At 38.7% G+C, this 70,419-nt stretch overlaps 7 protein-coding genes across 13 annotated transcripts in view; 4 read left to right on the top strand and 3 right to left on the bottom strand.

Moving 5' to 3' along the window:
- The window catches only part of nepro (nucleolus and neural progenitor protein), a 6,264-nt gene extending 2,578 nt beyond the window's left edge, over positions 1-3,686 (top strand). The window contains exons 5-9 of one of the 2 annotated variants that reach the window (XM_053626665.1): positions 236-313; positions 458-819; positions 917-969; positions 1,463-1,713; positions 1,798-3,686. In XM_053626665.1, the coding sequence (XP_053482640.1) occupies positions 236-313; positions 458-819; positions 917-969; positions 1,463-1,713; positions 1,798-2,194 (1,141 nt within the window). In that variant the 3' untranslated portion in view covers positions 2,195-3,686. Of the gene's footprint in view, positions 1-235; positions 314-457; positions 820-916; positions 970-1,462 lie in introns of both variants that reach the window. The other variant, XM_053626664.1, reaches the window with a different exon arrangement.
- Positions 3,687-6,495: 2,809 nt separating this feature from the next.
- Positions 6,496-12,282, bottom strand: slc10a2 (solute carrier family 10 member 2). Its single transcript, XM_053626666.1, has 6 exons — positions 11,903-12,282; positions 10,638-10,756; positions 10,036-10,124; positions 9,741-9,916; positions 9,363-9,520; positions 6,496-7,951 (listed from the first exon to the last, which is right to left on the bottom strand). The coding sequence occupies exons 1-6, from the start codon at positions 12,280-12,282 to the stop codon at positions 7,770-7,772; spliced, it is 1,104 nt and encodes a 367-aa protein (XP_053482641.1). The 3' UTR covers positions 6,496-7,769.
- Positions 12,283-16,286: 4,004 nt separating this feature from the next.
- Positions 16,287-21,236, top strand: LOC128608710 (zinc-binding protein A33-like). Its single transcript, XM_053626662.1, has 6 exons — positions 16,287-17,287; positions 19,100-19,195; positions 19,288-19,518; positions 19,653-19,675; positions 19,762-19,880; positions 20,004-21,236. Exons 1-6 carry the CDS (start codon positions 17,135-17,137, stop codon positions 20,537-20,539), a joined length of 1,158 nt encoding a protein of 385 aa, XP_053482637.1. The 5' UTR covers positions 16,287-17,134; the 3' UTR covers positions 20,540-21,236.
- Positions 21,237-24,274: 3,038 nt separating this feature from the next.
- Positions 24,275-30,240, top strand: LOC128608706 (E3 ubiquitin-protein ligase TRIM35-like). Its single transcript, XM_053626652.1, has 6 exons — positions 24,275-24,839; positions 26,289-26,384; positions 26,477-26,707; positions 26,837-26,859; positions 26,946-27,064; positions 29,421-30,240. The coding sequence occupies exons 1-6, from the start codon at positions 24,441-24,443 to the stop codon at positions 29,969-29,971; spliced, it is 1,419 nt and encodes a 472-aa protein (XP_053482627.1). The 5' UTR covers positions 24,275-24,440; the 3' UTR covers positions 29,972-30,240.
- gtpbp8 (GTP binding protein 8 (putative)) lies at positions 30,185-40,860 on the bottom strand. 3 transcript variants are annotated; one of them, XM_053626658.1, is made up of 8 exons: positions 40,456-40,860; positions 40,017-40,366; positions 37,949-38,047; positions 37,698-37,828; positions 37,507-37,606; positions 32,392-32,510; positions 32,185-32,302; positions 30,186-30,798 (listed from the first exon to the last, which is right to left on the bottom strand). In XM_053626658.1, the coding sequence occupies exons 2-8, from the start codon at positions 40,329-40,331 to the stop codon at positions 30,700-30,702; spliced, it is 981 nt and encodes a 326-aa protein (XP_053482633.1). In that variant the 5' UTR covers positions 40,332-40,366; positions 40,456-40,860; the 3' UTR covers positions 30,186-30,699. The 3 variants fall into 3 exon arrangements, with proteins under 3 accessions (XP_053482634.1, XP_053482633.1, XP_053482635.1); XM_053626659.1 differs by having other exon boundaries at positions 30,185-30,798; positions 32,177-32,302; positions 40,017-40,860; XM_053626660.1 differs by lacking the exon at positions 32,185-32,302 and having other exon boundaries at positions 30,199-30,798; positions 40,017-40,857.
- A 3,027-nt stretch (positions 40,861-43,887) lies between these two features.
- Positions 43,888-50,049, bottom strand: spryd7b (SPRY domain containing 7b). Its single transcript, XM_053626661.1, has 5 exons — positions 49,842-50,049; positions 49,295-49,411; positions 45,746-45,912; positions 44,749-44,851; positions 43,888-44,309 (listed from the first exon to the last, which is right to left on the bottom strand). The coding sequence occupies exons 1-5, from the start codon at positions 49,948-49,950 to the stop codon at positions 44,212-44,214; spliced, it is 594 nt and encodes a 197-aa protein (XP_053482636.1). The 5' UTR covers positions 49,951-50,049; the 3' UTR covers positions 43,888-44,211.
- Positions 50,050-50,381: 332 nt separating this feature from the next.
- On the top strand, positions 50,382-53,587 carry trim13 (tripartite motif containing 13). Of its 4 annotated transcripts, none has more exons than XM_053626657.1 (2): positions 50,382-50,518; positions 51,537-53,587. In XM_053626657.1, the coding sequence occupies exon 2, from the start codon at positions 51,543-51,545 to the stop codon at positions 52,755-52,757; it is 1,215 nt and encodes a 404-aa protein (XP_053482632.1). In that variant the 5' UTR covers positions 50,382-50,518; positions 51,537-51,542; the 3' UTR covers positions 52,758-53,587. The 4 variants fall into 4 exon arrangements, with proteins under 4 accessions (XP_053482632.1, XP_053482631.1, XP_053482630.1 ...); XM_053626656.1 differs by lacking the exon at positions 50,382-50,518 and adding an exon at positions 51,080-51,269; XM_053626655.1 differs by lacking the exon at positions 50,382-50,518 and adding an exon at positions 51,080-51,414.
- The last annotated feature ends 16,832 nt before the right edge of the window (positions 53,588-70,419 follow it).

Here is a 70,419-nt window from a genome sequence, read left to right as displayed (position 1 = left end):
TGGGTGTGATGGTCAGGTGTCCACAAACTTTTGTCCACATAGTGTATGTGAAACGTCCACTATACAAGTCCATGTAAATGAGCTGTTGCAATAAAAATTATAATATATTAGAACATTAATAAATTTGCAGCCAGCACTACTTAAAGCCATCCTGCTAAGGAAAAAGAATCAACACCTGGCCAATCAGAATCGAGACAGCTCTTGGTATAAAAACTCTTAACTCTTCCCCTGAAAGATTGACAAGGCAACATCTTCGTTTGTCTGAGTTCATCGTGCTGAACTTGGTGCTGACATGCATGCTCAGTCGACTCTGGTGAGTTCAGAGGAGTGATCGTGTCAGTTTGTCAAGATGTTGACAAGAAGTTGTTAATGTACTGTAAAAAATGTAAAATGTTTGGCTCATAACAAAGCAGCCTGCAATTCAACTCTTTTTGCTCTTTACATTCATTGTGTGCAGGGTGTTTTTCAGAGGCATCCTGAGAACTCTGGTGCCTGTGTATGAAGGCATCATGGCTCTGCTGCACGAGGTAGTGCATTGTCAACCCATGACCTTCCTCCCTGACTTCACCTTGCCCGGAGACCTGGCAGCGTTTCTGGGCCCCACTTATTCTGACCTGCTTGAGGAGAGGAGTACACCAGAGCCTTTTGGGATGAAAAACCTCTCTGTTCTCGATAGTCTGTTTGAGGAGGGAAGTGAGGAACAGGTGGAAAAGAGGGAAGAAGAAGAGACGAAAATAATGCAGATGCTAGCCCGTGAGGAAATGACATCTAGCATGGATCTGGGGAGGACCATTTTGCGTCGAGGTCCACCATGCTCTCGTAAGTCTGATTTCTTTATGAACTGTCTGAATAGTTCTGGGGGGATTTTGTTAATGTTGTTTATTGTTTTTTTTGTTTGTTTTTCACACATCTGTAGGATCTTCTGCAGATTTGGACATAAAGTCGATGCTGCAGCAAACTTCCAAACAGGTTATTAGACTTATTTTAATTTTTGAGACCTTAAATATATAGATCATAGATGGATTAGGATAGATTGCGGTTACTACAGCGCTGCCCTGCTCTGGGCCACGTGCTTCATATATAGACTACTGAGTAAGCTGCATTGGATTGTTGACCATTTCAAATGATCCAAGACTCTTATTTTCTTCAAAGCTGTTGGGCTTGCCAAGACAACAAGTCCTTAAACTCAGACACACTCAGGAGTAGGCTTATTCAATGTAAAACAAGATTAGGCTTAATATAACATGCTGTCACATTGTGCTGTCAATTTAAAGGTGCTGCAGTCATTTTTGAAAATGTTCTTACTTGTACAAATAACCTAAAAGATAAATAAAACATGATTGAATATGAAGTTTTAAGCCATGGCCAAAGCATTTGTGTATTAAGTGGTTGAGAAACCCCATTTGGAGAACTGATTTCTGCTTTGGAATCCTTGTTTGTGTTTGGATGTGCCTCCTGTCAGTGTGCAGTTGAAGTGTTCAGTAAGACAGCATCTCCTGGGCAACCGAGTACTTCCAGCCTGCCTGTGCTGGAGCAGAAGAAGATGTTCTTGAAAAGACTAAGTACAGCATCCTGCATTAAGGACATGGCTGCACATTTTGAACAGATGATGGGCTGGTGTAAGAGGAGTAAGCTGTATCGGGAACGCCGCTATCTTGCCTTCATGCTCCTCAGGTGCCAGAGGATGAAGGCTTTGGAGTGTGAGGGAATCAGGTACAGTGCAGGACAATTTTTTTTTTACATGTACGTTTATTGCATTTACGATCTTAATTATTTTTGTTTTGTTTTCATATCCAGTGTGCAGAAGAAACTGAGGAGGCTTAGGCTTAGGGTTCACAATGTGATGCTTAAAGGAACTGACTTGGTGAGACCTTCCCTTTTTCTTCAGCGAAGGACAAATTGCTACTTCAGAACACGTTTTACTACACTTTTGAGATGTTATGGAAGCATCAGGAGCCGAGTTGGAAAAGTCAGAATGCGCTCTCGGATAGCCAGAGACCTTTTTAATGTAACTGCAAAATCATCACACAAATGCAGAAAGTACTCAAAAGTTTCACCTATACATAAAGATGTGATGTCAGGAAGCGAAGGCGTATTTAGTCAAAAAAAAGGCAAAATGGAGACCAGTTCACTGAAATCTAGCAGTGTGCACAATGATGAGATTGATAATATTTTTGCATCCTTTGGCTTTTAGTGTTATTGTATATGGAGAATTTGGAGAAGTATGATTAAAGCAACACTACTAGAAGATTTTGGACTGTATTTGTGTTTGACAGACCTGCATGTGTTAACAATTCAGGTTTGTGAAACATAAAGGCTACATTTGGTTGTTTTGACAGGTCTATGTTTTCAAGACTTAGATGAACAAACTGATTGATTGCTGAAATATCCCAAATGGTGTCTGAGGTAAATTCCAGCTTTTCCAATTATAATACTGTAAGTAGTAATAATTTCCTAAAAATTCAGAACCACACATGGCACTGGCTCAATTTATTCTTAGTAACTACAGATTTCAGGAGTGATTTTTTTTTTTCAGTCATTTGCTGTCATGGCCTGCCCTTTAATGGTGGCTGAATGCCCTTTCACACTGAGTGCGATGCGATAAAGCGAAGTGAATCGCAGATGAACAGTGCTTTGACACCAAACGCAAAATGATTGATCGCCTTCAGCTAATTCACGCCTGCACGATAGGTGGCGCTGACTGAGAATGCATTTTAATCCTGCACACTAGGTGGCGCAACACACTATTCAGCTGATCGACCTAACGTATTTGACCACTGAGAAGAAGAATCACTTACCTGTTGTTGCATAGCACCACAACGCAAACTGTTAAGAAGCATAGAAGCTAACTTTTCTTATTTTACGTGTATTCTACCCTGAAAGGGAGGCAGAAATTTTTTTGAACAGCACCATCAATCTGTTTTAGTATGAATGAAATAATGTGAAATATAATGCAATAACACAGTATTGGGACAAAATCTGTTTATTTGTGCAAGATCAATTTTTAAAAAATATTATATATAACTATAAAAGATAAGATGCATGTGTGTATATATAGATATAAGAATAAAGGGGATTACAATTATACACTATATCTAAAAAATAATGTTTTTGTAGTCGCTAATTCAACTTTTTATCAAAAAGTTCTCTGTTCTCGGACACCAACGCTGATAAGAACTCAACAGCCATTCTCTGTTCTCTTCCGGAATACTTTTCTTCGGTGTTTACACTGGTTTTCCAAACAGCTTTCTGTGCTATAGCGTCACCTATCTCGCCTTTTTGTGCAATAGCAGTGGCTCCAGGCACATGATTTAAAGCACAAATCTAATTGGTCGTGCAGCGACTGATCGTGTCCGGTGTGACTAGATGCATATGTATCTCTTGTTTCAAATCAAGAGCGTCATTGCGTCATACATGGCTCATTCCATGGATAGTTTAGGTCACCCAGGAGAAGCTACGTATTCAAATGACTTTGTTTTGATTAGTGATATGATCTGTGTTGACCTTCAGGAAAATCCTATATTATATAGAGCAATGGTTTTCAAAGTGGGGGCCGGGGCCGCCCGGGGGGCTTCAACAATTTGCTATGAAAAATAAATTCTCACTCTCAGACAACCACACACACACAATCAATTCCTAATGTAATGTAAGATGTAATTATTAATAAAAAAGGAATATTTATTCAGGAGTTTGTATTTTTAATGTGTTTTAAAGACATCTTGCAAAAGGGGGGCCTCGATCAAATGTTAATGCCATTTGGGGTGCCTTGCCCTGGAAAAGTTTGGGAACCACTGATATAGAGCACTGAATGAGCACTTTCAAATGTGCCAGAGTTTGTTCTGTCCGAGGCTCAAGACCTTCCATTTATTCATTCACTTAAAAGTAAAAGCTTCAAACTTAAAAATGTTGTTAATGATATATTTTCTGTTTCATACTTACAACGCACATGAATTGGCTGCTAATTCCATTAAATAGTTGGGTTTTTTTTTTTTAAAGAGTCAACAAAAACAAATATTTAAATAACTGACAAACATTATGGTTAGAAATCATGTGAGTCGAGTTCATGTGATATTAGCCTCTGTGCTAAAAAGATTTTGCAAAATTCCAAAAAAAAATTTCCAAAGTCTCTTGCACTATGACAAACAAATCGAGATCTTTTATGATGGACCATTTAAAGCCTACGCGGTCTAAAAATAGGATGTTTAAGTTGTGAAAATACTTTGTGAAAAAGTTAATTTTTCAATATGATCTAGTTCTAAAGATACATTATTAAAATTGTGCAGATATGCATGTAGTTCTTCAGTAGAGATATTCCAAATGGAACAGTTCGGATGTTTCGGTATTCCTAAATGACTAACTTGCAAAAGCAGCTTTTTAACTGGTTTTAAATTTGTCAGATGGCAAACTATTTCTGACCACTCTTCCGTGAATGCCACAAAAATAAGACTCTCAAGCTGAGTTACTCCTTCAAAAATGTTGAAAGCTATAGTTGAACTATCGTATATCCTATACTATTATTGTCCTTTTATTATGTTCATCAAATGTGCCTTCATGTGTTCAAGTGTTATCTTGGTATCCAGATAAAAGGTGCTGAAAAGCCTGTCATACTGTACACACTGTTCTTTTTGTTCCTGATCAGTTTTTTTTTTAAGGTTTACTATTACAAGAAAGCATTCCACTACAGGAAATATTTTACTTCGTTTCTATAAAATTGTATTTTGAAGGGACACTGTAATTTGAAAATTAATTTCTTGTGTTTCCTTTCAAACTTCATGCACAGATCTGTATTATATGTTAGTCAATAATATAATGCCATGACTTACACTGCCCTCCACTAATATTGGCACCCTTGGTAAATATGAGCAAAGAGGGCTGTGAAAAATTGTCTTTATTGTTTAATCTTTTGTTAAGAAAACAAAACCCAGTTGCAACCAAAACCCAGGTTTATTTAAAAAATCTTTCTTAAATATAGGTGTGCAACAATTATTGGTACCCCTGTGAATTCATATGAGAAAAATATATTTGAAGTATATTCCTTTTGTCATTTTACTTTTTTGTTAGTACACCTGGGTGTCTAGGAACAGGAAATTGTTCAACCATGACTTCCTGTTTCACAGGGGTGAAATAGTTCATTCCCTTAGTCATTCATAACAAGGGGTAAGACCAAGGAATATAGCTAAAGGTTGTTGAGCTTCACAAAATGGGAAGTGGCTATAAGAAAGTAGCACGTGTTGAAAATGCTCGTTTCCACCATCAGGGCAATAATTAAGAAGTTCCAGTCAACTGGAAATGTTATGACTCAACCTGGAATTGGATGTGTGTCTATATTGTCTCAACGCACTGTGAAGAGGATGGTTCGAGTGGCCCAAAAATCTCCAAGGATCACAGCTGGAGAATTGCAGAAGTTAGTTGTGCCTTGGGGTCAGAAAGTCTCCAGAACTACAAGCCACAAGTTGTTTGGAAGGGTTTCTAGAAAAAAGCCTCTACTCTCATCCAAAAACAAACTCAAGCATCTTCAGTTTGTCAGACACTACTGGAACTTCACATGGGATCGGGTTCTATGGTCAGATGAAACCAAAATAGAGCTTTTTGGCAATAAACACCAGAGGTGGTTTTGGCACACACAGAGAGGTAGCCATATGGAAAAGTACCTCATGCCCACGGTTAAATATGGTGGTGGCTCTTTAATGTTTTGGAGCTGTTTTTCTGCTAGAGGATCTGGACATTTTTGTTAGGATACATGGCATCATGAACTCTATCAAATATTAACAGATCATATGAAAACCTGACTGCTTCTGCCAGAAAGACTAAAATGTGCTGTGGTTGGATCTTCCAGCAGGACAATGATCCAAAACATACACAAAAATAAATCACCACATAAATGGTTTACTGACCACAAAATCAAGGTCCTGCCATGGACATACCAGTCCCCTGACTTGAAACCCATAGAAAGCCTGTGGGGTGAATTGAAGAGGAGAGTCCACCAGCGTGGACCTTGAAATTTGAAGGACCTGGAGAGATTCTGTATGGAGGAATGATCTCAGATCCCTTGCAATGTATTCTCCAACCTCATCAGGCATTATAGGAGAAGACTCATAGCTGTTATCTTGGCAAAGCACAAAGTATTATTGACTAAAAGGGTGCCAATAATCGTCGCACACATTTATTTAGCAAAGATATATTTTTTGGATAAACCTGTGTTGTTTGCAATCGTTTGATAATGATGAGAGCATTTTTGTGAATTATTTGATCAAAATGTTAAACAATAAAGAGAATTTTTCACAGCCTTCTTTGCTCATATTTACCAGGGGTGCCAATGTTAGTGGAGGGCACTGTATTTTCCCCATGTATACAGTATACATCCTATGATACACATCATGTTTCTTTTAATCCCCAACAAACTGAAGTGATATATAATCATGTAGATCCAATATCATATTATAATGTCCATGTAATGTGATTCTGATCTAAAATAAAAGTGAACATGCAGATAGCAAGGATGAAAGAACACAAATTTATTTGCACATGCTATAATTTATCCTCACAAAAACCAAGATTATTTATAAGAATCTACTCAGTTCTGTGCTCAAACGGCTATTATTTGCTCACTGTTTAATATATTCACAATGCTACAACTGAGATCGTATTTACAATACATTCACAGTAATATTTTATTAAGCATTTGTTTTCTTTTGTCAAGTAATGACATCTCAGTGTTTACCAAATTTATAATATATATATAAAAAAAATGAAAAATACTTGTGATTAAATTAATTCCTAAAATGAAATTAAAAGTTAAGTGACTCTTTAATCACTAATTGTTAATGTACATAAAAGTTTCATTTAAATACAAATTATAATGGTAAATTAAAACACTGTTTATTGTTTTAAGTCCAGTTCATATGGCAACCCTTGTCTACTAAAAGTTTCAAAAGGTGCAATCTTTCAACAAAAGTCATTTTACTTAATTTTACTTCCTCTCATGCACAATTACAAAAAAAGGCTGAAAACACTGAACACTGGTATCAAACATCACAAATAGAAACAGAATATCTAAAACACTGCTGCACAGTCATGTGAGCTCACCATTGTGAAAATTCAGAAACTTTTGCTTCTAATCTTGAGCTACAAGAGGTTAAGACATTCTCAAAATGAACAAACTTTGTCATCCATTCCCACCGAATGATTAAACGGAGGCCATGTATTAAGTATAAACGCCCCACAACATATTAAGTCACAGGATCAAGTTACACAATTCCACAAGATTTAGTTTGTGGCTACAATATATTAATTTGTGCCCATTCCTTATATAATAATAATAATAATAATAATAATAACCAGCAAGTCACCTCAGAGTGTCTGTATAAATTAGTATATGATCATATATATCATGTGATCATTTAAATGTTTTGTTTTTGTTTTAAGTGGTTTATGAAATAGTCTATGCTGAGCAGTAAGGCTGTTAAGAAGATGTGTGATTCACTTATAATGATGTGCAATTTCAGTACATTCCGGCCTAACGCTGTTGTTTTTAAATGCACATTAATCATAAAGCAAATGCTGTAGGAGGACTATTTTTACTGATGCACTAATACACTCAGTTTTCCCTGCCACCAAACTACTTTGTCCAGAGACTTGGGAACACTGTAGAATAATGTGTCTGTAATGGCAGCTCATTGTAGGGACAGCCAGGGGCAAAACGGTGCTGGCAGGAAATGCACTTCTGCCAGCAGAAGTCAGTTCATATGGAGATGGATCCTGATGCCAGCTCACAGATGAGTGACTGTTCCCTTGCCTTCAGTGTTCCCATTCTCATCACTCTGAAATCCTCCATTGTCCAAAGCATACTCTGTCTTGTCTTTACAAGAGGCAGTGTCAACAGCTCCTTCAGCCCTCTCGCTATCCTCCTCAGACAATTTTCTCCTACAGTGCCTCTTATACAGCTGGTAACCTGAAACAGGAGACTTGTGTCACAGAGTTGTCAACTTGAACAAGGCATGTACACATTTGTACTTCTAAATGAGAATAGAGAACAAGGTAGTGGTGAATATGAACATTTTTATTCAGCCTCCTACTCCTTTCGGGATAAGCCCGGAGAGATTTAGTCAGGAAAAGTTCGCACTAAAGAGCCTTAATTTCAAATATAGTTGGTCAGTTATTATAGTGAATTGAATACATGGCAGACGTGCTCGTAAGAATTACTTCGTGTTTCTCATTAATGTCTAACACAGAGTACTGTTGGTTTTTAGGTAAAGAAAAAAAATCTGAAATACCTTCCTTGTTTAAGTCTAATTAACTCGGGGGTAGTTTAGGCCTGTTTACACTAGTTCGTTTTAATACGGCATTTTAAAATGAAAACGATCCTCGTCCACACTGGCGTTTCCGCTGTGTTTCAGAAACGACCTCCGTCCACACTACACGACCGAATACGGATGTCACATGACCATTCATGCACACTGGGCATGCGCATACAAGTGTAAACAGGAAGTTGGTTGCTAGTTCAAGCCGGCGTTCCATGTAGGGCTTACGGCGCTCGAAATGAGAGTTGTTGCCGATTTGCTCTAATCACAGTTCGCCGCTTGCGCATGTAAACAGCTGCAGTGTTATAAAATATAGAATTTAACTGCACAATGGCTGCTAAGAATGACAAAGCCAGCAAAGCTTGCGGTTCAGTGTCCGTGTTGTTGTGTATACGATCAAGGTACCGTAACGGTCGTATGGTAGGGGCTTGACGAATCAGGGAAGGATACACAATGATCCAGACGACCCAATCAGGGGGCGAATGTGGGCGAAGCCACGCCTTCATTTCCAAAAGTCTTTGTTTTGGTCCGTTTACATTGAAACGGGAGCCCGGAGTTTTCAAACTAAAACGGGGTCTTCGGCATTTCCAAAAGTCTCCGTTTTCGAGGGTGGAAAACACCAGGGTAGTGTAGACGACAGGCTTAACCGTACAGTTATGTGTTTTAAAACAAGAACGCACTAGTGTTAACAGGGCTTTGGTGTAGCCAATCCACCTACGGGCAAGTTTTTGGGAGTAGCGAGGAAACTAGAAAACCCAGAAGAATCCCTCATGAACACAGAGAGAACATGAGAAACTCCACACCGACAGTAACCTGAGCTCTAGATCAAAACAGAGACCCTGAGGTAGCGAGACTATCTGCTCTACCACTGTGCCACCTGTCTAAGTTTATAAGTTTATAACCTCAACATATCAGAAAGAGATATGAAATCTAATTTTTTTTTTTTAAAAAAAGGTCAACACTGAGGCAAATGATAAAGTGGCAAGTGATCACATGTATTTTATCCCATCCATATGATCCAATTTCTATTTTACCCTGTATAGCTTAGTAGTGATAACTTACCTCCAATTGACAGCACAGCCACAATGAGCTGGAAGATGCTGTAGATTAAAGGGAAGGAGAACATGACCTCCAGCTCCTCAGGAGCAAAGGACAATTGAACAATCGTGCTGCACAGCTGTGAGTTCTGGAAGCCTGTCTCCAGTGCAATAGTGCGACACCTGGAACCAACACATATGACCTGAATATTTATGAAACTGAATCATTATTGAACCATCTAAAATTTGTCATATATTTCTATGAAAAGCAAAATAAAACACTGTCAAAAAACACCCATTAAACTGCACATTCATGATATAAGCATTCAATTGTTGCTGTCATATTTTACAGTGGCTCAAAGAGAAGATCTAAACAAAGAAATACAAGGTTTCGTTGTAATACCTGTACCAAGGCTGCCCCACAAATCGAGCCAGCAGAAAGCCCAGGCCAAAGCCGACGAATGGGTAGACTGCTCCAATTATCCATAGAGAAGGAGCAATTGTCCATGAGGATTGGTACAGCACACCACCCACCACAGCAACGATGATAATCAGAAGGATGCCCACAATAGAGCCAAACTACAGAAGAAAATATATAAATATTTAACTAAACAAAAAAACATAGAAAACATAGTTCTCAGTGCATGAATATGTGCAATGTAGTCGTGAGAGCAATGGAGGAAAAACTCAATATTCACCTTCAGGATCTTTTTCGCCACAACGGGCCAGCGGTGTTTGACAAAGATTCCCAAAGAGACAGGCACGAGCAGACTCACTAGCGTAATACCTTAACATGAAGCAACATCTAGTGTGAGATTATTAGATTAGATTAGGTTGGATTAGATTAGACAGACAGACAAGATCTGAAATCATTTTAAAACCTGATGCAAAGTTTGGACACCAACCATGTTTAAAGACTGACTACATTAAATATACATGGATTTTTAATATTTTTTTTTGTCAATTTCATTTTGTCCTTCAAGTTTCAGCTCAACCTAGTTACAAAAAAAAATTCTTAACAAGAAAGTGATTTTTTTTATATAAATGTGATGAATATAATTAAAATAGTATTACTGTCCCCATTATTTTTAAATATTTCTTTGAGTGAAAATATATACCTATATGATCTTTTTTTTTCTTTTATGTTTAACTAAATACTATTTATTGGCACACAGGAATATCACAGACAAGCCCTCAGAGATACAGTGGCTTATACATTAAAAGCCGAGTCCTACTGATGTTTCGAGTTAACCAAACTGAATGGTATTCATTTATGTAAACCTGTAAAACAATGTCTCACCTATGCTGTCATAAGGAATCTGGATGGTATCAGCTGAGATCCAGACTGAAGTGTAGATGAGCAGACAAAGGGGCATCATCCCAAGCGCCAGGATGGATGAGCATGTTGTCATGCTGATACTGTGGGTGGGATGTCATAAACACACTATTTTAGGACTAAAAGAGCTAAGCATATTGCATGTTACATGTTAGTTCAGACTGTGAACAGTACTAGAAGATAGCTATAGATATCTATTACAAATGTGTGACTGTTGGTATGAATATAAATTCACTCTTCTGAGAAGGCTTTCCACTAGATTTTGGAGTGTGGCTGTGGGGATTTTGCTAAATCAGCACAAAGAGCATTAGTCGTGCACTACTGTAAGGCGAGGAGACCTGGGGTGCAGCCAGTGTTCCAGTTCATGCAAACGGTGTTCAGTGGGTTTGAGGTCAGGGCTCTGTGCAAACCACTCGAGTCCTTTCACTCCAGTCTTAGAAAACCATGTATTCATGGAGCTTACTTTGTGCACAGGAGCACTGTCATTCTGGAACCGGTTTGGGCCTCTCAGCTCCAGTGAAGGAAAATTGTAATGCTACAGCACACAAAGACATTCTATATAATTGTGCTTCCAACTTTGTTGCAACAATTTGGGGAAGACCTACACATGGGTGTGTTGATCTGGTGTCCACAACGCATATCCATTTAGTGTATTATATCACAACAGGCATTGATTAATTTTCTATCTCAGACAGCAATATCGGCTTTAAGGCGAACGACAGATTTATATTAATCAGCTTGTTCTAATACTTTAACATTTCTATAGTAACTGGTTAAATGGTTTTTTAAAATCGGTATAATTGCTGATATGGTGAAGCTTTCTGTGAAGGAAACATTTATTTAGCTAGAGGAAAGTCCCGTGTCAACACATTGTAACAGTCAGAGCAAAACTGTAACTTTTCTGATATGACAATGATATGACTTTGCACTTTCCAATGTCTCTGTAACATGACTAGTTGTATTTATTTGTTTTATTAATTTCAAGAGAGATAAAAAAAAGAGAGGCTGTTGAGGGAATGGCTGTTTATATCTGATTTCATGTGGTAACAGAAACTAAATTGTTTTGTGGACGTTCAACAACATTAAATGTAACTATTAACAGATTAAAAAGTAACAATTTGTTCGTGTTTGTTAAATGTCTGTCATGTAGGAGGAATATCTGTGATGATAATAATAATGATAATTGGCTTCAGGCTATCGTTGCAAATAGTAATGTCTTGTGCTCTTACCTGAGATCCATGTCTCCATCCAGCCAGTAAGTGATGACATTAGAGTTGGTTCCTCCAGGACAGCAGCCCATGATTAAGATGACCACAGCCTGTATGGGAAGCACCTGGAAGGCTAGTGAGAAGGCGAACGCGGTGAAGGGCATGATGCCAAACTGGCAAAGAAAGCCAATGAAGATACCCCACGGCCGGCGAATGTGTGCCCAGAGCTTGTGCACGTCCACTGTGCAGCCCATGGAAAACATGACCATAGCCAGCATGACAGTGAGCACGCTGCTTAGGACTGTGCTGAGGATAATGTTAAAGTTACTCTCTGGCACCAGGCATGATGTGCCAGAGCACACAGCAGCATTGGCAAAGCAGATCATTGGAGGTGTCGACATGATGAATCCAGTCTTAGTAGTGGCAGAAATTAGTAAGTAAGTAAATAAGTATAAAAACCCAGAAAATAAAAGCAAGCAAGGCAAAAATCAGTGACGGCTGTAGTTAAAGGTTGTAGATTCCAAAAACTGATGGTTTAAGAAGAAAAAAGAAGGGAGAATTTTGGAAAGGATTTTGGTCCTGTTGATCTTTGGGTCTTTTGCACTTTCTTTCTCAAGCTGCCTTCCTGCTGCCTGAGACAAGAGTGACACACAGAGACGCTTCACTGGCTTAGTGCCCTTTAAAACCTGTCCAGAACAAATAAAAATTGGCAAAGTCATGAAAAATTAACTTGTGCCAAATGTTTTATGGGGTCATTGTCCAAATACACTTATAAAAGAATACACTTATAAAATCAGGGAAAATATAATTGTTCTACTTTAGGGATAATAAATGCACCACCTTGTTCTTTTATAACATTATGGCATGTAAATTTTATTGTGCCTTTCAAAGGCCCACACACCACTACCATCATCATCATCATCATAATCATCATCATCATCACCATCATCACTACTTGCTGGGAAGGATCATGGTTGCTATGAGACACATGAGACTTACGTCAGAATGGAATGATGCTAGTAAAAGAAAAGGGCATATGTTGTAAAACTCACATAAGAGGCTGTATTACTTAGCATGTCTCTCAAACTTTAACACACACACACACACACACACACACACACACACACACACACACACACACATTGGGCCTAACGTTAAAGTTTAAAAACCTAAACTGAATAGCTGAAAATGAGCTGAACACAGATGGCTCAAAGTTCAACAGTGGAAGGAGCCATTAAGCGAACATATAATTTTTGAAAAATAAATAATTATAAGTATTAAATAGAACCAAAAAATAATACAACCAAAATCTCTACAGCATATTTATAATAATAATAATAATAATAAAAATAATAATAATAATTATTATTATTATTATAGTTGTTTACTATTCATAAGCATCGTTGCCCACCATTGCATGCAGGATTCGCTTTGTCAGCACTTTATAATTATTATTATTAATATTTTTAATCACTTATTCAAGCTATGGTGAACACAGCTCTCATGCCAATCCCAGCAGACTGAGTGACATTTATATGCACATTATACTTTTATAATTCTGATAGGGGAGCCGCACCCACAGAAGCACTTAGTGGCACACACACATACACACACACCTGTACAGAATAATAGGCAGGGGAAAAAGCTAATAAATTACAAACAAGAAAAGCCTCTTCCTTCTTATTTTAGATGAATGCTTTTTTTCTGCATTGTTTTAGGTCAAATAAATCTATTGAACATACATATTCAATTGCCTGTTTTGCCCCGTGAAGGAAGTTGTGATTAAAAGGTAACAAAGGATTTCGTCGATGCTCAATGCTCAGGTGAAGTTGCAACATGTTAAGCACAGTGTGTTTCACAAGATGGAGCACTGCCTCTGATTTCAGATCAAATCATAATTGCGTTCAGATATGCACTACCTCTAAATTCACATGGCATTATGTACTTTCTCCCTTTGTATGATCCAGATAGCTTTTGTAGCTAAGCTGGATGTTTTCTGTCATTTGTGCTATGACAGAAAGAGTTGCATAGGAAGCATTGCACTGCAGAACAAGTCATCTAAGCAAATGAAAATATTTTGAATATCCCTTTCATGCATGAATTATGAAATCCTGATTTTTTTTTCTCTGTGTTTTTTTTTTTTTACTCTTCTTTAGGCATAAAAAATTATTTTACCTTCATTTTACTTTTGCATACAGTTTTCAAAAAGTTAACGAAGTGTCCACTCCAGTGGACTGCATGCGTTTGAATGAAGAATTATTGTCCACTCTAGTGGCTGTTATGAAATTATTCTATTGAAATCCTTGCAATAGCCAGAAAGTGGGTTTTGAATAGCTGTCCACTGTAGTAACCAATATGCATGAAAGGGTTAAAGTCACATGTGTCTAGTATTTCTTATTATAAGATTGCAGTGAACCAATTTTACGATCATTAAATCTGTTTTTAGACATTATTGCTTATTTCAAGCTTATAGTTTTCTTATTCTATCAGCAGATAATTTTGTTTCTTTTTAGAAATAAATGCTTAAAATGAAAAATGAAAATGATCTGCCAATAGAACAACTATTTCAAAGTTGAAATGAGCACAAATGGAATAACCTTGAAATAGGTTTAATAATCTTATATTTGGTTTATTGTAATCTTATAATAAGAAATACTAGATATATTTGACTATATTCAAAGGTATATGACTATATAAAGTATTTCCACTTGCTAAGATGTCAAAAGATGAGCAGGAAATTTACTGAGCTGAAATTACAGTTTACAATCTAAGTATATGATCATAAAAATAGACTTCCTTCTCCACACATGCTCAATTTTGATATCTTAATATTTATTTACTTACCACTATGACCCCGGAAACACTGGTAAATGTTTGGGGGGGAGGGGGGGCGGGGGACACTGATCCATTTGGCAAGATCCATTCAGGAGCACTGATCCATGTGGCAAAACCCCAGAGGTAGAAATTTCAGCACGGTCAGCATGGTGTGTCTGACAGTTCTTCAACCTCAGCTACATCACTCGAGTTCATAATTGGACTCAACTACAAATGTGTGCAGAACTGTTTTACTAATCCTGCTTGAACAGCTCCCAATATTTTCTAGAGAATGTAGTTGGTTCTGTTTTACAAAATATAAACGAACTAGTAACTAGTAACAAACAACAACCATGATGCTGACCATCATGCTGGGGCTTGAATGCACATTAACATGGTCTTTCTTTGTCCTGTGATTTTCATATCTGATCACTCGCTCTCACTAACATAAAAGTAAGAGCCTTTGGCTTGCACAACTATTTTCTTGCATCCCATGGGATCCCAGTCCCCATGCACATCTCAACCAAAAGCACTATGAACATTCAATACCTTCCAAAAACTAACAAATAGTATTTACTTCCAATTAGAACACATTATCTGTTCATTCAGAAGAATATATTCGTATTCAGTTTCATTCATATTGTATACATTTCAGAAATCATGCATAATTTTTCAATTACAAGTCCAAACGCCAATGCTGAACTTTATGTAATAGCTAGTTCTTCTACAGTACACAGAGATTATTGCATGGGCACTGTGTATAGGCCACTACTTGTTATATGACTCTGAAGTAGCTGTTTAGTATGTGCTCTATACAACAGAATGAATCATAAACTTGGGATTCCTGGCCTTGAACTCTGGTCCTAATTGTCGCTTTCATGCACTAAAACAGACATGGTATAATTCGCTCCCAGAGTATGAGTAAGTGCACATCCTATTATTTAACCTTATCTTATCAGTGAGCTGATGACTATCTGATCCATTTTTACACTTAGTGATTTCACTTGCAAACTGGCAATTGTTGTATCTGATAAAGATCTAGCAAAATGTATAATAGAGGTGACAGGCCTGGTGTAATCTTTCTGTAACCCGAAAGAACCACAGAATTATTGGGCAATAATTGTTTTATTGTTATTCCTTTCTCTTTCTGTTGAGTTCAAATGGTAGAGTCATGTTGTCTTCTGCATGTGTGTATGGGTGAATGTAAATGAAATTTAAATGTCAATTTAAATTAGCACTCAAGGTCCTCAGAGATATTCCTCGGATAATAAAATCTGTGCAATTTATATTTTAGTAAGTAATATAAATGATTCTTCAGTTTTAGAATTGTTCACTTCTCAGGAAAATGGCACATTTTGAAGTGTGTTTATTTAACCTCAAGGTAAGGCTGTGATAAATTCATGTATTTGCAGTTTGAGAAATTGCAGAGTTCCTTCAAGGTTTTGTTTCCATTACGTTTCAAATTAATGAGTTAAAATACATTTTGTACATAGAGTTATTTTATCACATTAGTGTCATTACTATTAAAATTCCAGTAATCATATCACTTTTATGTCATATAAAATAGCAATATTTTTATTAGGTTTGACAATATTAAACTGTACCCTGCTGCTGCCTGCTGGTTCTTCACAGCCAGTGCATGAGAGAAGGAAACACTACATAGGTTCTCAACCCTGGTGACCCCTGTCCTGCATGTTTTAGTGCTGTCCCTGCTCTAACATATCCGCTTAACTTAGGAAAGATTAATTAGCTGATTAATTGGATCAGTTGTGTTGGGTACAGGGAATAATGTGCAGAACAGGGAGTACTTCAGGAAAAGGGTTGGGAATCTGTGACATTTTTATAAATGCCTACATTTTTCACTCTTCCACCATGTCCACAAAGTCTTCTGGGGCTCTGTATAATGTTGACCAGAGTGGAGGCTATTCAAACAGTGAAGAAATTCAGCTTTTGTGTGTGTGTGTGTGTGTGTGTGTGTGTGTGTGTGTGTGTGTGATAAATGATTGTGCCAGAGTCGTCAATTAAGTTAAGAGTCCTTTAGATGTCAGAGGTCTTTTTAATATGCAGCCCTTATTTCTGGATGTCAAAATCAATTGTGCTGAACCCTTGCAATCACAAGTATTCAAGTTTATGATCTTATTTCCATGAAATTTATTTTTAGAAGGTTACTGGCCTTTAGCTGTTCTAGCATTTATTATTTTCTAACTACATTACCACATTCATTTACCTTTTCATTTTCTGATTGATATAGCATAATCTTCTAGTGTTATGTTCAGTTTTATGGCCTGTGAAAGGAAGTGATTACTACCTGGCCCTGCAAACATGTGTATGCGTCTTTAAACAAGCCGAAAATAAAAGTGTTATTATTTTTTTTTTTGCCAAAAATGAAAGTGAAACTAAGTGAGCACTCAGAAGTAGCGAGAATAACAACCTAAGAAAATGGCTTCTAAGTTTCTCTGCAGTCTGCACAGTGAGAAACTCAAACTCTTCTGTCTGGACGATCAACAGCCGGTGTGTGTGGTGTGTCGGGATTCAAGAAAACACACCAACCACAAATTCTGCCCCATTGATGAGGCAGTAACAGACTACAAGGTAATCTGAAATGTTCATGTCACAAAAGACGAAAATGAAAAGAATAATACTAACATTAATAATAATTAATAACTAATATATTTAGCATTATAATAACTAACAAATGCTGCCTTTCCTGCCAATATTACTCTTTTGTATTTAGATTATCTTAGCTTGTAGCTTGTAAAGCAGAATCAGAGTAGTGCTTTACTGACTAAGGCCCTGTTATTGAGCCCTGTTATTTTTGTAATGTTTATAGACATTACAAAAAGATAAAGACAAGGTCACAATCAACACTGGTAATATCAAACACACATTTCCCACGTACAGAAGTGGATACTATATGCTACTATTGCACTGTAAATAAAATAAAATAAAGTAAACAAAAAAGAAGAATATTGCACAGAAAAGGTTGTTTTATCTAATAAAAAAAAAACTAACACTGACTCATCATGTTTCTGAGTGTTCATAATTCGGAGTGTATGTGGAAAGAAGCTTTTCCAGTTTCTGGTGGTTTTGATGCATGTTGATCTGAAGCTCTGCTTGAGTGAAAGAGTTCAAATATGCTATGGCTTGGGTGTGAGGGGTCAGCAGCAATAATTGCTTCTGCTCATTTCGTATCTCTGCAGGACAATCAGCTGTACTATAGACTATACTATAGCTGTAAATAGACTGTTACTGAAGTGGTAAGGGCGGAGTAAATTGTGGCTGTCTAGAACTTGTCTAACAACATCTGTGGTTTGTTGTTGATGCAGGGAGATTTTCATTCTATGCTGGGCATTATTCCCTTTTCCGACCTACATTCCAGTGGTGTCTCTCTGGTTGGTCCAGAAGTGAAGTGACTTCAGCATACTCAACCATGGCATCAATAGAGATCACAGAGAAAGAGTCTTGAGACTCAGTGTGGTACAGTTCAGCAAAAAATCATGCAAAGACCTAGTGTGCATCTCTGGAGAGAATTGATGAAGTCCTGTGACTTCTGTGGACAGATACAATATCAGTAGGAGTGTTGCTGAAGGTCCAGCCGTAGGCACAGTTGAGTCAGTTTATTCAGGAAACATGGGCAATATCTTGTGACTCACTGTCAATGATTCTTCAGTGGAATTCACTGAAGGTCCAAAATTCTCATGAGTCTTTGTCTTACAACAGTAGAGACATGTCTAAAGGGATGACCTGGGATGGAATTCCAATTTAGCCCTGTGAGGGAAATTATTGATGTTTACTTTGTAATAGTTTTGTTCTTGTTCTGTTTATGAGGATAATTGTTCTTGTTCTTGTTCATCAGAGGATAATGTCAAAGAAGGTCATGTCATGTCATTTAGATTAGTACAGAATGTTTATCTGCTTACAGAGACACAAAGATGTTTTTCTGTTAAGCGTACGACCCTGAAACAAAGCCTGTGTGAGCTGCCTTAAGCTGCTCCTTATCGGTACATAGAAGTGTATCATGCCTTGCACTTCATATATATAGTAGATATTCAGCACAAGCGCCTCAGAGCGCTCTCATTATTCTATCCTGCTTTCTTCTATCCTGCATTCTTCTATCTTGTATTCATCCTTCTGTAATAAATCTTTTCACCTTAGAGGACGAGTCTGCGAGTGTTGTCTAATTTCCACGACAGCCCCAAGTGTTTTTGGTAATATAACACCAGAGGTTTGGATAACATTCTGACCCATTGTCTTTCTGGAGAGCCAGTCTTATCATTGCTGGCTCTGGACTAGGCTGTTACATTATACAGGCAAATCCTCTGAGTGAAAAGTGATGCGAGTTAATGATGTGTGAAATAAGAGCTGAAACACAGAGTCTCTATGCAGCGTGTTGATTTGTTTCAGGAGGAGCTCAAAACTGCACTGAAGCCCCTACAGGAGAAACTGAAGATCTTTAAAGACTGTAAACTGAACTGGAGTCAGAGTGAAGATCATATAAAGGTTAAAATCAATAACACTGTTTTAATATTATAATTATATTTTGCATTATTGCATATTCAGTTATATTTCATTTTATTTTCTCTTCACTGCAGATTCAGGCCCAACACACAGAGCGGAAGATTAAGGAGGAGTTTGAGAAGCTTCACCAGTTTCTACGAGATGAAGAGGCAGTCAGGATTGCTGCACTGAGAGAGGAAAAGAAGCAGAAGAGTCAGATGATGAAGGAGAAGATTGAGAATCTGAGCAGAGACATATCGTCTCTTTCAGACACAATCAGAGCCATAGAAGAGGAGATGAGAGCTGAAGACGTCTCGTTCTTACAAGTGAGTATTATTTAGTCAGTATTTATACTGTGAGAAAGTGAAAATTCTTCCATCATCAGAAACATGACATTTCAGTGGTGTAAAAATGTAAATCATATACACAGATGTTTGTGTTGTTGTTTTTTTTTTTACAGAACTACAAGGCCACAGTGAAAAGGTGAGTGATGTGGTTCCTGTCTCTCTCATTCTCTGTGTTTCTGAATCCAAACCCACAGCAACACTGACTCCTGAATATTTTTGCAGAGCTCAGTGTACACTGCAGCATCCAGAGGAGCTTTCAGGAGCACTGATCCATGTGGCAAAACATCTGGCCAACCTGAAGTTCAGAGTCTGGGAGAAGATGCAGGACATTGTCCAATACAGTAAGGCAACTCCCTATTTTTTTCCTTCTTAGTGTGAGTGTGTGTGTGTGTGTGTGTGTGTCTGTGTGTATGTGGGCGTACATGTATGTTGCATATTACATGTTTGTATGCTGTTTTTTTTAGCACCTGTAACTCTGGACCCCAACACTACTCATCCTAAACTCATTGTATCCGATGATCTGACCAGTGTGAGACGCAGTGATGAGCATCAGAAGCTTCCTGATAATCCAGAGAGATTTGATGAATTTCCATGCATCCTGGGCTCTGAGGGGTTTAACTCAGGGACACACTGCTGGGATGTCAAAGTGGGAGAAAGTACAGTGTGGGCTGTAGGTGTAATGGCAGAATCTGCTCAGAGGAAGGGTAAGGTAAACTCCAGAAGTGGACTCTGGTATGTGAGATATTATGAAGGTAAATATAGAGCATGTGCTACACCAGAGCTATCTACTCCTCTCTCAGCAGTACAGAAACTTCAGAGGATCAGAGTGCAGCTGGACTTGGACAGAGGAAAGCTGTCATTCTCTGATGCGCTCACTAACACACACATACACACTTTCACACACACATTTACTGAAAAAATGCTACCACTTATAAATGTTGTTTGTGAAGTGTCTCCACTGAAGATCGTCGCACTTCAATACTCTGTAAGAGTGAATTAGTTCAGTTAAAGCTATAATGAAACAATGTTTAAATTCATTTTATTGATGACTTTTAATGAATTAAGGCTTTGAACAGGAGAATACAACAGTTTGGTGATGTCACTGGATCACCGGCTTGATGCATTTATTGCAAGCAGGGCATAAGCTATCAAATATTAAATGTTATTTACTTTTATTTACTAAGGACTATCAATACTTATACTTTGCCTTACTTAAAATTGAGTGTTCTGCTACCAAATCTGCCATGTTTTAAGTCATTTCACATCTAGGTGTAAATATCAGGAAAGGAAAGCTTAAATTCTGATCTATTCTTTCATATTAATTTTTTGATCACAAACCTTTTAGTGTGTTCAGTGTGTAGCAAAAACCAAAGAATTGGCCTTGCCACTTATTTTATATTATTATATTATTGGTGTTTCATCTTATGGTCACAATTGTTATTTAAAGATAAATAAAAACATAGAATTGAAGGAGGGTGTGTATGTGAGTGTATGTGTGTGTGTACTGTGTAGATTTGTGGTTAATAAATCATACTTCATCTTAGAATGGAAAGAACGAGAAACTTATCAAGGTTAATACTAAGGTTTAAAAAATCACTTTGCCTTGTCTCAGTTAATAAGTTTATTATTGATGTTTAATCATTTAGATTTAATTAATTAAAATTTAATTTGCATAAATAATGAGACAATTATTTAATGAGACTGATTTATTTAGCATGTTTTAATTTTACACCACAGCATTGGCATTGCTAGTATATACCTTACATTCCTGGTTCTTCTTATGAAAGAAGTACAAAAATCCCTAACATTTCTGGCTGGCCATATAAGGAGTTATTTTTTAGTCAAAAAACACACAAACAAACAAGCAAAATCTCTGTATTTGATCCCATAAATCACTGTGACATTAGAGTAGAGGCAACATGCAACTATGCACAAATAATCCCAAATACTTTCTAGACACCAGAAACACAGTATATTACTGGTCACAACAGACCTGGATGGGTGCCCAACGTATGTGCTATATATGTTCAATATCTCCCTAAGCCAGGCAGCTGTTCTTGTGTGCTTCATGATGACTACAATCATCCCTGTGCAAAAGAAATTGTCTGTGTCCTGCCATAGACCACAAACTGAAGTGAGACATTTCAATTCGCCCTAAATGGGGGGTTGGGGGTATTCTAGAAAGCAGGTTATACAACATACCCGGGTATTTTTACTCAGAGTAAATAGATAACCTCAACTTTCCGCTCCAACAACGGAGGTACCTTTCAGGGTATGTAAGTAGCCATAGCAATTTGCTCTCTGAACATAACCTGCTCCAGAGCAGCTTCCCTGAGACAGTGATAGTACTCAACCCATTCCTGCCCCCAAAATCCACCTGGAATAATCAAGGCACTAGTGTCTAGACAGGATGCCAGTTGCAGGGCACAATGCACACACATGCATGCATTCATGACAGTTAGAAGCAATTTATCATAGCCAATCCACCTGCTGGTATGTTTTTGGGATGAAACCGGAGAACATGGAGGAAATGCACAGTGTAGACATGCACAGAAATACCACACAGAGTAACTTGAGCTCTGGATTCAACAGGGCACCCTGGAGGAATGAAGTGATAAATGCTACTATTGTATATAAAATATACATGAAATAAACACGAGGGAGACCTAGTATGAGTAATATGTAATCTTATTGAGAATTCACTTGGCTGGTGGACTGTTTGAACGGATGTTCACCTAAGACACAACACACAGATAAGCAAGGCACAGGGGGATAACAATACATGTATTTGATTAAGTGCGGCAGGTCTCAGAGTGTAGGTGGAGTACGTCTGCACGCAGGCAGAAGGTCAACTAAGAGGCACACACACACACACACACACAGAGGCCTGGTGTGTATGCAGAAAACAGAAATTAATCTGTTTCATATTCTGTTTCATGAAAAACTATTATAGGGTAATGTACATGCAAGCACTATAAACAAAAAAAGAAATGTAGAACAAACATAAAATTTACTCATAATGTAGAGATGGTGTGTTTGAAAGTGTCCGTTCTCTACAAAAATCCAGTCAGGAAGCGACACAGACATGGTCAAATTATTTTTAAAGAGTGAAACAAGACAAAATATATTTTGGAGCCGGAACTGCACCTGCGTGATAAGGGTCGCTCAACAGTGCCAACTGATGTATGTAATGGTGTTCCAGGATAGCTAACTCTAAATATATTGATGTCTGGGTCATCCTGACCCTAAGAAAACTGTATAAATAGAAAAGCTTCAGCTCTGGTTTTTTAGATCGCATTTTGGGGCGTCTCAAACTGTGTGGATCTCGTGTGGTGGAACGGAACGAATAAACCTGGACCCTTGCTTCTTCTCACTCACGGCTGGTGTCTTATTTTTCTTTCTCCAATTGAATATGTGAGTATCTGTTTCTATGTTAAGTGTCTTCAGGTAATAGGCAAAATTTGATCCAGCACTACCCGCTAGACCGCCACACCTCCCACCCTGATTGCTGCGAAATATAATAATGTATGATTGTTTCATTTCTTTAGTACACATGTTTTCTTGTTGAGTAAATAGGTCAGTACAGCTGTAAATAGGTCAGTACAGTACAGCTGCATTCATCCATTCATTTTCTGCACCGCTTATCCTACACAGGGTCACAGGAAGCCTGGAGCCTATCACAGGGAACTAGGGGCAGAAGGCAGGGGACACCCTGGATGGGATGCCAACCCATCACAAAATCGCGCACACACCTATTCACACGCTACAGACAATTTGGAGATGCCAATCAGCCTAAACCGCATGTCTTTGGACTGGGGGAGCAAACAGGAGTACCCAGAGGAAACCCCGAAACACAGGGAGAGCATGCAAACTCTGTGCACACAAGGCAGAGGTGGTAATCAAACCCAAAACCCTGGAGGTGCGAGGCAAATGTTCAGAAATGTACTAACCACTATGCCATTTCACTAAGCCACCGTGCCCTGATCTGATCTGAAATGTCTGCTTGTATTGATGGACACAGAAGACAGTGATTGTAAAAAGAAATGCTATATAGGAACAGCAAAATGGAAGTCCTACTTGAGGAACAAGTTCTACTGCATGTATGTGTGTTTATCTTTCACCTCAAAAGGAAGAGTTAGGAAGGTCAAGTTCTATCTATCTTAGTCATAAAAAGAAAAAGTAAACCAAATCAAATCAGTCATTAGAATATTTTAAATGGATACAATACTGCTAGCACTGTCACATTAAATGTTCCCTATGGATTTGATGCATTGGCACTGCACATACAGTTAATAAAAATTCAACTTTGACCCAGTTGATGTTGACCTTTGCAAAGCAAAACCAATAAAATGAATCCTCATATGTGATGTAACAAAAACACAAAATCATGCCAAAATCATACAGTGTAAACCCGGTTTAACAAACAGTTTTAATCCATAATCCATGGGAAACCCTTATTGTAACAGATGAGTAGTTTATGCTTCAACACCTTGGCAGATTTTCAAAACACATACTTTGCCATATCAAATGCCGTTCCACCTATTTTTGCTCAAGGCTTGAGAATGTACTTGCTGGATTGAATATCATCTGGCCAAGATTAATCATAACTATAAACATGCTGCATGTTTATAGTTATGATTCATCTTGACGTGATGATTTTCACAATCCTGCAAGTACATTGTCAAGCCTGGAGCCAGAAAGAAAACAGGTCAGAGACTTGAATTACCAGGGAATGTTAGAAGGTAATGATCTGCAGCATTAATATTGTTAGCTTGTAGCTCTTTAGGGGAAGATTGAATATGTTGATCTGCGAAGGTAGATTATGTTTACTTTGCAGGAAGTGAAAGTGAAAGTATGACTATGACTACACGGAAGCTAAAGAATACCACCAGCAAAAGAAAATGACTTCTAAGTTTTCAGAGGAGGATTTCTCCTGTCCTGTGTGCTTTGAAATCTTCAAGAATCCGGTTCTCCTTCAATGTAGTCACAGTGTGTGTAAAGCGTGCCTGGAGCAGTACTGGGAGACCAAAGGATCCAGAGATTGTCCTGTTTGTAGAAAAAGAGCGTCCTTGAGTCCACCACCTATTAACTTTGCTTTAAGAAACCTGTGTGAGACTTTCTTACAGGAGAGAAGTCAGAGATCTCCACCAGAGTCTGAAACAGTCTGCAGTCTGCACAGTGAGAAACTCAATGTCTTCTGTCTGGATGATAAAGAGCCAGTGTGTGTGGTGTGTCAAACTTCAAGAAAACACACCGACCACAAATTCTGCCCCATTGACGAAGCAGTAACTGACTGTAAGGTAAATATCATTTTCTTGTAAGGTCATTTGAAACTGTTATACAATTTTAACATATAACTAACCTTCACACTGTTTTTTTTTGTTGTTGTTTTTTTTTTCAAATTCTACAAACTTAAACTAAAGGATTCATTCTGTTATTGACTATATATTTATATGTGATATATTCAATACCTACAGTGCAGCTGTATAGAACAGTACAAGAATGTTGAATCCTAGTTTAGACACATTAAAGTGGTTCTGGATATTTTATAAAAGTTTTGCATTTCAAAAGTTAAATGAATTTCTTAAATGCTTAAAGGAAGCTTTACTAATACTCCATAAAGATACTAATTATGAGACTTTCCAACCCATTTAGCCACTTCATACTGGTTAGGGTCACAGTGAATTTGAAGCCTTTCCTGGGATCAATGGGTGTGACCTTTGTTAAGATTGATTATTTGAGACTTCCTGTCAGCTTGAACAAGTTTGGACATTCTCCTCTTGCCTCTTTCATCATCAAGGCATTTCTGCCAACAGTTTTTGCACCATTCTTTGCAAATGCTAGACTATTATGCGAGAAAATATCAGGAGATCAGTCTTTTCTGCAATATTCAAACCATCCCACTGGCACCAAAAACCATCCCACGGTTAAAGTCAACAAGATATTATTTCCCCCCATTCTGATGTTTGATGTGAACATTAACAGAAGTATGATTTAATGCAACATGCTGCTGCCATACCATTGGCTGATTGGATAATTGCATGAATAAGCAGGTATATAGATGTTTCTAATAATGTGGTCAGCTAAAGTATATTTGTTCAAACATAAATTTAGTCTGAATTAGTCTGAGTTTCTATATGCACATATTAATTGTCATCTGGAAGTGTGCTGACATTTATTCATGCAGGCCAGTCTTACATAGATACAGGATAAGTGAAATTTTGCTGATTTTAGTGTATAGCTATAATATGAGAACACTAAGGTTGGTTAATATCAGTTAACAACCTTCCAATCAGATTTTCAGTTAATAATGATAATTTGTCTTTGTTTATCACATATAGATATGCACAGTGAAATTCTTTTCTTCACATATCCCAGCATGTCAGGAAGCTGGGGTCAGAGTGCAGTGTCAGCCATGATACAGCACCCTTGGAGCAGAGAGGGTTAAGGGCCTTGCTCAAGGGCCCAAAAGTGGCAGCTTGGCAATGCAGGGGCTTAAAACCCCGACCTTCCGATCAATAACCCAGAGCCTTAACCACCAAGCCACCACTGCCCCCAGTTGCTTAAATAACTAGTTGGCACCTGAAGCTAAATCTAAAGCTCTAATTTAACCTAGGCTAGATTTTAACAGTCACAAGAGGTACAAAGCTGTAGTGTCATCAGCTTTTGGATAGTGACCCCTGGTTGGATAGTGCAGAAGCTTAAATACATCAAACACAGCCTTCATGCAGTGTGCTGATTTGTTTCAGGAGGAGCTCAAGACTGAACTAAAACTCATACAGGAGAAACTGGAGAACATTAAACACTGTAAACTGAACTGGAGTCAGACTGCAGAACATATAAAGGTTAAAAACATTAACAGTGCATTGATATTATAATAGTACATTGCATTATTGCATATTCAGTTATATTTCATTTGATTTGCTCTTCACTGCAGATTCAGGCCCAACACACAGAGCGGCAGATTAAGGAGGAGTTTGAGAAGCTCCACCAGTTTCTACGAGATGAAGAGGCAGTCAGGATCGCTGCACTGAGAGAGGAAGAGGAGCAGAAGAGTCAAATGATGAAGGAGAAGATTGAGAATCTGAGCAGAAATATATCGTCTCTTTCAGACACAATCAGAGTCATAGAAGAGGAGATGAGAGCTGAAGACATCTCGTTCTTACAAGTGAGTATTATTTAGTCAGTATTTATACTGTGAGAAAGTGAAAATTCTTTCCATCATCAGAAACATGACATTTCAGTGGTGTAAAAATGTAAATCATATACACAGATGTTTGTGTTGTTTTTTTTACAGCACTACAAGGCCACAGTGAAAAGGTGAGTGATGTGGTTCCTGTCTCTCTCGTTCTCTGTGTTTCTGAATCCAAACCCACAGCACCACTGACTCCTGAATGTTTTTGCAGAGCTCAGTGTACACTGCAGCATCCAGAGGAGCTTTCAGGAGCACTGATCCATGTGGCAAAACATCTGGCCAACCTGAAGTTCAGAGTCTGGGAGAAGATGCAGGATGCTGTCCAATACAGTAATATACTTTATCTCTTCATTTTCTGTGTGTGTGTTAGGTCTGTTATTTAAACCTTTGTCCAATTGCACCCTCTTGCGGACTGATGAGTTTTTTTGGCTTATTATGTTTATCCACTGTGTTAAGCAAACAATCATCTTGATTATTCCTTTATAACATGCAATGTCATAATTTCTAGTCAATTCTACACAAAAAAATTTCAAGATAAACATTTTAGTTGACGAAGCAGGTGTATTTTTTGTCCGAACCTTAATGTCCAGGCAATTGATCATTGTGAGCAACAAGATAATGTTTTTGGCACCAACAATTTGGAGTTTATGTCTTTAGTTTAAGTGTTTTGCCACTGTGTACAACTTCTCTTTCACAACTTAGCTTATCTTTGAACTCATATCACCCTCATGACAGTTCTCAGATAGCAGCCACTTTCTAAAGAAATCTGGAAGCTGCTGCACATAGATGTATGCCTTACAAAACCGGAACTTTCCTGTCACTTTGTCTCAAACTTGACAGATCCCATGTTGCTCTTGTATCTTTCAGCCTACTAAAGAAAACAAACACTTAAGTCGGCTACCATTAATGAAGTGCAGATGTACAGCCCCCTCTGAAAATATTGGAACAGCAAGCGCAATTCTTTTTAGCTATACACTAAAGACATTTGGGTTTGAGATCAAAATATGAATATGAAACAATAGATCAGATTTTCAGCTTTAATTTCCTGATATTTACATCTAGATGTGTTAAAACAGCTTAGAACATGGAACTTTTTTTTGTGAGAAAAAGTATAGGAACAGAAAGTACATGAAAGTAAATAAGACTTAATATTTGGTTGCATATCCCTTGCTTACAATAATTGCATCAAGGCTATGACTGTTGCATTTTTCTTTTGTGCTGCTTTTCCAGGTTTGTACTGCAGCTTCTTTCAAGGGGGGGGGGGAGGGGGGAGATATGTGGTTCTCCCTTCAGTTTCCTTCAGGAGGTGAAATGCATGCTCAGCTGGGTTAAGGTCTGGTAATTGGCCAGTCTAAAACTATCCACCTTTTTCCCCCTGATGAAATCATTTGTGGTGTTGGCACTGTGTTTTGGATTATTGTTGTGCTGCATGATGAAGTTGCTCCCAATTAGATTGGATGCATTTCTCTGTAAATTGGCAGACAGAATATTTCTGTAGACTTCTGAATTCATTCTGCTGGAACCAACATGAGTTACATCATCAATAAAGATTAGTGAGCCTGTTCCAGAAGAGGTCATGCAAGCCCAAGCCATGACACTACGTCCACCATGCTAGACTGATGTGTTTCTGTGTTTTGGATCATAAGCAGATTCTTTCCTTCTCAACACTTTGGCCTTTCCATCACTTTGGTAGAGGTTAATCTTGTTCCAAAACTTTTAAACTTTTATGGCTCTTTTCTGTATTTATTTATTACAAATTTCAATCTGGCCTTCTGATTCTTATTGTTCATGATTGGTTTGCAGATTGTGGTATAGCCTTTATATTCTTGGCCTTGAAGTTTTCTTGTGGATTGTGATCACAATCACAGTGGATTATGATACCATCACACCTGCCCTGTGGAGGTTGTTGATGTCACAGACTGTTGTTTTAGGGTTTTTCTTTACAGCTCTCTCATATTTCTGTCCTCAACTGCTGTTATTTTTCTTGACTGACCTGTTCGATGCATGGCTGTTTATTTATTTCCTTTTCAGGACATTCCAAATTGTTGTATTGCCTATGTCCAATGTTTGTGCAATGGCTTGCTTTTCTCCCATAGACAGCTCTCTGGTTTTCATGTTGGTTTATTCTATTTAACAAAAAATGCAAACTTCACAGGCAAAACCTAGGGCTCAAACCCAGAGTAGACATTCAGGGCTGTTAATTGTTTAAACAATCAATCTAACAGGGCACACCTGGGCAACAAAAACTCCGGTCAAACACATGTTCCAATATTTTTCACTTGAAAAGGGTAACTTCAAACAAAATGTATTAAGACATCCAGATGTAAATATCAGGAAATGAAATCTGAAATACTGATTTATTGTCTCATTAAATTTTTGATTTCAAACCCGGATGTCTTTAATGTATAGCAAAAACAAAAGAATTGGCCATGTTGTTCCAATACTTTTGGAGGGAACTGTAAATCCTTACTGACTTCCTGCTTATTCCTGGACCACTATATCCTTCTGCAGTCAATGCTCCACATAATTATATTCCTAACATAAATATTAACAATAACATATCAACTCAAATAAACTGAGAAAATTGCTAAGGTAATAGTAGTTCATTTTAGTTTACATTATTTTCTCATTGCTTTACTTTACACACCGTTTGTTGTTTATTACCTTTCGGTATGTTTTTCCTCAGTGCCTATAACACTGGACCCAAATACTGCAAATCCTTTTCTCATTGTATCTGATGATCTGACCAGAGTGAGAGTTAGAGAAGAGGAACAGAAGCTGCCAGACAATCCAGAGAGACTAGATGCTTGCTTATGCATCCTGGGCTCAGAGGGTTTTAGCTCAGGGTCACACTGGTGGGATGTTGAAGTTGGAGATTGTGCAGCCTGGTCACTGGGTGTGATGACAGAATCTGCCAAAAGGAAGGGAGAGATAAACTCCAGAAGTGGACTCTGGTACATGTGGTATTATGAAGGTGAATATGGAGGAGGTTCTACACCACATCAACACAGTGTGTTCTCATTAGAACAGACACTTCAGAGGATCAGAGTGCAACTGGACTGGGACAGAGGAAAGCTGTCATTCTCTGACCCTCTTACTGGTACACATATATACACTTTCACGCACACATTTACTGACAAATTACTGCCATATTTAGCTGTTGGTTCTGTGGAGTCTTCTCTGAAGGTCCTCCCCATTCAGTACTATGGAAATGTGAATCACTTAAGGTGTACGTAAGCTCAGCTCGTAAAGTTATTAAAACAGAGATTTTAATATGACGGAGTATTAGGCCTCAGATATTTGTTATTTTAATTTTGAACTTAAATCGGGTTTTATTGAAAGATGTACAGGCTGACTAACTGCATTTACAATAATCATCTTTTTGGCATCATAAATGCACTAATATTAAATATATTTATCTCACAATGTCATGTTCAATTACACCAATCGTGCAAATGTCTTCTGCCGAGCGTACTACATTCTGAAGACTGTAGAATTTGTTTGGTACAAATAAAAATGTTCATGTTCATGCTTTAGTCACTCTATAAAACCTCTAATAGTAATTCATAGTTAGATCCATGAGGTTAGACATGACACGGGTTTTCTAAAGCATATATCATCATCATCATATACTGTATCAGCTACAACCAGAGAAGAAATAATTAGAGATTGACAGGGTTAGCTTTTGTCTTGCTAAAAAAGTAGGACTTTTATTTGTTTTCTAATGAAGTGATCAGATCAGCTGAGGAACGATAGCCATGCAACCTATCCTTATTGTGGAATTTGTATCACTATCCAGTTGAGAGCAGGAATCTTCCATATTGCCAAAGCAAGTAGTCAATAATTCACTTTGACCCAGGCTTGGTCTGAGCAGCTACCAGCTGCTGAAACACAGGCCATAGCTGTTTGCAGGTCTGGATCAGATCAGCATAGATCAGTCTCTTGTCATTGTGTCTTTTATTTCTTTATATGGTTCTCAGGTGGGTTTGGAACTCAGCTGGAGGTTTCCCGTTACGTGTGCTATGAAGCACCTGAAGAGGTGGATGCCTGAGTAGTGCATAGAACTGCAGAATGATGAGAGAAACAGGGCAAGGAAAAACAAAGAGAGAGAAGGAGAATGAAATAGTGATTATAGAGCTCAAATGACTGTTTGCAATCTAAGCATATGATCATAAATATGGACATCCTTCTCCACACAGGCTCAAATTTAACAATATCTGATTCATACTGAAATGACTGGCCTGAATGTCAATGTTGTCCTTTATGTGTCAATGCTGTCGTTTATGTGACGTGTGTGTGCCACTACTGGTATATGTCTAAGTATAACTGAGTATAAGAATAAGAATAAGTAGATAGTTAGTATGTTACTTTTTTTTTTTATGAAATAAAGATACAATAAAACAAGAACAAACCAGGATTCTTCGTCGTGATATGATTCTGGTGAGTCTGGTGATAAATGTTACTTTCAGGCACTAAAACAGGCATGGTGTGACTCTGTCTCAGAGTGTTAGCACATCCTATTGTTCAAGCTTATCTTATCAGTGACTATCTGATCCTATTACACTTCCAGATTTCTGATCTACACTGTAGGATAGAGGTGGGGCCAGTGCAACATAAAGTTAGTCAGGTTATCTAAAAGATATTTCAAATTATGTGATGAACTGTTTGTGAACTGTGTGACCGTATAGCCCTGCTCTCCTGTGTGTGTGTGTGTGTGTGTGTGTGTGTGTGTGTGTGTGTGAATATGATTTATTTAAGTCAGACTTGTTCCCACATCATCATCCCTTTGCTGTTCCTAGAACATGTGTATAAATTAATCACTGCCACTCCTGAGTTACTTGAAATCCCTAAAGATGCATCAGTACAGACAGCAACATTATGGTATAGCTCTGGGTTACATTTTATAAACTGTAAAAGAAATGTATAAGGCAAAAGTTGATATAAGCATGGTTTTAGCAAAAAATAAATAATAATAAAAAATAAAAAACATTTCCAAAGGAGTTAGGGTTAGGAAAGAATTGCTTTGGAAAAAATGTTTCAAGGGCTGGATACACTTAGCACTCATTTAGCCTTTAAATCAATCATTAAATCTCAATATCTCAATATTTTCCCCACTCATCCACTTTCAGTAACCACTAATAGTAGTTTATCCGGGAACATGAGGTGCGTGAGGTGGGAATATGGCCTGGATGGGATGTCAGTCCATCACAGGGGACCATTCACACAGTCATTCAAACCTAGGTGTGATTCATCTTAGCCAATCCACCTAGTGACATGTTTTTGAATAGTGGGAGAAACCAAGCGACTGGGACAACATGCAAAATGCCACCAAGTAACCCGATGCCAGGATTGGACCCTGGAGCTGTGAGGAAGCAATGCTACCTGTTGTGCCACTGAGCTGCCCCAATATTTTCCCCAATTTTTATTTATTTATTTATTTACTTACTTACAGGTAATGAACTGAAATGCAACATTGCATAAGCGACTTTTGCATCTGTAGGAAATGTCAAGCAAATGATGGGTTGGAGAAGAAGGATGATCACACCGATGACAACTGATTGGCAGTAACTGGTCAAAAGAAATACTGTTCTAGACACTGCAAATGGACATTGATCCAAGAACACATTCATTTCTGTGTACATGTACTTATCTTTTACCTCACAAGAAAGGGCTGGGGGAAACACGTGTTTGTTTTATCCTCGATAAAATCATGGATCTGCAGGAGGAGGGACAGCAGAGCCCCCTGACGAGTTTTGTCTATCTTAGTCACCACCAGCTTCAAACAAAGAGAGAAAATCTCATTAAAATAAGTTAATAAAATATATTCAACAGATACAATACTTATAACAGGGTCACACTAATGTGACCTTATTTTTAAAATTCCAGTACATAAAAACATGTGGTGGGCAACTACATGTGTAAATTGATAAAGCAATAATATTTAACATTTAACTGCCTCAATCAAAATCTTAAAATCATGTTGTTATGCTTGTGAGAAATAAGTAAATAAGTAAAGCTTTATTTATATAGCACCTTTCAAAACAATGTTTACCAAGTGCTTTACAGAAGACACATACAAGAAAATAAAATCAGTAGTAAGAATAAATAAAAAATAAGCAATACAAGAAATAAAAGAAATAAAAGACAATAAGCAAAAAAGAAATGAAAAGGCCAAACAAATCAAATACAATAAATAAAAGAATGCAAATAAAATAAAGTATGGAAAATTAACCGGTTTGAGGAAAGGCCTTGGTTTGAGATACTTTTTAAAAGTGCGAATTGAATGATCTGTACGTAGGTTGTCAGGGAGAGAATTCCACAGCTTAGGCCCATGGTGACTAAAGGCCGACTTGGCGCTTTTCAGCCGCGTTTTGGGTACAACCTGCAAGGTGCTCTTGGGTGACCTAAGTGTATGTAGGTATGTAACCATAAACTTTGCTTGCTTCCATTGCCTTTCTGCTCTTATGCAGTCTCTTTTCAGTCTTACAATGGAGCTACTTTTTCTCCAAGGGAAGCTTTAATTATCCCAGAGACAGTTTTTTTTTTAAGGGGGCAACAGAGTTAATACCTTTTGGTCAGCCTGACTCTAAAGCTCTCCACTAGAGTGTCTAAGGAAGGGAGTGAAAGTTGATATGAGCTCCATTAAGGTTGCAGCTATATCAGCAGTGAGATAGTGCTTAGTGACAGTCCTCTTATCACTTACTGTTAGTACATGCTGATATTTCAATGAAGACATAGTGATCAGAAAGGACAATGATCACCAGATCCAGTATATGGCCATGATTGTGTGTGGGGCCAGATAGATGCTGTATAAGGCCAAAAGAGTTAAGTAACCCTGTGAAACTGACAATCGATGGATCAGAGATTATATCCATATGGATGTTAAAATCATCGGTAATTAACACATATTCATAGTCAGTTAATGTCCTAAAAAGCAGTTCCCCAAAATCATCAAGAAAACCTTTAAGTCTAGGAGGGTGATAGATAACTAATAAAATAACAGACTAATCACCCTTGAGATGCACTGCAAGGTATTCAAACGTTTCAAATTTCCCCAGTGAAACCTGTTGTTTGCAACATAAAGTATAACGGTATAGTCAGGCAGCACCCCTGCCCTTCTTATTCATTCAAGGGACACATAAGGATTTAAAACCTCGGGGGGTGGTTCATTAAGTACAAAATTGTAATTACTGTCGAGCCTTACATATATTTGAGGTTTGAGGACCTCTTCTGTTTCCTACGGCCATGCCACCAAGTATTGCAAATGACCAGAATATTCTGAAAAGTAGCATGGTTATCTACATGCCAGACATGCTCATTGGTAGGGACTGCTGAAACTGTAGCAGGAGAAGGAATAAATCTTGGGGTGTGATGCTGACCGAGCCCATGCATTTCATCCATTTCTTTGGTCATATTTCTCAATCTGGTGACGACTGATCTGAGGGGTGATTGTGGCTGTGCTATCCCCTTCCTGGGGTAGTTAGTGGCATTGCTGTTAAGAGTGGATGGGAGATGCTGCATTGGTTGGAAGGTTGGAAGTGAGCATTCAAGTCCCCGCAAAGTCCAGAAGAAATCTGTCCGCTTTAAACAGATGTCTTCGCTCCTAGAACAGGTTAAAGTTATCCATTAAATGCACTCCTTGGGCAGAGCATGTAAAGGCCAGCCACGTGTTTAGCCCCAGCAGCCTAATAAAGCGGCTGGACCCCTGCCCGATTGCTGGTATCCGGCCCGGTATGTGTAATTTGACTGAGGATGAGTTCACAGAGTCCAGAATGCAAAGAAAATCTTGTTTTAAAACTTCTGACTGCTGTTTAGAAATGTCATTTGAGCCCACATGTACAATTATTTTGTCAGTTGTTGGATTGTTCCTTAGAATCTGTGGGATGTTTTCCATGATGCTGCATACAGTTCCCCTTGGAAAACAAAAGGTTTTAATTCTTTTGCTTCGAACATCCCTGATTTGTCTCCAACAAGTAGAGTGGTGCTGTCAAAGGGCTTTGGTGCATTCTTTCGGCATGGAGTAAGGATTCGGTGCTGAGTGTCAGGTAAGTTGGCGCGGTGGGTGAGTGCGGTGCCAGTGACCCACAGAGCTGCGAGGTGTTAAGCCTCTGTAATTGTGATGATGATGGTGACATGTGCTGACCCGAGGCTGTGGTGCTGTTTCCTCTGGCGGAAAAGCCTGGTTTTCACAGCTGGACTGAGATGATTCTGGCAGTGCAGCAGCACATTCTCTGGGCGAGTTAGAGTGTGGAGTGGAGGAAGCCACTGACAGTTTCTCCACAGGTGAAGCTGATTCTGACAGTACCTCATACCGGTTTTGAAGTGCAAGGGGTTGTTGATGAGGTGGGGAGCTTTGTCCAAGGGGTTTTTTCTCACTTTTCTCTTCCCCCGTGCAACAGAACAAGGTTCCCTCTGAGGCACTCCGGGGATGAATGACCGAATTAGCTTCAGTTTTGGACCTAGTTCGTCCCATCGAATTTAGATCTCTGGGTTAGTGCTTCAACCGTTCCAAGGAATAGTGGCGACAGATTCAGTCACCTGAGTAGATAGTACAAGCAGTGAGTCCAGAAACAATTCATCCTCCTTCATTTAATGGAGTGTGGAAATCCTCCCTTTGAGTTCGGCAACTTTTTGTACGAGTCCATGGCATTCAAGACACCTTGGTGCAGAAATACCATAATTTTCGGACTATTGAGCGCACCTGAATATAAGCCGCACCCACTTTAAAAAGAAAAAAAATTTTGTACATATATAGGCCGCACTTATCTATAAGCCGCAGGTGTCCACGTTGTAACATGAGATATTTACACAGGAAGATGTTACACAGAAAGATTTTTTTAACTTTTAATTAAATACGTACCGTAAATGCTTTTTTCCGAACAGTGCCTGTAACACGGCGGGTTAAAAAAATAAAAAATACAGTTGCCTACCAGGAAAAGTCATTGATCGCTATCTTCATCTTCCTCCTGTGCACTAAAACCACTAAAGTCGTCTTCTTCAGTGTCGGAATTGAACAGCCTCAGAATTACCGGTACTTCGTCACACACTTCCTCAGTCTCTCTTTCGTTGTCGCTCTCAATGTCACTTACGTCTCAAGGCAAATTCACCCTTGAGCTTGTGCTGTCCTCTACATCATGCAGCAGTCCAGCCTTTTGAAACCCGTTGGTGATAGTAGATTTTTTGACACTGCTCCACGCTGTTAGGATCCACTGGCAGACTTGAGCAACAGTTGCTTTTCGCATGCTATTTTCTTCTTCGAGAGCCAGATCGATCGCCTTTAACTTGAAAGCTGCATCATATGCATTTCTTTGTGTGTTTTCCATGATGAGGGTGTGTGCATGAAGCGCAAAATGACTGATCTGAAGAATTTAGTGCAAGTGCATTTGATTTAATTCGAACAGTTTTATTGGTCCACTGTGACTGGTTCGGTAATTTCATTGGTCCGATGTGACAAGGCTATGAAGCTCGTTAGCCCGTAAAAATCCATAAATTATCCACATCATTGTTTAAGCCACAGTGTTCAAAGCGTGTGAAAAAAGTAGCGGCTTATAGTCCGGAAATTACGGTAGTTGTTTTTTGGCATCCACCTTGAGTCGCTGATCCTCCATTTGTCATATTTGCAAATAAGTTTCTTATAAGAGTTTTACGTGCACGGTCAGCGAAATCCGACAAACCTCTCACTGAGATTGATCAGTGAGGAATGCGAGAAAAATAAACACTCACCATTCACTTCATTAACAACACCTGTAAACCTGCACATTCATGCAGTTATCTAATCAGCAAATCATGTGGCAGCAGCACAATGTAAAAATCATGCAGATGCAGGTCAAGAGCTTCAGGTAATGTTCACATCAAACATCAGAATGAAGAAAAAAGTGTAATCTCTATGACTTTGTTCATGGCATGGTTGTTGGTGCCAGATGAGCTACTTTGAGTGCCCAGAAACTGCTGGTCTCCTGGGATTTTCACTCACGACGGTCTCTAGTGTTTACGCAGAATGGTGCGAAAAACAAAAAACATCCTATGAGCAGAGGATCTGCAGGTTCAAAACTTGTCGTTTGAGCCGACAGGAAGTCTATAGTAACTCAAATAAACACCCTTTTCAACCGTGATGAGCAGAAAACCATCTCAGAACACAAAACACATCAAACCTTGAGTTGGATGGGCTACAACAGCAGAAGACCACATTGGGTTCCACTCTTGTCAACCAAGGACAAGAATCTGGGGCTATCATGGGCACAGACTCACCCAAACTGGACTGAAGATTTTTTTAAAAATCAGTTAGTCTTTTTCCAGTCTTCAAATGTCTAGTTTCGGTGAGTGTGGACTGTGCCCATGATATCCTCAGATTATTGTTCTAATCAACAAGGCGTTTCAGTCTGCAGAATTGTCGTTCACCGGATGTTTTTTATCCATTGCACCATTCGGATTAAACTCTAGAGACCGTTGTGTGTGAAATTCCCAGGAGATCAGCAGTTTGGCTCATCCGTCTGTCACCAATAATCACGCCACGGTCAAAATCACTGAGATCACGTTTTCCCCCCATTAAGATGGTTGATGTGAACATCACCCAAAGCTGATGGCCGGTATCGGCATGATTTTATGCACTGCACTGCTGCTAATTAGAGAATTGCATGAATGAGTAGGTGTACAGGTGTTCCTAACAAAGTGCTCCCTTAGTGTATTCATGTTCAATGTCATCATGTTGCGCTGTACTCTCCTGCCACCTGCTGGTCTTTCACAGCTGGTGCATGAGAGAGGAAAACACTCACCACATAGGGAATGCAAAACTCTTCACACATCTCCACAGCAACCAAATCAAATTTCTGTAGTCCTGCACCTCCATCCACCAACAAGAAAGTCATCATAAGACTGACAAAAAAAGAACATAAAATATACATCATACCACCTAACATTCCCATTCCTGCTCACACCAACGCTCAGGGATTCTGATCACACCTACTTTTTTCGCTCTTGAAGGTAAGGCTCGACCATGTCCACAAAGTCTTCTGGGGCTCTGTATCCATAGCCAGGCATGTCGACCAGAGTGAACGCTTTTCCCACCGTGAAGAAATTCAGCTTTTTTGTGTGCCCCTACATAACACAATCAGAAAACAGAATGCCCAAACCAAAGAAAAAAGGAAGAAAAGGTGTGAAAAAAGCAATTAATTTCATAAAGCAATTAAAAGTTCATCAAAAAGTTTGTTTGCTTACTGGTGTTTTAGAAACCCGTACTTCAACTTCGGGTGCGAGAGAGAACAGGGCCCGGATGAGAGAGGACTTGCCAACATTGCTCCTGCCTATGAAACACACCTGCAGATCAACCACACACACACACATACACATAAATAAGGCCTTCTTTAGAACAAAATAGCAATCCATAGTTAATATATGTATTCTTATATAATACACATGCATAAATATTTAAAAGGAAAAAAAAAAAAAATCAACCCTGGATTAATCTTTATGTTTAACATGTGATCTTCAGTGGCATCCAAGATTTATTTTGTAATGAATCTTAAGTTTCAAAGTTGAGATTTTTAATATGTATTTTTTAATTGACATGCTGGTCTGTTTATCACCTTGGTTTTTTTTTGTAATTAACACTTTTATTGATTCACAAGGTAACACAAATAGACAAACAACATATATAATGAATCAAACTATTTTAACATAAATCACTATAACGCCTCCCCTACCAACCTCCCACCCCACCCTGGTCCCCCCACGAACACCCCTGTGGTCAACAGAATATAAACTCACATATCCAAAAAAATAAAAATAAAAAAAATAAATAAAAATACACACAATTAAAAAAAAAAAAAAAAAAAAGGAAAATACAATAATCAAGTATAATCATAGACTTAACTCTACATTATACTCTCCACTGCCCCTCCTCGAGAGTCCCCCAAAAACGCCAAATAACTGCTCCATTTCTTCCTGAAGGAATTCCCAACTCCAATCCTTCTGCTCGACCCCCCCTCAGAGGCAGCCACCCTCCCCATCTCCATACACCACTCTGGAAACGAGGGCGCTCCATCTGATTTCCATCCCCTTAAAATAACCTGTCTACCAATCATCACACTGGTCAAAACCCAATCTTTTTTGTACCTATCCTCCAATTTTGTGACCTCCCCATCTCCCAAAATACAGAGTCTAGGGCAGAATGAGATCTGAGTGTTCAACACCTCACATACAAAGCTCTGCACCTTCCACCAAAATTCTTGGATCTTACGACACCCCCAAAAAACATGGGTAGTGTCTCCATCTTCTGAATGGCATCGCCAGCAGGTGGGTGTGTCTTTAAGACCGAGCCTATACAATTTAGAGGGGGTCCAATAGAACCGATGTAAAATCTTAAATTGTATAAGGTGCACCCTTGCGTCTCTAGATGCAGTTTTTATATTTTTTAAAATCCTAGCCCACTCTCCCTCCCCCAATTCCAAATTTAAATCTTTCTCCCATAATGTCTTGAGAGTGGTCGAGACTCCGTCCCCTAGACTCTGAATCAGTAAGGAGTAATACACTGATGCTTCATGCCCTCTTCCAAAAGCAGAAATCACCTCTCCCAGAGTATCTGCTGCTTTAGGGGGGTGCATGCTACTCCCAAAAATAGTACAGAGGAAGTGGCGTAGTTGAAGATACCGAAAAAACTGAGATCTGGGGATCCCAAAATGTTGAACTATCACCTTGGTTAACAGTTTCCTACATTACCCCAAATGCTGTTTGACTACCTGCTGATGAGTGGTGCCAGTGGGATTTAACCCTTGCCTCATTTCTGCCTAAAGAGAACGATGCAGCAGCGCTTTAATTGCATTTACGGAATTTGGCAACTTACCATTATTTCATTTATACAGCTGAGCTGTTGAGGTTTAAGGGCCTTGTTCGAGGGCTCAGCAGTGGCAGCTGATCGGAAGTCCAATGCCTTAACCACTGAGCTACCTCTAACACAAGTCTTACTTCTATTATTCATCCAATATTGCCATCAAACACCATCATCTCATAGATCACTAACTAGCTGTGCTGAATCTCTGCGTCATACAGCAGTGAAACCTAACCGGTGTGACTTATGTTCAAGATAATTTCTCCTATTAAATGTCACTGTATCTACACTAGCAATGTCCCTGTGATATCTGTGTGATACTACTGGAATAACAAAAATACAGCACTAACCAACAAAGTAGCACTGGAATCACTATTCACATCACAAATATATTTTACTAACGTGTTTCTGAGTGCAGTTTTCCTTTAAGCAACAGAATAACCTGATCTCGGCCCTCACCTCTGGCTGGGTGAGTTCAGGCATGTGGTCTATGCGCACAGCTGATGAAGAGTAGACTATCTGGTGTTTGGGAGATGGAGTGAAAAGTCTCTCTGCCGACTCAAGGGCTTCCAGGTCAGGCTGGAAGAGCTGAAATCGTGTCTTGTCTACCTGTCGTGACAGGTGTGCCTCCAGAATGCTGAACGGATACAGGAGCCCCAGGCGCTTCTTCTCCGGCAGCAGGGAGACACGCCGCAGGGAGGCGAGCTCGTGGGCCTGACGCGTGGACACGAGCCGGATACATCTGTGCAGATGCAGCACGAGCCACAAACTCATGCTGATGCAGATATCAGGCTCTGCAATTACTGTTACTATTACAACGTAAAGGATAAAGGCTGAGTAAAACCCGAGAATATCTTCAGCATTTCAAACAGGTTTTGTTTTCTCCAAAATGCCTTACTTTGGCAGGTCAAGTGCTATTCCAGATCTCCTCATGTATTGAAGTGCAAAAACATCCCCAGATGCATAATTGTTACAGAGTTCACATAAATAAGTTAATCAATAATTAATTAAAACCAAGAGCTTTCGCAATATCACCGTCTAACATGAAGTAGTCGTTTTATAATGAGACATCTGATCTCAGAGAGTATACTGACGACCTTAAGGTTAACAAATAATGAACCCTATGTAGTACCCACTTTGTCCAATTATGAGTCGTTTGGGACTCAGCACGTCGGAAAGTCTTGTCTTGTTACCGATTAAAGGTTTTCCGCAAAACAAAAACACCTGTGGACAATATATATTTTTTAAACTATTATTATTATTATTATTATTATTATTATTATTAGCGGTCACCATAAAGGTATATAACTTACTGTTGATTTTGAGTATATATGTTTAAAAATAAGGATTGAACAAAACGCCTGTATGCCATGTTGAAGGCTTGGTGTTTCACTTATATAAATTCATAAGGAAACAAGTTCACTTTTCAGCAGTTCCGGTGCTGTGAAAGACTGCATGAGACTGGTTCCGTGTTATATAAATATATGACAGTATTTTCTGGACTTTATTCTAATGCTGTTTTTTTTTAACGTAATCCAGACATATATTTGCAAGTTTGATTGCCCATAATTTGAGACATAATTCGAAGACTGACAAACGGGTATAGTCAGCAGCAGCAGTGTTACAGTGGCTCTCTATGGTAGTGAAAAGCTCGGTTTGCAGACGAAACTCTGTTTACTGGTCAATTTACCTCCATGCCCTCTGTGGTTCTCTAAGAGCTGTGGGCATTGACCAAAATAAGGTTGCTGTGTTAATCTCAGTGATAATGTGAGGCTCGGCAATCCGGGAGAATTGAGTGTGGGAGTAGAGCTGAATTCAGAGGAGCCAGTTGAGGTGGTTTGAGCACTTTAAGGATGCCCCCCTGGTCGAGCTGTATTAATCACGTCTGTTAATTAATTACTTGTTTGTTTGTTTGGTGCTCATTTAATGCAGTTTTGAATTTAACAATATAGCACAAAGCCCTTTTAGTTCCACTTCAGTGCCATGCTTCTTTCTGTGTCCATCTTGGCAATTATAGCTGAATTGCCAACTACTTTCCTTCTATGTTATTTTAGTGCTTTAGAATGCTGTAAAAACAAATCATTTGCACTGAGTAATATTATTTACATTATATTAGTAATAATACAACTAGTAAATTGGTGATTTTACCCACTTACAGTATTCTTGATGGGGGAGAAGGGTGGAGTAGTTCACTTCTCAATTCCCAGCACCTCAATATATCCTTGCATTTCCCCATTATCCACATTTATCAAGGGTGTCAGTGATTTTCAAGACAGAAAAAAAATTTGTAATATTTGACAAAGATCTTGTCACATCTGCCTTTTTATGAATAACACACACCGAGCCGCCATAACACTGAAACCACCTGCTTAATATTGTGTAGGTCCTCCTTGTGCCCCCAAAACAGCTCTGACCCATGAAGGCATGGACTCCACAAGACCTCTGAAGGTGTGTTGTGGTATCTGACACCAAGACATTAGCAGCAGATCTTTTAAGTCCTGTAAGTTGTGAGGTGGGGCCTCCATGGATCAGACTTGTCTGTCCAGCACATCCCAGAGATGCTTGATCAGTTTGAGATCTGGGGAATTTGGAGGCCAAGTCAACACCTTGAACTCTTTGTCATGTTCCTCAAACCATTCCTGATCAAATTTTGCAGTGTGGCAGGGCACATTATCCTGCTGAAAGAGGCCACTGCCATTAGAGAATACGGTTGACATGAAGGGGTGCACTTGGTCTGCAACAATGTTTATGTAGGTGGTACATGTAAAAGTAACATATACATGAATGCCAGGACCCAAGGTTTCCCAGCAGAACATTACCCAGAGTATCACACTGCCTCCGCTGGCTTGTCTTAGTGCACCAGAGGTAAGTAATGCACATGCACCCAGCCATCCACATGATGTAAAAGGAAACGTGATTCATCAGACAGGTCATCTTCATCCGTTGCTCCATGGTCCAGTTCTGATGCTCATATGCCCACTGTAGGGAATTTCGGTGGTGGACAGGAGTCAGCATGGGCACTCTGACTGGTCTGCATCTATGCACCCACATACACAGCAAGCTGCAATGCACTGTGTGTTGTGACACCTTTCTATCTTAGTCAGCTACTTTTTAAGCAATTTGTGCTACAGTAGCTCTTCTGTGGGATCAGACCAGATGGTCTAGCCTTCACTCTCCACGTCATCAGTAAGACTTGGGCGCCCATGACCAGGTCACCGGTTGTCCTTCCTTGTACCACTTTTTGTAGGTACTAATCACTGCATACCGGGAACACCCCACAGAACGTTTTGGAGATGCTCTGACCAAGTCGTCTAGCTATCACAATTTGGCCCTTGTCAAAGTTGCACAGATCCTTTTCCTGCTTCCAACAAGTCAACTTTGGGAACTGACTGTTCACTTGCTGCCTAATATATCCCAACCCTTGAGAGTTGCCATTGTAAAAAGATAAATGTTCTTACATCACCTGCAATAAGTGCACCAGAGGTAAGTAATAAGTTCAGGTTTTAATTTTATGGCTGATTGGAGTAGTTCCTCAGGGGAGAAATTGCAGCATTTATTTAACCCTGCAAAGGAATAAGAAACAAAAGCATTGCATAGAAAAAGCATGAACCAGTGTACTGATAATCACACTTGTCTGTTGGTCATTTTTACTTCAGACTTTAATTGCTTCAGATTCTCAGCCATCACAACTGGAAGAGTATAGGCCTATAATAGCCTACTAAACTATTTGACTCTTTATCGCTTGTGTTATGTAAGAAATGTAAAGACAATAATCATTAACTTATATGATAGTTAAGTTATATCATTATATTGTTTTTCTTCAACTACTAACATTTACAGAAGTTTGATTGAATCAATACATACACAAAACTTCATACAAGTTTCCATACACAGAGTTAATTTTTATTTGGAATTGTGACAATACATAATTTGGTTGTTTACTTTAAATAGTGCAAACCAATAAGACATTAGTCTTTTTTTTTTTTTTTTTTTTTTTTACGCCAGAGGACATGTATATTTCTCTTCACTTACTATAGTGTTAATGTACCATTTTGCAAAAATATATAAAAAATAAATAAAAGTTCCTGTCCTAGGTATATCAAATTGCACAAAAACTTAGGAAATATTTAATTCTGTCATTCATTCGTCTTCAGTTACTGCTTAATCCTGGTCAGGGTTGCAGTGGACCTGGAGCCTATCTGGGGAAGAGCAGCTAATCAATATACCTTGGATGGAACACCTTTAGAGAAACCAGAGAGTCCAGAGAACCTCAGGGAGAACATGCAAAACTCCAAATAGACAATAACCGGAGCTCAGGTTCGAACCGCAGAGCCTGGTGCTGTGACACACTAATACTACAGCAGCCACATACTAAATAATGAGTGTCAAATTATAATGCAGGCTACATAAAAAAACAAACACACACACAACCTAATTTGACATTCAAGTTTATGGCTGACTGTGTGTGCACTTTTTGATATGGTTAAAGATTTCTTTTCACATACATATAAACACCTGGCTTGTCTCGTATGGACTATGGCAGCAGTAGCAGAGAAGGCTTAAACAATACAACAGAGAAATGCAACACTCTTTCCAACATCAGCACTTTAGCCCTGAGGACGGCTTCTCTGCAAGTGCATGTGAAGTAGAAGGCTCAAAAGATCTGCTGTTCAAACAGGATCTTCTCAAAGCCTTGAGGAGGAGTGTGGTAGAAGTCGCTGAACTGGCAGTCTAAGATAGCACTGTCATCCACTGCAACACAGAGAATCAAATACAACTTCAGTTATAACCTGGGCAGTGGGAGGCTCAGTACCGTCAGAGAGCCATTGATGTGCCCTTGGGTAAAACAGCTTTAACATGTGTTTGCACTGTATCTTAAAAGGACATCACTTTGGATAAAAGTGTTTATGAATAACTAAAAGTACATTTCAATTGAACATTCTTCTGATCATTATTCCCTGTCTGGTATCTCCAAAATACACTCTGATTTAGCACATCAACTTCTATGCATGCTTTCAATGAATTTGATCCCTGAAACTTTTATGTCACTATTTTACCTGCTACTCTACATTAGCATTCTGTCCTCTCTGTACATCTTCTGCCACACTACAACTAGATATAGGAATGGGGTTTTGTCAATATGTTAGACTAGTTAAATAAAGAAAAAAAGGAAAATATATATATAACTGACCATAAACTACAGGGAACACAGTCCCTCGAATGCCTGAGGCTGGGCACTGCATGTTTTTCCCATTCAGATACAGGTTCAGTTCCACATGGTCATATGTTAATCCCTGAAAAACATGCAAACACGTACCATAACATCAGAATTAGTTTATAGAATCCTTGGGGAAACTTAAGCTGTGGTGTTTTCTACCATCAGCTTTAACACAACATTAAACAGCCAGTGACAAGCAATAAACACTACATTGCTAATTTAATGACTTCTTCATAAGGGTCTATTTACAGATATATCGTTTCCAAGCATGACAGGGATGGAGATCACGACTGTAAAATTTATTTCAGAGCATCCCTGAAAGTAAGCATCAAAGAAAAGATGGTTGTGCGAGAGAAAATGTGAAAGCAACTTGTAGCTCAGGAGAGGTGGGGTGCAAGTGCAAACACTTTAACCATAAACCTATTGTTACCAAATTCAAATATTTTTCATTTACTGTATTTAGAGAGCAACTCTGATATCTGTATTGATTTTTTTTAAAAATATTACTATAATTTATTTTTGCCTCTCATCTTATATATATATATATATATATATATATATATATATATATATATATATATATATATATATATATATATAAATAAATGTGTGTGTGTGATAGATACGTTGAATTTTGTTAAACAAAAATTGTTTATATACAAAAACTGTTTATATTGAAAATTGAGAATTATATGTGAAATCTGTAGGTATCCTTAATCATGGAAGCCTGTGCTTAAATACATGAAAACAAAATATTGATTATTTGATATATTGAAATACATTTAAACAAATACTGAATAATTGCTCAGCAGGTCTGATTTAAAAAAAAAAATAATTAAATAAACTTTGTCATCAAAGATTGCCAAAAATGGATATACTGTGTTTTGGAATGATACTTCAAATATGTACAGTGCACATTCCCCCCACTAAACAGACAAATTATGCTGTTGTAAAATTGCCATATTCTTACCACAATGTCTCCCTCCTGAGGCACACTGTTAGCTGGCAGGCAGTTCTTCTCTTCATTGTTGTGATATACAGATCCATCGTGCCTGAGCACCAAACTGTGACTGTCTTGACCCAAAGGTATCTGGTTTAGATTCACCTTCTGTGTGGCCACCCCGACTCCCCACACACCTACACAAGCAGCATCAAACAGCACTTTCAGTCCTAATTTGCACACTTTTGTAAATTTTACATGGCAAATGTTATACATGCATACAAGTATCCGATAAAAAATTTTACGGTGTAATTTTCCAGACTGCTTTTAACTGACCATTGCTGGGCACAATCAAGCAAACACACACTGATGGGCAACAATTGAACATAACAATAACAGCATCATAAAACTATTGCTGTACTGCACTCAATCGTGACCTAGCTTGGTCTTGACCTATTTTATTACTGCTACCTTTGCCCATGTTGCTTGTAATTCACACAATCATCTTGCTCAATTTTCAGACTATTTTGCTGTGTACATCCTCCTGATGTTCTTTATAATTAGCGTGTACTGTTGTAACTATAGTTTGTATAGATGGTGGGCAGCATATCAGAGATTGAAAAGTGAAGGTAAAATGTTTCTGAAGCCCCCCAGTGACTGATTACGGTGCACTTTTAACTCCACTCAACCCAACAGGAGTGAAAGTAGAGGCTAAATATAGCATTTAAAGATAAACCTCCAATTATTCTTTAAGCAGGTCTGTTCTGACAGTCTTACAAGTTTCCTCCACGTTCATAAGTGGAGTGGATAATACATTGATTGACAGCCAAAACCAACAATCACTCATTGCAGAGACACTTCTGGTAAACTGACAGCTTTACATACTGACCACAGCACGTGAAATATTTCCATCATTTGTCAGTACTCTAAAAGCCCATGAAAAGTTAAATGATTAACAGTGCAAGACGTTTAGAGAAAATTCCAGTTTCTGATTAGAAAACGTCAACAGTCCAGTTGTGGTAAACCTGTGCCTGTGAATTTTCTTGTAAGGTCGCAGTGATGAAGTACACAGAATAGCACAAAATACTTCTTTTACAAAGTCCTGGTATGGTATGGAATGGTAGTACAGTTTGATAAGATTCCTAATTCCCCACTAATTTTCTTCCATTTCTTTTTTTCATAGACAGATACTGTAGATGGATAGATAGATAGAAAGATAGAGTACCTGATTTCTTCTATTTTTATGTATGTCTCATAGTAAATAGTTTTAGATCTTCAAACGAAATACAACTTAAAACAAAGGCAACCTGAGTAACCACGCAATAGTTTATTTATTTATTTATTTATTTATTGAAGCAAAAAAAGTTATCTAACACCTATCACCAATGTGAAAAACGAATTGCCCCCTTAAACTTAAAATCTGGTTGGGCCACCTTTAGCAACAATAACTGCACCCAAATGCTTCTGATAACTGGAGATCAGTCTTTCACTTACTTCTAGGACTAGGACTTACTCCTAGGCTTTGGATCGTTGTCTTGCTGCATAATACAGTTGCGCTTAAATTTCAACTTATGGACTGAAGAGTGGACATTCTCCTTTCAGATTTTCTAGTAGAGAGCAGAATTAATTTTTCCCATAATTATTGCAAGTTGCAGAGGCCCTGAAGCAGGAAAGCATCCCCACACCATCATACTTCCACCACCATGCTTGACCATAGGTGTGATGTTCTTTTTGTGGAATTCTGTGTTTGGTTTACACTAGATGTAACAGGACCCCGTCTTCAAAACAGTTCCACTTTCGACTCATCAATCCACAGAACATTATCTCAAAAGGTTTGAGGATCATCAAAGGGTGTTTTCACAAAATTCAGATGAGCCTTAACGTTCTTCTGGCTTAGCAGTGGTTTTCACCTCACCACTCTTCCATAGATGCCATTTTTGCCCACTGTCTTTCTAAAAGTGGAGTCACGAACAGTGACCTTTACTGATGCAAGAGAGGCCTGTAGGTCCTTTGATGTTGTCCTTGGCTCTTTTGTGACTTCCTGGATGAGTCGTTGCTGTGATCTTGGAGGAATTTTGGAAGGTTGGACACTTCTGGGAAAGTTCACTACTGTGCCGAGTTTTTCCATTTGGAGATAATGGCTCTCACTGTGGTCCTTTGGAGTCCCAGAGCCTTTGAAATAGACTGATGTATTTCAATCACCTTCTTCCTCATCATTTCTGGAATTTCTTTCAATTTTAGCATAGTGTGTTAATGGATAAGACATTTTAACCAACTTCATGCTGTTGAAAAAGTTCTACTTAAGTGTTGATTTGATTGAACAGGGTTTGTAGTAATCAGGCCTGGTTGCTTGCATCTAGTCAAGCTGAACCCCATTATGAATGCAGTTTCATAAATTTGAGGAATTAGTAACTATGGGGGCAAACACATTTTCACACAGGTCCAGTTGGTATTGGATAACTTGTTTGCTTCAATATGTAACTATCATTTAAAAATGTATTTTGTGTTTACTCAGGTTGCCTTTGTTTTATTATATAGATCGATCAATTGATCGATCACTTTATTCATCCTAGAGTGAAATTCACATACAAGTCCATACAGGATTTCACGGATTGTTGCGGCCAAAAAATGCTTGATTTTACTGCGGGTTATTTCAATATTTCAACTTTTTTTTTAAGGAAAACTAATTGAATTGGGAAACTGTAATTGCTCAGTCTTTTACAGTAATGTTTGGTGGTAAATGAGACGTTTTAGCTGTAATCATGTTCGATGCATGTCAATCGAAGAGGGCTGAATGTGCGTCACGATGATGTCACATGATGTATCTTGGCCCAAATCTGCAGGAAATCTGCAGTAATTTTTAAGTAAATTCCTCAGAATATTGCAGAATTTCCTTGATTTTGCATTCGTTTCAGCAAGCAGCACAGACAGTTATGGAAAGAGAGAAAGTATATTAAAAGTAAATTAATATTATAAATGAAATAAAATATTAATAAATATATTTTAAAAGAATACAGTCTAACAGTGTGATGTAGTGAAGTCGGGTGTAAACATTGTAGATATAAGCAGCAGACTTGAGTGGAATTAAAGTGGCAGTGCAGTACAAACATCTAGGTCTAACGTGACGGGCAGTTTAGACAAGTTTGGAGCTCTATTTCTCATTAAAATGACACCTCAGGTGCTGCTACGGAGCTCATTATGTTTCAATCGATCATTTTTCCCAAGTCAGAGACTTTGTTTATTCAATGACATTTTTGGGAGAATTTATAAATGTATTTACGTACATTTTGTTTACAACATTACACCTCTGTTCATAGCATTTTTTTTATTATTTCGTTTTATACAGATAAAAAAATGCACATTGTTTTGCATTGTCTATGGTTCAGAAATAAAATAATGAAAAAAAAATGATGACTGAAAAGACTCCTTAACATTTTGTTTGAAATATTCCGAGAATCTAATTGAACTGAATCCTGACCGGAGTGTATAGTTACACCTCTATTCTTATCACTAACGCCATCTTGTGAAACGGTTTCATCCCAGTCACGGCTGTTGGTCCTAATGTCCCTGTTTACTCACCCGTGGATTGGACCTTGAACTCGAAGTAGCTCTTGTTCTGGTGGAGAGGGGCGTTGGCGAGGCATGCTCCGCTCCCACAGATCCGCCTCCCTCTCTTCACCACCACCACATCCGCGCCTGCAGGAGCAACACACACCGCGCTCACACATCACCACCACTCTGCTCCCCCTCTCTCTCTCGGTATGTATTTCATAACAACCACCACACAGGGAGCTGGATGCACCGTTTTGTGTGTATTGGCTTAGATTTACAGAAGGGTTGTTTAAGAAACACGGTTTATAAGGCTATGTCCAAACAGAGTAGCAGACAGTTGTTAGCAAGCTATGACTACTAGTTAAAGCAGGTAGAAAAGACATTTTAATAGAGGAGTTAAAGCAATAGTCACTTTCCTACTCCGTTATCACCCAAACACTTAAAGCGCAAGATGGCTACAGGAGCCCTGTCTACCAGAAGATCACGCTGTCTAATGATCACAGTATTGAAGCTAAATCGTTTATTATTTATTTTTATTCGTTATTATAGCCGGTAACCGGTTAATTGTTCGTACCCATGTGGTGCGTGTCGAGCTGAACGGTGGGCATTTCTTTAAGAGGTTTATGATCGGATCCTCCATCACCACAACAGTAGCCCAGACAGCATGTAAACATTGCGGCCATATCACCTTTAGCGTTACTGGAGAACAAACTAAACCCGGAAGTGTTATTAGGTGCGTCACGGAAGCCTTCAGGAATGAAAAAAAATTGGAGAATGTGTGTATGGAGCCGCTTGTGGCCGCAGCGCCGCACTGCCCTCTAGCGGCGCTCCGCGGTATCGACCGTCACAGTTCCCCTGCGGTTCGGCCAATCAGAGTAGCCATCCCCCCACCACCCTTCCGCTCCGAGAACGCGCGAGCTCTCACTGGCGGCATGGAAACAGGGGGAAGAAAAATAACGAGGTCAAAATATTTTCACACGTGACACTCCAACTATTGGACAGATATCGACGCCGCGCGGGCTCCTGTCACATGGCGCGATGGAGAGTGACGCGCGCTCGCGCTCAGCTGTTTGTAGAACAGGATGGCTATGTAGTTACCATGATGCAGCATTTGTAGAAATAAATAACCGAGATGATTACTCCGCAGGATTATGAACGCGCACCAGATGATTTATGTGCATTTAGGCGGATTAAAATTTAACACTGCGTATAGCACCGCACGTGTAGAAATGCTGATGAGGGAGCCCGGGGGTGAGTGGAGGATTATTTCTCACTTTGTGATGCTTTTGCATAGCAACAGCACAGCCCCCCCCCCCCCCCCCCCCCCCCCCGCCCCCCCCCCCCCCCCCGCCCCCCCGGGAACCAGAAAAGAAGGAATCCTCGGAGTTTAATGTTTAATGTTGGGGGGAATGTTATATTATTATAACATAATCTAGCTATTACTATAACTATCTCGAGCATCGAAATAAAACCTCTATATCTATACTGGTGTTATACATTTCTTCATGCAGTGAATGCAGGTTTAAACACTTCGGATTATTGTGTCTAGAACTGAAACGGTTAAAGTTTCCTCAGTTGGAAAGAGCAAAGTCTGCACAGCAACAAGCGCCACGATTACGTCGCATACTGCAGTAAAAGCAACACAGCTCAGTGTACCCGCGCGCGCGCTTCTCTGTTTTGGTTCAGTTGCTGACGTTTTCCTCCATAACAGTCATCAGTTGCTACCTTATCGACATCTCGCCCTCTCTCTCTCTCTCTCTGTCTGTCTGAGAGTCCTGAAACAAAATCCTGGGGAGACAATTTACAGGATGAGCGGGTTCTTGGATATTCCAAAGCGAAGTGTCAGGGCGCAGTGGACTTGTGACCGGAGAGAACAGCGTTCCTGTAGTCATTACGCGCTGTGCACGTAGTCCCGTCACTGACGATGATTAGTAGATGTAGTTCAGGAAGGAATAATTGATAAACCATGCACTCGACGTGAACCTTACTCAGCTGTTACATAGTTAAGTTCCTCAGTCTTTTTTTTCTTTCTTTCTCCAAGCCAGACATTCTGCATGGAGAAGCAACTTTAGAGACACAAGCAAATCATTTGTGGCATATGTTTGTTTGTTTTTATTAGCTGGAATTCAAAGCATATGTGATATGCCGTAGGTCAACTCTGAATCAGCTATCTGAGTACGATGCATATTAGTCACTAATGAGTGACATCGATTTGATCCGTTTTACACTCGCTGACCCGTTTTCATGTTGGTTTAATCTTTCATTGCAGTCCGCGATGGATCTGCTGGAGGAGGACCTGACATGCCCGATATGCTGCTGTCTCTTCGAGGACCCACGTGTGCTGCCGTGTTCACACAGTTTCTGCAGGAAGTGCCTGGAAGGCATCCTGGAGGATAACCGAAGCCCAGTGTGGAGACCTCCGTTCAAATGTCCGACGTGCCGAAAGGAGACCGTGCACAACGGCATTTCAAGCCTGCAAGTTAACTATTCCTTGCGCAGCATCGTGGAGAAGTACAACAAGATCCGTGCGAGCCCAAGAATGTCTCAGTGTCGCGCTCACAACGGGCAACCGCTGAACATCTTCTGTGCCACAGACCTGAAGCTCATTTGCGGCTTTTGCGCCACTACAGGAGAACACAAAGGACACAAGTTCTGCGCGTTAGAGGAGGCGTACGAGCGCGAGAAGCTCGCCTTCGAGGAGCTGTTTCGTGCCGTGGAGAGCTGGAAAGGCGCAGAGGTGCTCTCCTGCCTGGAAGCGCTCGAGGGGGCGAAGAAAAAAGCGCTGCAGATGGCCTCGCGAGACTTGGATCGGGTCTCTGAGTATTTCGACAAGCTGCTCCGCGCGCTCGAGCACAAGCGCAGCGAGATCCTCTCGGACTTTGAAACCCTAAAGCTCGCGGTCATGCAAACCTTCGACCCGGAGATCAACCAGCTCCGCTCGGCGCTCGAGGAACAACAGCGCGCACTGCGCCTCGCCGAGTCGGTTCGCTCGCTCTCCGACCCGCTCACCTTCTTGCAGTGCATGCAGGACTTCCGCGAGAAAGTGCGCGCCATTCGCGAGACGCCGCTTCCCACGCGCACGGACGTGGACGTTGGCGCGCTAGTGCCAAGCTTCGACGTGCACGAGTGGGACCGTGTGCGTCTGGGAGACGTGGACGCGCTGCGCGCTCCGCACGAGGGCAGCGCACTCCGGTCGCCGGCGGCTCGAATTGGCCTCTCGCGTCTTTCCCGGAGCCTGTGGAGTTTCGCCTTGCTGGTATGCGCGTGCCTGTGCGTACCGAACTTTCTCCCCTCAGACTGTTTTGCCGCGAGTCTCACCGCTAAAGCGGTGTCCGCGCTTGCTGGCGTCTCCGTGCCCGCTCCTGCAGAAATGCTGCGGTGGCTCGCACTTTGCTGGCAGGAGGTGGCGGGAGTGTGCGCGCTCCTCACCGACTTCTGCAGGAACTGCATTACTGAGCTCATCGACACCACGTCAGAGTTTATCAGCTGATTTTCACCCGGTGGACTTTTCTCATTTGTCGTCTGAGGCGCACATCTTTACGCTTATTACCACAGAATGTAATTTAAATACAAGCCTAAGTATTTCAGCTGCGTTTTTGTGTGCATTACTGAATTTGTAATTGCGGTGGTTTTTTTGTTGTTGTTGTTTGTTTGTTTGTTTGTTTGTTTTAAACCGCCATATGCACAGTCAGCTTGTGTTCTAATTAAAGTGGACCGTTTGGAAAGAAATACTAGCTATTTCAGTTAACTGAGACATGATTATGGATGGTAGTTTTAGATTCGGTTAAGGCTCAAACTAAGATACTGGTTAACAAATGACTTGCTTGGTTAGAATTAAGTAGCGCAATGTGTTTCCAAACCTGTTTCAAAGAATTAAAACCAGACGTTTCTCTCAATGAAAGTCACTGGGTTGTAACACGGGGATCCCCCACAGCCTCCTCCCCACCACACACCGCTCCAGCAGCATTAGCCCATATTATTTTTATTTTATTTTATTTATTTATTAGTGTTGTATTTTATATACATGTAAAATAAAAGAAGGAAACTCAAAGTGCATTGTAGCCATAGACAGATGAAGGACACAATCTATTTTTCGATTAAAAAAAAAAAAAACCTGCCTAAATAGGATGTACTGCTGTGGTGAGTCGAGAAAAACATTAAAGCCGAGTTTGGTATACTTTATGGGGATTATCACTTGTGTGAAAACCAATTGCTCAATTTCCTGTAGGTTTGGCTGCCGATTATAACACACACGTTGACAAAACGACCACGTTGATGCATGTAATCGTAAGAATTAAAATGTTTTTTGTCGTTGTTGTAGTTTTTTTTGTTTGTTTGTTTGTTTGCTTGTTTACTTTGAGGTATGGCTTTGTGGTCTGACTACTCCATTAAGCATATATTTGGGGTTGACCCCATACATCCGTTGGCACTTTAAATAAACGGTTGTGTATATGCCTACAACAAAATAGGGTGCTGTGGGAGAATCCTAATTTTTTTGTTTCTTCAAAACTGAAATCCGAAGTCAAATCCTCCAGTAAATAAGCGCCGTGACGTCACCACTCCCATCAGTTCACCGATCATGTCATGCACACGAAGTATAAATTTAGCCGACTGTTGCTAGGCAATTTCTGCATGAAAAGTGACATTAGTTGTGCCCCCACCTCAATAGCCTAGTTTATAAAAATAAATGTTACATAACGCCAGATGAATTGAAGACTGAATACCAGTGAATACCGTCACCCAGCTGTGTGAGGGAACACTTGGACAGCGCCATGAGAGCTTTTATTCCCCTTAAAAAAATAAAATAATAAAACCTTTAAAGACAAACAGAAACCTACATATAACGATTTACAAACCCCTGTCCTTCTCCTTCCTGATGATCAGGGTCTTACAGCATTTCGAGCTGACTGTGCATTATAAGGCGCTCACACTTCATATTTTCATCCCCTGCTGCATTTTCTAAGTCACATAATAACATACACAGAAATGACTTGATTCATATGCAAGACGGTTTTTAAAAATGTAGTAAATGAACACTGACAAAGTTTAATCAACTCTTTCAGTGATTATTTAGGTTCAGATGAATTCAGGGGCTGATTCACATAGGCTGTTTCGCGCCGATATTTTGCGCAGCGTGTCACTATTCAAAATAACTAATTATTAAGTTATAAAAGTATTAATATTTTTATTGTTTTTTTTTTTTTTTTTTAAAAAATCAAGATATTTTTAAAAACTGCTCCAGATTTAAGATCATGACTGATTACACACCTCATCGTGTCGTATGACAAAACGAAGAGTGCAATAAATAAATAAATAAATAAATTTTATATATATATATATATATATATATATATATATATATATATATATATATATATATATATATACACACATATACATATACATATACACACACACACACACAGCCTATTTTAAGTTTATTTTCCGCCTCATCACAGCAAGTGTGCAATCCGGTTAACAACTGAGCAATTAGTTAATCTATAATAAATCTGCCCTGATCTAAAACTCAAGAAGCTATGCTTCCATAACACATCACCGAGCAGTACAGTAAACATAGTCTATGTGAAAAATAGGCTACAGTCGGATTTTTTTTTTTTAAATAATAAATGTATAATTAAAATGTTTGATGTTCTAAACGAAGATTTAAATAGATATAATCTTGATGTTCATGCAGCACCCAGTAAATTGCTCAACTCTATACTAGGACACATGAAATCATTTAAAGCACAACACTCGGGCGATTGTATAAGCCTGTGTCAAAGGAGATTTAATGCGCGAAATACAGTGGATATGGGCAGTATAAAAAAATTAAAGTTTTTTATATTTAAAAAATGATTACAAGTTGGTACATGGTGGTTTGCTTGAGTTCATGCCAACCAGATATTTTTAAAAGCTGGGATTAATAATAATAATAATAATAATAATAATAATAATAATATGGGGATTATTTGCATTGCCGACTATTTTAGTGCATGTTTACTTTCAGTAAGCTATAGAACTGTATAACAGTTCAGTCTCTCTGAGACTTCACACGGACCACAGCTTTTTAAATATTACCGTTTCTTTTAGAATAAATAGCAAGACACAGAAATAATAATAATCAATAAGCACAAAGTAGAATAAATGAACGTTTTCTCAGGGTCTTGAAACAAGGGTGCAGGACTGTAGGACTAATCGATAACCTAATCGGATATTAAATAATAATAATAATAATAATAATAATATTTTCCACTACAGGACGAAACAGTGACCACAAACTGTCAAAAGATTAAAACTTTGAAAATGTGCACTTTTCCTATAATAACACGTCAGATACCGCCTGCGTTTCTATTGGCTGGCTTTTAAATTATGGATTGATAATTAGGCCTGTTTACTGACTCTATCTTGGCGCACTGGGAAATTATTTTCTGTATGTTTATTAAATTAATAAATGTTGTAAAGGCGGACAATTAATTCAGGACAATTTTAGATAACCATTTAAAAAAAGCAACACCAGCGCTGGTGTTTGCGCTGTTTGAAGGTTATATCGCTTTGTTTTCGTGATATTTGTGGGTTCAGTTTATTTATTTATTTCATATATACACAACTACTAAACCGCGTTTTTATCGCAGCGCGTTTCCCTTCACACATGAACACCTTGCTGTAGTTTTTATACGATTAAAAAAAGGAGAGATTTTGGGCGCATTTTGAAAGTAATTCACGGAAAGGCGTCTGGTGATTTATTTATTTAAACATCAATAATAAAATTAATAATAATAATAAAAAAGCCACCTCTCATTTGAGTGCCGTCTCCAGTTTGGTCTTTCACGCAGCTTCGTTCTCAAATATCATAGTAAGCTACATGAACTCGATTAAAAAGAAAGGGTGGGGGGGATCTAAATCAAACCACACTTCAGAGTAAGAACTTGTTGGCAACCCAGCTGAAAGTTCTGTTTAATCAGACACCAGTGAAACTTCCGGCTCGTAATATCCTAAAGCGTTCATACAGGAGAAATAAAAAGAAACCCCGCAGTGTGTGAAGTTGTGCTGAAACATGGCATGATGCACTGTTGCAATCTGATCATGTGACAAAACGAGACGTACTTAAAGCAATGCTTTGGGGAAAACACCAAAGAGGTTTTCAGGAAGCTTTTAATGGCGAAATATAAGCAAAATACATTACGCAACATAAACAAGATAAATAGAATTTTATAAACACACAAACAAATAAGGAATTTTGAAAATCACTTTTTTTCTCTCTCTCTCTCCTTCCCTCCATGTTTACCTTTGATCAGTGATCAGTGCTGAGCAAGGTGGATGGGCGACTGACGGAGTTCAGTAATCAGTGAGACAGCCAAAGCGACACTGCTAACACACTGCAGTCTGGACAAAGATCTCGCGCTGCTTGGTGACTTCTTGCTTCAGCAGCACGAGCATACTGGAGACATTTGTCTTGGTGTAACTCCAATATTTACATGCTGCTAAAGCAAGACAACACTCTCATACTCACACACACCCACACGTGTGGTGTATGTCCAAGGCACTGATGCTACAGCACAGCATGGCCTGCATCTCTGTATCACCACAAACCATTCTGTGCTGCTACACCACCACCTGAAGAACATCTCTCTCTCTCTCTATCACTCACTCTCTCTCTCTCTCACACACACACACACAGACGGAGAATCCCCAGTTCTAGTTAGCTCCCACCTCTTTGCTTCCCCACAGGACTCCAGCGCTCCATCTGAAACGCAGGAGAGAAAAATCCATGAATGAGTACGTAAGCATGCATCTCCAGCACCTGCATGCTAGCACACAGGATAAACAGCATATACATTTATATTAATATAAACTTTACTAGTGGAATTGCACATAATTAGGGTGTTCAGATGCATTCAAAATTATGCCCCTATTTTTGAATAAATGTAATTCTCACTGTGAACATACCACACTATATATATATATATATTGTCAGCATGCACAGTATTGATACTCTGCAAATATCATTGTAGTAACAGAGTAGTGTTAATATTTAAAAAATATTTTAACAGCATGCTGAACATAAATTGGACTTTTAGCTCTGCAGCAGCCTGTGAACGAACTCCTGTAGCATAAGGAGAATGGCTCAACACTGTTGAGGACCAGTAGGCAAGCATAACACGATCTTCGATAACCACCCCAGGCCGTGGCCGCTCAACCAGCCACAATGTGACCTTCAACAGCGATCCTTTACTGTTCCTATAGGCTGATCACTATGCCAGCATTGACTTTTTTCCCAACCACTAGATATCTATTACTGATAAGGGTTATCTGTGTAACAGTATAGCCAACCTGAAGTAATCCAACATTGTTGCACCAGCCAAGTTCCAACACAGCCTTATTAAATTTGGTGGGAAAAATACACTTGGCAATGTTGATGCACTCAGTCTAAAAGCAACAGAAAAGACGTAGCTAAATTAATTCCAGATCAATCCATTCGGTTGAACAAAATTGCATTGTATTGCAAAAATGCATTTTGCATTATGTGTGTATGGCTTTGGAGGCTGCACAGCGGGTAAAACAGCGCATCCCACAAATCTATGCTGCATCATGCATTTAACTGCACAATCACGGAAAAATTGAGAAACAGATGCATCAAACCACTACCTTATAATTCCACATTATAGTGCAGTTAAACCATGCAAAATGCTTCCAAGAATTGTTTCATGCTGGTTTCATTATATATGTTTTAAATACAGTCAAGATCAAACAAGCAGTTACACCAGAAAAGCAAGAAAGACTGCAAGTGCAATTAGGTGGTGGTGGTGGTGCTGTTGGGGTGGGGGGTGCTACAACAAGGCACTGTCCTTATGTCCTTACTCTAATATTCATTGCTGCTATTTATTATATTTTTCAAAATATTTCTCAATTCTACCATGTAATTAAACTAAAAAACTAAATTATATTATATTATGCATGGTTTTAAGTTCATTTCTAAGACATAATACACAGCAGTTCTGTTCATTTTAGTGAACAATAAATAAATAAATGTAAAAAATAATAATAAGTGATGTGGCCACCAAAACCACTCATTACTAGTTGTTGCTGGCCTGGTGAGCAGTTTATTGTAAATATGCATCCAAAGGCTTTTACTCCTCACTAATTCCTGCCTGCGTTGCTGGTTCAACAGAACAGTGATCCTTCAGTGCACCTCTGCGAAGTGTCAGGAAATTTTTTATATAATATGATGACTGATCTCTGTGTCTGTATACTAGCATTATTACTCTTCTGTAAAATATCAATTTTCAGCAATGACTTGAACATGAAATTTGCTTATGATGCAACACAAATTAGTCACCACTGTCACACTGTCAGTAAATCTGAACCACCAATCTAGAGATTTTATATGCAGTTTTTGATTACATAATACAAGTTAGAGAATTTAATCCAAACTAACAAGAAACAAAGTGTGTGTGTGTGTGTGTGTGTGCACCAGTGTTTATGTTGTCAGTTTTAGAGCCATACATAGTTAAGTTTGTAAGTACATAAAGGGTGTATGTGTGTAAGACACTATGGGTGCTCCACATGACAATAACCTGACTACAGTAAGAAAGTGTGTATGTGTGTGTGTGTGTGTACAAATTTAGGCTTTACAGTCACAACACAGTGCTTAATCCACATCAGCAAAAGCTCTTCTGTTAACAGCATTTGTATTATAAAGTAAAACCTCAGTACAGGAAAGGACATACTGCAAGGAAACCCTAATCATGATGTTATTTAAACAAAATAAGGACTTGATCAAGTTTCTGGTGTGGAGGTGCTCTTTCTCAACCCCTTACAAACAGCCTCAGCATCCTTAAATTTAATCTCATATCCTGTTTCCCATTTTCACAATTTATAGCACAACTTCACCCATAAATATTTCTAACAATGATAGTTAGGGAATTCCACCTAGCTGTGGTTTGAGCACAACCTCTACAACAGCACATGGACAATAAAATAAAATAAAAATAATAAAACATATGAAAAAGCCTGAAATATTCTGGCCAAAGTAATAATCTCTTATGGCTCTCTAATCACATTCACTTAAAATAATAATAATAATAAATCTGTAAGTCTGCAGTGCTTTCAGTCTCTTAATTAAATTTTTTCTACATCACTACAAAAGTGCAGTGAGGTGCAAGTCATGTTATAACAGTTTATCTTTTCTCTCTCTCTCTCTCTCTCACACACACACACACACACACCTTAATGTTAGCTGTGTTCTTAAAAAAGGTTCAGTACAAATATCACATATGTATAAATGCACATCATGAAATTGCCCCTATGCCATTTAACTATGTAGCATAAAATGTAGTGGTTACCATTAAAGCAGTGATCATCATTACGTGGTCCCATTAACAGGTGTTTACACATTTTATATTTTTTAAACTGGTTTGTATTATTGACAACGAAACTTCAACTCGGTACTACTGATAATAATGCTTACTGTGAGTGTGTCTGATTTAAACCAAGAGCTGCTCAAACAACCATGAAAAAAAGAAATAGAAAAAAGTCAAATATACAGTACTGTGCAAAAGGCACATGCAAAGAAATGCTGCACAGCAAAGATGCCTTCAAAAATAAAGAAATTAAAAGTTTCTACATAAAAAAATACTACAAAGCACAGAAATAAACAGTAATAAATTACACAAAGTCACTATTTAGTTTGACAACCCTTTGCTTTAAAAAAAAAAAAGTAGTCTCAGGTACACTTTCTACAGTTTTATAAGGAAATGAGCTGTAAGTGTTACTGAGCATCTTGCAGAACCAGCCACATCTCTTCTAGGAGATTTTGACTTTTGCACTTGCTTCTTATTTTTTCAGCAAAATCCAGCAGCTTTCATTATGTTTTTTTGTTTGAAATGTGTCTCTTACATAATATGCTGCTTTCTTTACTGACATACAAACATTTTAATTTTGTCCTAGAAAACTAATGTTTGGAAATCTAAGATATTTTTGTACTGACTTGATAATGTAGAAGTTATAAAAATAAAAATCTATAACAAAGTGTGTACTTGAAAAAAATAAAAAAGGGGTACCTAAGACTTATGCACAGTACTTTATACATGTTTTCTGTTATCCACACAATCCCCACATCAAGTCTTCTTATAGCATTAGGTTAATTGTGGCTGTCAAACAGAAAAATTATATATTATATATTTTTTATATATATATATATATATATATATATATATATATATATATATATATATATATATATATGTGTGTGTGTGTGTGTGTGTGTGTGTGTGTGTATGGAGAGAGAGAGATGACAATGTGACCTTCAGTGAAATGGGACATTTATACTTGTAGGTAGAGTAATTAAGAAATTTTATTTAAATTTTTTTAACCAATATAATACACTCAGCATGCTGCTTTATTAACCATTTTTAGACCACTTACAAGTTAAATGTAGGTTAATTAAAAAAAAAACTGCTCACTGGAATTCTGCAACATGAACCATGGACATTAATGGAACTTTGGTTTATATTATAACTTAATAATAGTAAATTGCATTAAACATATTAACATACACTTTGTGATTGTGTGTATATAATAACATGTGATGTATTTAGAAATGGCAGCACCCAAAAGCAAAGCTATATTGTAAGAGGAAATATAATTTTTTTAAATAAATAAAGCAGTTGCTAAGAAAAAAAAAAGAATCTTGTAGGTAAAATTACATGAAAATGTGACTTTTTATTTTATTTTTTTAGAGAGAGAGACGGGATGAATGTGTACACTGGTGTACCCTAATTTTTTAACCTTGCTTAACTTGTGTTCAGCTAAAGACCACATGACCTATGGTTCAAAGGGCATCACCCAGAACTTCCCCCTGTCAACACCCTATGACTGAAGCAAGCAAGCAAGCAAGCGCAAGCACACACACACACACACACACACACACACACACACGTACTGACAAGCCTGTAAATCTACCACAGTTACAAGTCACCCAGATTACCAAACAGCACATTTTCCAACCAAATAACCAACTGTTTACGACCTAAAAAAAACAGTCATTTAAAATAAATCATACTAACCATCTAATCCTTTACATTTATTTCAGTCCTGACACGTGTGTATGCAAACATGACAAACAAACGACATCTAGTAAGCTGAATGCTGACCATTTTTGCGGCAAGACAACAAACCTCTTAATCAAATATTTACTCTTAATAAAGTCAGGGCAAGAGCGACAGCAGGACAGACAGCACAACTGCAAAGCAGCCATGCATTTGAGAATAGCCAGATTCACACGCTCTTCAACTACACACACCCTACCTGTAACCTCTCTCTCTCTCTCTCTGTGTGACCCTTACACACAGTACTATTCCTGGATACCACTGAAGATACAATCCAAACATCAAACTGCATCTATCACCAAATATAAACCTTGCTGTGCATGCTCAACCCACACAAATACAAACACACCCAAAACTGCTAAATGTGTGTCCTGTGCAGCTTCCTTTTAGAGATGCTGAAACTGTGTAAATTGTTAACCATTAAAACAAGGTCCTTGTGGTGAACTATATAATAACACAAATTAGCCATTGCATAACAACCCATCTCGATCTAATTCACCCCTCTCTATTTCTTAGCATGCAAATTATTTAGCATGTTATTGCTGGTCTGTGAAAGTGGACTGAAGGTCCCTGGGGCTGGAATGAATTGGCAAATCCGACAATGGTGCATATTAGGCCTATGTGCTATTTTGAAACCTCTCTACAATCACCTAAATGGTCATTCCACCTCCATGTCGAGTATCTGTTTGAAACCCCAGCTGACCAGAGTGATAGAGGAACACAAGGTTGTGGCTAAACTCATACTTAGCCAAATAAATTAATAATTAATTAATTCATTAATAATAATAATAATACACCAAACTTATCACCAAATCCAACCAAACAGCAATAAATCCTCTGCTAAAACAATTTCGGTTTCCTCTTTGCTTCTCACCAGTGCACAAGACATAATTTCCTGCATATAGCCCACACAATGTTTTTTTTTTTTTTTTAAACTCAACAGCTTTTTTTTTTTTTTTTTTTTTTTATATCTGTGTGCACAATTAAACTCATCATCTGTACATCAGTGTCTCAAAAGTGTCTACACTTCATTGCAGGCTAGACTAAAATACACTTTTTTGCACTGGTGCAGCCTTAAAAAATAAATTAAATAATAGTAATTAAACCACATTCCCATAAACTTTAATTTCATAAATTAACATCAACCTTTATTTCACTGTCTAGCTATTCACTAACATTCACCTACCACATTTCCTCAAAACCTGCTCTAAATTAAAAAAAAGTGCATTCTGATTTTACTAAATTATCTGACATGCGTGCACTTGGCTTTAGTGTAAACTAACAATTAGTGTGAGTAGAAATGAAACTCAATAAAATGAATAAAATAAGGCATGACTTGTGGTTAAAACACATCTCACACAAATTATACAGCAGCCCTCAGTCAGAAGAGAGAACTCTCAGAAACTACATAGTGTAATCTGCACAGCAGGAGAAGTTGATAAGGTGCAAAACACAAATTAGATTAAATCTGGTACAAGTTAGGAAACATAATAAACCATTAAATTACGAGAATAAAGCTTTTTAAGTCAGCACTCTGAATATGGTGGACAAAAGGTCACAGCTTCTGTCCGATATTCATTTATAAACCCAGCACATGCACTGAATTTGTACTAATAGTTTTACCAAGTCATAACAAGATGTTTAGGGAAAGAAAAAAAAAAGTAAAACGTCATGTTACATTTGGGCAGAAAACAGAACTAACATATTGCTGACATGTAGATATAAATGTGTTGTTAAAACGTAGCAGGAGCACAAGAGTGAGAGAGAAAGAGAGAGAGAGTGTGTGTGTGTGTGTGTTTGCTGATTAAAAGGTAATGTTGTGAAAACGATAGATCTGGTTGTGGTTCACTTGAGGGGGTTTCCCTACGGTCCCAAATACCCACATGAGGAAGCCTGTACACTGCCAGCAAATAAAATGCTAAAATAAAATTAGCCTAAAACTCTCTCACACACACACACTAAATGAGTGGTCTAATGTGTAATGACTTACACACTCTTGCTGGTGATGTGTAAGCAGTAAAGCAGCTGGGTGCATAGGTCATACAATTCCAGTGTTATTGAGGTGGAGGGAAGAAAAAAACCCACAAATCTCATGAGTTGTGATGCTAAAACAAGTACACAAATACATAACCTGTAATGTACAGGGTTATTTGTAATATATTAAAAAAGCTACTACAGGGAATCGATTCTTGACATCTGCTCAATCATAATACATCCTGTTGTGGGAAGAGGGAAGCCAATCCTGAGAGGAAACTCAAAATATTTTCTAACTCAAGTTCCTTTTCTCAAAAGTACAAAGCACTAAGTAGGCTTCATTAGAGCCTCAGCTACATCCTAATGACAAACGCAGAAATTATCTTAGCCTAATAAAATGCCTGTTATTCTCTTAGCCTAATAATTTGAAGTCTGTTTTGTTTTTTCTGTTTATCCTTTGCTAGGGGGGAGGGGGGGGACACACGAACTGGACAGCCCTTGCCATCAGTTATGTGACGAGGTCAAAGTGTCACAGTAATGACCTTTCAGCTTTCTTAAGAGCCAAGCAAGCCAAATGACTACACTTAAACATAAAGCAAGGTTCCTCATAACTGTGATTTTTTTTTTAAGCCAGCTGAAATTAGCTTTCTATTAACAGCAGCTGGGGCCCCGAGGTGCACATGATGTGGGGGGAAATAAAACCTTATCCTTAATCTGAATGACCCTGTAGACAACACAACACGGAGTTTACACACTAATGTTCATATACATGTTTTTTTTTTCTTCTTTCCACAATTAGATCCAAGTGTGTTAGATCAAACAGGGTCTGTGACATTGATGTATAAATGTATACGACAGTGTAGCGTTTTTGGATTAAAAAAATTTTACTTTATTTTTTTCTTTGTAAACGTGTAATTAAATTCAACTGACTTCCAAGTGTGATGTTGCAATCGCGAGGTGAAGCAGATCCGCCACATCACGACGCGCCTCCGTTTCAAAGCCCCATCCAGCACTTCATCACGAGCTCACACACACACAACTAAATACCACGGCTTATTTGAGTCAGACGTAGTGCTGTAATTATTCATTCCCTACTAGCAAAGTAAGCAATTGAAACTATAATCAAGTTACTTACAGTTTCAGGAGGTGAGTCAGGTAGTGCAAAGCGTCTATTAACCTTGTGTGTATATATATATATATATATATATATATATATATATATATATATATATATATATATATATATATACACATACATACATACATATATATACATACAGTTATCTTATGGCGCGTAGTTCAGACTTTTTCAGTCGGTTAAAACCCCAAATCGCAAATACAAATGGCTTGTATAGTCATAAAGGATACACATCTTCCATCATCAGTGACGGTGGAAAAAAAAGTGTTTTATTTTTTTTTTTTAAACGTGTAATAGGAAATTATTATTTGGCATGAAAAACGGTTGGAAGAGTGTTGGAGAGACGTCCCGGCGGTGTTTCTCGGTGCTGATAGGCTGCGTCGGCTCCTCCACTTCTCCAATCCCGCTCAAACGGCGCGTTCAAAAAATGCCGAAAAACAACAAACCGTCACCAACAAACGGTCGCATCCGCTTCTTCATCGCCCGCCCTTATTTTCAGAATTTTTCCAGATTTTTCCAACACAATCCACTAATTTTTAAATAATTTTCCGTGAGAAATGGCTATTTCACCGCGGTCCAAGAACACTCCGATTCTCATAGGCGATGCTAGCAGGATTAGCTTCGCGAGCTAGCGTACTGTATCCTCTTGTCTCCAGTTCAGCTAACGGTACTTGCCCTCCAACTTGCTTTCTTCTTTGTCTCCATCACTCCTCCTCGGCCAGGCCCCATTTCCAAATTATTGTAGTTGGTTGTTGTTGTTTTTTTTAAATTTTCAAATACTTAAAAATAACCTAATTGACATTTAATCCGAATACGGGAGGGGGACCCCTCAAAGCCGCACCGCAGCAGCTGTTATTCCTACCGCTACTCACTCGAAAATGGCGCCGAAAGCTCCACTCTTCATTCAAATTTGCCGGAGCCACGCCCCCTCTCACGTTGTTGTATGACGTTACAGAGAGCGCGGCCTACGATTGGTCGAAAGAAATGCATCCTCAAACCAGCTATAGCAACCCACGGAGACAGCACAGAGGAGCCAACAGAGAGCAAATATCACAGTGCTGAAGTTTCACTTACAAAGCGAGGGGTATGGCATGCCAGTACAAGAACCATACTGAGATTAATTAATACGTCAATCACGTGCACGGTCTTTTGTGTCTTGGTTATTCGGGAGGCACATATAAATCGCATGTAATGTGACACAAGGACGTTTTCAGGCTGCTTAGTAAAAACTCAAAAGGGTTCCTGTCTCATGAAAGACACAATCTCCATGCAGTTAGCCGAAAATAATTTACTCGTGAGTTATTGTGAATATTAGTGTAGATAAAAACAATAAAAAATAAAATACAGCAAAAATTTATACAATTTATAAAATACAGTAAAATCAGGGCTGATTTCCGGTTATAGATGAAAGGCAGTTTTTAGAAGAAATGTTTACTGCCACCTAAGTCTTATTATGTGAGAAAGGTGATGTAGCACCGCTGTTCCAAGGATGTTGAAGTGGAGTCTGCGGCGCCGTGACAACAGCAGTGTGCGCGAGCTGCATCGCCAGTGACGCGCTCACCCCATCAGCAGCGCGCGACCGTATTGGAGGAGCACGGAGACAATCCCCGCCCCCTTTCTGTTTACTGCCCGCTGTAGCGCTCCAACAGAGCGGACATTCGCCAACGTTACATTCATCTTAATATTGCTTACAGATCATTAAAAGTGACTGGTACAGCTTTTAACGGTATTCTATTATAAGACACATTGTGTGTAATATTATTCTCTTTGTAAAAGAGGCTCTGCCACCGATAAGTGTAATTCAACACACGCATCTAGCCAACATACTGTACACAGCACCAGTGTAGTGTTTTAGAAGGGTGAATATTGTGTAATAAACACGGTTGTTAACTCTTTTCGGGGGAAAGCAGATAATAGATGCTTTAAAAGTGGCTAGAAGTCACCAGATGACGTCACATTCTAATCTGCATATTCATTGGATCATTATTAATAGTCATTATTATTTGCATATCAAATTGTGTTACATGAAAAAGGAACATGTAGAGAATAGAACAGAATAGAGTTTTTCATAATAGAAAATAATTAAGCAATATCGCTACAGTTGCAATCAAAATTACTCAACCCCCATTGCAAATCAGGTTTACTGTCAAAATTTACAGACTTTCAGCTGTTTGCAATGAACAAATCAAACAAAAACAACTGAAATAGTTCAACACAACGAATGCTTCAAATGGTTTCCCCAGATTCAACTGAAAATGCAACTTATAATGGTTTCTCCAGTTTCAAAATTATTCAATAACCACTTTTAATAAAAGGTTTAAAACATATCTCTTCTTCTAGGCATTTTAATCTAATTTTTATAATTGTCTATTGTCTGCCTTTATTTGGTTTTATTCTGTTTTCTATTTTACTTTTCTTTACTCTGTTCAGTACTTTGGTCAGCTTCACTGTGTTAAATGTGCTTTATAAATAAAATTTACTTACTTACTAACCCCTTCATGGCAAGCATCTTTAGTACTTAGTAGAACACTCTTTTGCTGTTATGACCTACTGCAAACAAGATGCATAGCCAGACACCAGCTTCTGGCAGCGTTCCTGAGTAATCTTAGTCCATTCCTCATGAGCAATGGCCTCCAGGTCAGTAATATTCTTGGGTTTGCATGCTGCAACTGCCTTCTTCAAATCCCACCAGAGATTTTCTATGGGGTTCAAGTTAGGTGACTGTGATGGCCCTGCAGAATCTTCCAGGACTTCTTCTGCAATCAAGCCTTGGTGGAATTTGAGGTATGCTTGGGATCATTGTCCTGTTGGAAGGTCCAATGATGCCCAAACTTCAGTTTCCTCAGAGACTGCATGACGTTTTCTCCTAGGATTTCCTGATACTTCAATGAATCCATCTTTCCTTCCACACACTGCAGGTTTCCAGTGCCAGAGGATACAAAGCAGCTCCAGAGCATCACTGAGCCACCACCATGCTTGACTGTGGACAGAGTGTTCTTTCTTCATTCTTCTTCCTCCAGACATACTGCTGATCCATTGTGCTGAAAAGTTCCAGTTTTGTTTCATCACTCTACAGAACAGAATCCCAAAATTTCTTTGGCTTATTTATATGATTTTGAGCCGACTTTTCTTGTGCTTTTGGATCAGTAGTGGTGTACGTCTTGGAGTTCTGGCATGGAAACCTTCTGCATTTAGTACGTGCCATACTGTGCTCACTGAAACCTCAGTGCCTGTCACCACCAAGTCTTGCTGCAGGTCTTTTGCAGTCACTCGAGGGTTTTTCACAACTTGCCTTCTCAGAAATCTGATTGCAGCTGTTGAGAGCTTCCTTTTTCTGCCCCTAGCCACTTCAGGTATTTCATGTGTTCCAGCTCAAGCACACCTGGTGCAACCAATGAAGCCCTTGATTAGTTGCATAAGGTGTGCTTGAGACAACAGCTGTTTTGCATATTTGTGCTGTTGTGAGGGATTCTATTTAGGGGGTTGAATAATTTTGAAACTGGAGAAATCATATAAGTTGCATTTTCATTTGAATTTGGAGAAACCACTTGAAGCATTCATTGTGTTGAACTATTTCAATTACGTTTGATTTGTTCATTGCAAACAGCTGAAAGTCTGTAAATTTTGACAATAAACCTGATTTGCAGTCGGGGTTGAATAATTTTGATTGCAACTGTATATGGTGTAATATTGAATATCAGCATGGCAGTGATTCAGCAGTAGGCATGAGACTGCAGGTCATGCAAGTGTGATATTGCATTTATTTGGGGGGGGTGGGGGGACTTAGTGGTTAGCAAGTTTGCTTGCATGTTCTGTGCTTAGGGGGTTTCCTCCCCCAGTCCAACGACATGTGTTTTAGACTGATTGGTATCTCTAAATTGTCCGTGGTGTGTGAATGTGTGTGAATGTGTGTGTGTGTGTGTGTGTGTGTGACTGTGCCCAGCGATGAGTTGGCACCCTGTCCAGGGTGTCCCCTGCCTTGTGCCTGAGTCCCCTGGGATAGGCTCCAGGTTCCCTGTGACCCTGTGTAGGATAAGAGGTACAGAAAATGGTTGGATGGATATTGTTGTTTTTTTGTTTGTTTATTTTTGCTCCATTACTGGGAATAATTCCCAAAGAAGGCATAGCTTGGTAGCGCATTGCGTGTTGCTTTGCCACAAAGACTGACTGACAGCTAATAGTAACTGTAGTAATGGTTAATGAACTATTGCTAGAATTTAAATTTTATGTAACACAGACAAGCAGACTGATACAACCAGTGAAATGTACTAGTGCTGTTACATTAAAACTAAATATCTCTTGGAATGCCACTTGTCCAAACAAATTAGTGGACCGGAACTAACAGTTGAATAATAGATTAGAATGATCTATTATAAAAATAAGTCTTTGGTCATGGCACCACAAATTAAGTATTTGCGTATTTACAAAATAGTATAATTTCTATCAACAAGGCAGACAAAAACAAGTAGTGGCAGTGGGTAGTTAGGAAACAGACATGAAGGAAAAACTTACAAATGGAATAATTAACTTTTATTATTTCTAAACATAGCCAAGAAAAGAATTTAAAAAGAAGAACAAAGAAGTACATAGGTGGGACAAACAATGGTAATCAGTGATTTGTCTTTGGGAACATTGGCTTGTGCAAATGCAACTCAGTCAGGCTTTACATACTGGGGGTGAGTTAACCAAATCTGCTCTTTCAACCAATATATCCCACAGCTGTGATGTGAGCTGGAGAGCCATATCAAGTGCAGGACAGTTGCTAACATCTGCTCAACAAGTCACTAGATTTTTGGCTAGATTCTGTTTTAAAACAAAGTTGCAAAACAGGTCTAAGAAGTCACCAAATCTAATGATAAATTTACTACCTTGGCAACACTGGGTGCTACTCAGGGTGCTACCTGATTCCTTGCACAGCACAGTCTGGCATAGGGGTACTGCACTCAAAAATCCCACACTCAATGACTAAATGCATCAAGGTGCAAATGTATTTTTAGTTTACTTTACTTTAGTTTGTTTAAGCTGATATTTAATTTACAGGCCACACTGTGTCATGGTTTGTTATTTGTGGCAATGGACAACAGTGGGTAGGGAAAATGTCTGTGTGTTTACAGATAAACTAGATCAGGAAGTGTAGTCTATAAAGCAGCATTAGTGTTACAAACTGACTTCTTTTATATTATACATGAACAAGCACATAACATTATTGAAAAAGGAACTCTTTTGCATTAGCCTTACAATGCACAGAGCTACTTCTCACGTTTCACAATTTTTAGCCATCTTCTCCACTACTCCACAAAACTCCGCATAGGACTGTGTTTTGAAATCGGAGCTGAACCACACCTCAGCTTTCCAGATAGAAACACTAAATGTAATAAGTGGCTTCAGGCCATTTTTGCTTTGTTTGTGTTTGTGCAAGTGTATGTGTGCCTTTGTGTATATGAGACAGAGTGAGTGTGTGTCTGCGTGCATGCACATGCATGCGAGCATTCGCTCCATTTCCAGACAATTATGGCTTATTTCCTGGATCATGAGACAGTTACAAATGACCCTTTTAGGGATAACAGGAAAAAAAAAATATATTAAAACATTTAAAATATTTTAAGTTATATAGAATCAAATTCCAGCTTCCAATGTAAATCCTGTTGTTGTTCTGGGAAATAATAATTAAAGTATTCTTTAATATTAATTAAAGGATTAATATTGATCCACATAGTATAGAAAACTTGTCCTTCTGTGCCATACAGTTTAATCAAATCAGTATCATTATTGTCTGGTATTATGATCCTGAATTGCTTACACATTTAATTAGTTAATAAAATTAATTAATTAAAGCTATCCACAATGAATCAAACATTAAATATGTGGCCATTCAAAAAGCTTAATAGGGTTAACAGAAAGAGAGCATAGACATACAATGGATTCAGAAAGTA

Source organism: Ictalurus furcatus, chromosome 6 (genome assembly GCF_023375685.1).
Source record: "Ictalurus furcatus strain D&B chromosome 6, Billie_1.0, whole genome shotgun sequence".
Classification (NCBI taxonomy): Eukaryota; Metazoa; Chordata; class Actinopteri; order Siluriformes; family Ictaluridae; genus Ictalurus; species Ictalurus furcatus.
The sequence above is the reverse complement of the archived record's forward strand: the minus strand, read 5'-3'. Positions and strand labels throughout refer to the sequence as shown.

Bases quoted from the DNA above. Each gene is read 5' to 3' on its own strand.
- gtpbp8 (XM_053626658.1), bottom strand. From the start codon at position 40,331: ATGAGTTTGTGGCTCGTGCTGCATCTGCACAGATGTATCCGGCTCGTG. The intron at 37,829-37,948 runs GTAAGCAAACAA...TGTGTTATGTAG, and splicing joins TACGGGTTTCTAAAACACCA to GGGCACACAAAAAAGCTGAA. The intron at 32,511-37,506 runs GTGAGTGTTTTC...CTTTGTTTGAAG, and splicing joins AGTTTTGCATTCCCTATGTG to CTGGTGGTGACTAAGATAGA.
- LOC128608710 (XM_053626662.1), top strand. From the start codon at position 17,135: ATGGCTTCTAAGTTTCTCTGCAGTCTGCACAGTGAGAAACTCAAACTC. The intron at 19,519-19,652 runs GTGAGTATTATT...TTTTTTTTACAG, and splicing joins AAGACGTCTCGTTCTTACAA to AACTACAAGGCCACAGTGAA. The intron at 19,676-19,761 runs GTGAGTGATGTG...ATATTTTTGCAG, and splicing joins TACAAGGCCACAGTGAAAAG to AGCTCAGTGTACACTGCAGC.
- slc10a2 (XM_053626666.1), bottom strand. From the start codon at position 12,282: ATGTCGACACCTCCAATGATCTGCTTTGCCAATGCTGCTGTGTGCTCT. The intron at 9,521-9,740 runs GTATTACAACGA...TGTTGGTTCCAG, and splicing joins GTGGGGCAGCCTTGGTACAG to GTGTCGCACTATTGCACTGG. The intron at 7,952-9,362 runs GTAAGTTATCAC...CTCCTGTTTCAG, and splicing joins GGCTGTGCTGTCAATTGGAG to GTTACCAGCTGTATAAGAGG.
- trim13 (XM_053626657.1), top strand. From the start codon at position 51,543: ATGGATCTGCTGGAGGAGGACCTGACATGCCCGATATGCTGCTGTCTC.
- LOC128608706 (XM_053626652.1), top strand. From the start codon at position 24,441: ATGACTTCTAAGTTTTCAGAGGAGGATTTCTCCTGTCCTGTGTGCTTT. The intron at 24,840-26,288 runs GTAAATATCATT...GATTTGTTTCAG, and splicing joins AAGCAGTAACTGACTGTAAG to GAGGAGCTCAAGACTGAACT. The intron at 26,385-26,476 runs GTTAAAAACATT...TCTTCACTGCAG, and splicing joins AGACTGCAGAACATATAAAG to ATTCAGGCCCAACACACAGA.
- spryd7b (XM_053626661.1), bottom strand. From the start codon at position 49,950: ATGGCCGCAATGTTTACATGCTGTCTGGGCTACTGTTGTGGTGATGGA. The intron at 49,412-49,841 runs GTACGAACAATT...TTGCTCCTGCAG, and splicing joins GCTCGACACGCACCACATGG to GCGCGGATGTGGTGGTGGTG. The intron at 44,852-45,745 runs GTAAGAATATGG...CATGTTTTTCAG, and splicing joins CTCAGGAGGGAGACATTGTG to GGATTAACATATGACCATGT.